General features: G+C 34.5%; 1 protein-coding gene across 1 annotated transcript; it reads left to right on the top strand.

The window, feature by feature from the left end:
* The first annotated feature begins 33,314 nt into the window (after nt 1-33,314).
* Nucleotides 33,315-44,793, top strand: LOC110657464 (phenylalanine--tRNA ligase beta subunit, cytoplasmic). Its single transcript, XM_058136048.1, has 21 exons — nt 33,315-33,522; nt 33,701-33,791; nt 33,919-33,974; nt 34,110-34,207; nt 36,554-36,683; nt 36,784-36,899; nt 36,997-37,063; nt 37,589-37,630; nt 38,137-38,178; nt 38,357-38,436; nt 38,689-38,815; nt 38,911-39,078; nt 40,776-40,904; nt 40,996-41,097; nt 41,222-41,356; nt 41,969-42,043; nt 42,428-42,535; nt 43,745-43,840; nt 43,928-44,011; nt 44,295-44,380; nt 44,495-44,793. The coding sequence occupies exons 2-20, from the start codon at nt 33,734-33,736 to the stop codon at nt 44,361-44,363; spliced, it is 1,782 nt and encodes a 593-aa protein (XP_057992031.1). The 5' UTR covers nt 33,315-33,522; nt 33,701-33,733; the 3' UTR covers nt 44,364-44,380; nt 44,495-44,793.
* Nucleotides 44,794-72,089: the final 27,296 nt, after the last annotated feature.

The following is a 72,089-nucleotide window of genomic DNA, read 5'->3' on the forward strand; positions in this document are numbered from 1 at the left end:
TAGATTATAACCCTCTAAATTTTTATTATAATGTATATGTAACTGTGTATGTATGTAAATTTGGCTTGAGCAGCTGTATAATAAATTTTGGAATTTATCTTTGATCTATGTAAATCTTTATAATGTACAACTATTATTTTTGTTTAATGAAATATTTAAGTTTCTTTTTATATTGTCAAATAATGAATTGTTGATATTGAGATTATTGAAAATTGAGTTGTGTTGATTATATTGGAGTTTGGGATTGAGATATATATATTGGGAGTGTTTTCACAGGTTTTTTAAGAACTGTTTTTCCAAATTATAGACGGTACTCTATCGAATTTTCTATAAAAATTGCAGAGATTTTTAAATTAATTAAAATTTTAATTATGACTTAACTTCAATTAAATATTTTTAATATCTGTTCAAAATTTATCACACCCTACTCCTCTGTAAGGCATAACATGATCCAGTAGTATACCTAATGAATTACCAACTCCGTCTACTGATAACCCATTAAATACACTACAAGGGATTTTAAAAACTTTTCTTACTTCTTTTACAGTGGTGAGCACTATTTACAGGTGTTAAAAACCTTTTTGAACTGAAGTGGTAGAACTAACACATTTAAATTATTTGGAATTTCTGTAAAAATTTTGGCAGAGTGCCATCCGTATTTTAGATAAAACAGTTCTTCAGAAACCCTGTAAAAAGCACTTCAATATTTTTCCAAATCTCAACTCCAACAAAATTCAACACAATATTTTTCTCAACTCAATCCACAACAATTTTTCAGTATTTTTTAAAGGATGAGATAAAAGAAATATAATACAAATTTTACAAGTCAAAATAACTCATAATTCACTTTACAACTTCAATGTACAATTTTAATTTACAACTGCTCAAATAATTTACATACATATTATTACATGCATACATCAGACCTATGTACATAGGTATACCTATAATATACCTGGAGCTGATCTGAAAGTGTCTTCAAAGAAACTTACTCACTGCTCTATGCTCTTTTTACCTGCGACAGCATACAAAGCTATCGCTGAGTGGTGAACTCAGTGGTGCACAACTATAATTTAAAACATAGTACAATATACATTGACAAAATTTATAGTAATTAATTTGAAAATCTGAATACTCATCAAATTCCAAAACTCAAAATATTCATTGCCAATAATGTGAATCATTTGTATAAAATGACTTCGATCATGAAATTCAATTTATCAAATCATAACTAACCATTTAGGTAATCCTAACAAAATCAATTATGCATAAGTCATAATTGAAATCACAATTCTTTACCATTCAAAAGCCATTCTGTATCTCAAAAATCATTATGTATCTCGAAAATCATACTGTATCTCAAAAATCATACTGTATCTCAAAACTCATTCTTTATCTCAAAAACCATTCTTTATCTCACTAACTATGTAAGACTAATCCGATAGGGCCATCTTCGATGTGATTCTAACTCCCTATGGTCGGGGAGGTCGAATCAGATTCTAACTCCCTATGGTCGGGGAGGTCGAATCATCGTGCACAGTACCATCACAATAATGAATCTTCCGCAAGGGCCATAACGATAAAATAAACTTAGATCTAACCTCAAATCAGAGGAAAATCTAAGCCTGTGCACGTACCATGGTAATCAAAACACAACTAACTCCATTGTCTTCTCAACAAATGAGAGAGACGGGTAATAACCTAGTCAAGCATCTATAGTGAGATATAAAACAATATCACAATCCTTTTAGTGAGCATAAATCACAATATAATTCGATTCAAATTCAATTCCAATATCCATTAATTTTTATGCTCATCACAATTCAAATCATAAATTTGCATTTTCCATGAAAATTACCATCACAATTCAAAACATGTTCTATCACAATTTTCTAAAACATAATTTATCCAATCCATAACAATGCTTAATACTTGTGGAAATACCATTTCACAAAGCTAAATTCATACATACTATAACAATTTTTAATAATCATTGAATTAAATCCAATGCTTGTTAAACATAATACATAAGAAAAATATGTCATTTAATCATATGAAATATTCAAACAAAATTAGTTAAAAACTAGTTGTGCACAAACCTCTGATGACTGTCTCCTGGTCTTGACTCAGTGTTTCCTTCCCTTTTCCTGAGTCTTTGGTAACTGAGAAACACAATTTGAAGTGTTTCAATACTAAATTAAACTATCTCTATCGATAATGTTTGACAAATAATTCACTGAAAGCTATTATTTGCTTAATCACCTAATATACCGACCCTCGATGTGTTCTAGGTAATTTAGGTTTTAGTGTCATTAATATGTCACATTCGATAGGGTTTTAGGGTTGGTACGTTTTACCAAACTCATTTCCTTGTTTAGTGCATTTTAATGCAACTTGCTGGATTTCGGTATACTAGTTTGACCTAGCCGGACGACCTAGTTTCCTCGATTTTCGGGTTTCGGTCAAAACTACAAACTTGTAGATCTATGTCTTACGGAACGCGGGGCAAAATTTTAGGTCAATCCGAGTTATGTAGACCAAGTTATGGTCGTTTTACTGTTGCTGGTCAAATGGCATCAAATTTGGTCATTTTAGGTCAATTTGGTCAACTTTGGTTCGGCCAGTTTTTGGACCCGAACTTGTGCAAGCTGTTTGACTTGCTTATGGTCATTTCTGTGCTTTGGTGTCTCCATAAGACTTGTAGGTATGGATCTTAACTATTCATGGTTAAAATTTCAGGTCAATTGGACCTGTTTTGAGTGAGTTATGGTCTAAACACTAACTGCTGCCCAATTGGTCAGTTTTCAGGTTTCAATTGCACCTAATCCGAATTGGTCATTTTTTTATGTCACCTTGCAAGTAGAATTTTGGTATGCTTTCTTAATGAAAGTTGGCACATTTTGTGCCTAGTTTAACCTCCAATTGGTCTCATACCAATTGAGGTTACATATTTAAAGTTATAGGCTAAAATGCATACTGCCCTTAATTACCTTACTTATACATGTATCCATTACACATTTAATTACTATATGTCCACTTCCCTTACCAATTCTGTTTTGGTACATTACCAAAACCACATACCTCTTCACTTTAAAGTCACTTTGGGCAGATTACAATTATCCTCAATACACCAATTAAAACTCAAATTTACAAAGTCTAAGTACAATCACATATACACCTAAACATTACTCATTCTTACATACACTTTACACAACCAATCTATATACATATCCATCAATCCTCAATGTCAATATTCTGCCAATACCTTCATGAACTCATACATTTATCAAAGTGTCCCAAGGCTGCCGAAAATGTTTCTCAATACTAAAGTGTCCAACAATTCATCAATTTCCATCCAAGTGCAAAAATCACCATATACATATGAAGTAATTTACTAGGATATTAAATCACCATAACCAACATCATTTCTCATCAAATATATGCACAAATATTTCATCAAATACATAACTCCATGGCTGTCCAAAATGAATATCTCAATAACTCTTCAAACCTAAAAATTTTCTTCACAAAACCAACACCCATAACATGAACACAAAGTTTAACAAAGCTATCTTCAAAAATGCTAACTTACCTTATGGTTGGAACTTGCCAAACCTTGATTAAACTTCTTAAATTTGGTATCAATCTCTTCCTTATGATGTGTAGACAAACTTTCATGAAGGAACCTAAGTGATTGGAGTTGAAATGGAGGAGTTAGAAGAGCTTGATGAAAACGGCCATGAAGGGTTCTTCACCTCTTCATTTCGGCAATGTTAAATCCAAATGAGAAAGATGAATTGCAGATGGTAAGATGAGTGTACACCTACCCCATTATCTTTAATTTATTCCTTTAGTGGTCCACTTACTTAGATTAAATCATATAATATGTTGAATTTCTACTTATTCCACATTAACCCTTAATTCTTACTATTTACTTTAGGTACCACCAAATTAATTTTTCATTTCATTTTCTAAGTGTAATATTATTTATTTTTAATGGACATTTAGGTCAAAAGACAAATAGGGATGACAAATTACCATAATGCCTGTTCGGTTGCATTCCGATTTTTAGTAATAATCGGATTTTATCTGTTTTTCGATTTCTCACTTTTCTTTGTACTAATTATTTTATTTTTCTTTGATCTTCCTAATGATATTTATTCTTCAATAAGGGTCTATTTAAGTCCTAAAAATGTTTTTCAGGGTTCCCATGATCCGAGGCAGATCAACGGTCCACGCCGTGACTTCCCGGTGCGGTCACCCATCGCTAGGATTCTCGGCTCGCTTAACTTGGTTACATTTCTTTGCTATTATTTTTCTTTTGTTTTTCTTATATTTTCTTTTCTTGTATTTCATTATTTTATGTCTCGTCACTCATAACGAAGTGCAGTTCTAGGCATCGTAGTTGTCCGGACAACACTGGTCACCGGAACAGTAGAACGCACTACCGAACTTAGGGGTGTTACAAAATTACCCACCACTTTAAAAATGTATGAAAATTTGTTGAAAATCCCTTGTAGTGTATTTAGTGGATTATCGGCAGGCGAAGTTTGGTAATTCATTAGGTATACTACGAGATCATGTAATACCTTACAAAGGGGTAAGGTGTGATAAGAACTAATGTCTCATTTATACATTTATATGATTTATTTATTTATTACAAAATTTATATAAATTATCATTTGCCATTCAAGAAGTATTTTTGCTTACTAAGTATTTATGATTTACCTTATTTCCACTCATGTACCATTCATTGGATAGGATATTTGTAATGACCTGGCCCACTAGTGATATTGTCCGCTCTGGGCTGAAACTCTCACGGTTTTAAAACGCGTCACTAGGGGTTACGAACCCCCAACTTATAAACCCAGCATCTCTCCCGTATTTTATCGATGTGGGATTTGCCTAGGGTGTTACAATCCACCCCCCTTATGAGACTCAGCGTCCTCACTGAGGTTTGCCCCACCATCGCCCAAGGTTGCACGCGAAGTGGCTCTGATACCACAAATGTAACGGCCCAGCCCATTAGTGATATTGTCCGCTCTGGGCCAAAGCCCTCACGGTTTTAAAATGTATCACTAGGGGTTACAAACCGCCAACTTATAAACCCAGCATCTCTCCCGTGTTTTGCCGATGTGGGATTTGCCTAGGGTATTACAATATTATTATTATTATTCTAACTACAATGAAACATAAAATCTCATGATGACTTCATCTCATTTATGCATTTGATAATCTACTTATATTAATTATAATTTCATATTTTAAGTTGAATTACTAATATATTATGAATTCTATTAGTGATGGGCATATTGGCCCTAACTACCTATTCAAATAATTTAGGTGAATTACCATTCATATTTCAAGTAATTCATGAATATTTCATGGATTTCAAATTTTTTGCCTTAATTTCCTTCTAAAAATTTGGCCAAAATGCATAGTCCATTGGCCATACTTCCTTCATGGAAGTTGTTGCTTTATATGTTAATTTAAATCTTTTCTTTTTAAATCATTCACCTTAAAATAATATAATTCTAACCATAATTAATTAGTTAATGACCCTAGACAATCTACAAATTTCAAAAAGTTCAATCTCCTTTGTCATACAATTCCAAACACTTAGGCTTAGAATTAGTTCTAGGTCCCTAAAATAAGGTTTTAGGTCTTCATCTTAATTTTTCATATCATTATGACTACTATTCACTTTACTATTCATGTAAAATTTTACTATCTAATAAATAATAGGTATTTAAGTTCTAAATGTACTATCATACCACATTTTGGGTTCTGAATTTGTTGGCATTAGTTGCCAATTACAATTCAAAGTTCCCTAGATGTATTTTTAAATTTTCAGTTTTGGTCACCTAAGTTTACTATTCTATTAGACCTATTGACAGTGGGAATTTGGCTAAACTTTCTTCATCAAACTTGTTTCTTAATGTGTCTTCTTTAATTGCCTTTTGAATCACTCCATTTGGAGTATTATAGCTCATGTTATGGTCAAATTACCATAACTAGCCGGATTGGTCATGTCCAGAATTTTGGGTAGTTTTGGCTTCTGGCAGTTTTGGTGTCCTAAATTTGACTAGCAATTTGAATAGGTTATGGTTAGAATTTGGGTTTCTGTTTTTCATAAAAGTTGTTCTACTATGTCTAAGCTTTCTATGGGTTCAAGAATCAGGTCATTTGGACCTCTCTACACAAAGTTATGCTAATTTGAACAAACACTATTTATTTGGTCATTTTCCAAGTCTAGATTTTGGTTACCCAAATTTAGGCAAATTTTAGGTCAATCTAGGTTCGTTTTCTAGGCAAGGTCTCTTCATAAAAAATGTGGCATTATGTCCTAAGTTTCACTCCCAATTAGCCTCACACCAATTGGAGTTGTTTAGCTCAATTTATGGCCATCCAAACCTGCTAGACTCAAGGGATTTTCTGATTTTTCTTCCTTTTTAATGATATTTATAATATTTAAATACAAAATGAAAAAGTTGTAAATTATGGGTAATGCCAAACTTGTAATTTAGTTAAACTTTGTAATCATTTCATTTGACTAACTAAATAATTATATTTAATTTTTATAATCTCCATTGGTGTAAGACCCTCACTTTAGCTAGTCCGTACATTTTACTGTTTCCATGACTAATATCGGTCCGGACAGCTAGAATGTCTGGAACTATATTTAGACTAGAGTAAGGAGTCATAAATAGTCCAAATAATAACAAGAAAAATAAAGGAAAATTTTTAGAAATAAAATACATTAAGGTTAAATGAGCCGTAGCCCTAGCGATGGGTGACCTAGTGGAAAATTGTTGTGAAGACAACTAGTAGCCCTAAACCCTAGGGGAATTCTGTGAAATAATTTTGGGATTCCAAGGAGGAGTTATTGAAGGTTCGATGACAATAAATTGTTAAGAAAAGCCAAGGATAATTAAAACAATTGGTACAGACAATTTTAGCTCATTAAGCTAAACGAAGGGCATTTTGGTCATTTTGCCTTCAGAGATGATTTTTTACCGACTTGTCCATTTAAGTGGGTGAATTATATGACATAAAATATGAATTAATATTGGCGAAAAAATAATTAAAAATGAGTAAAAGAAATGAGAAAAGAAAATGAAATTTAAAATGAATTATTACATAAGCCATGATGTCATAAAGCATAAAAATTTAAAATTTGCCAACAAATAAATTTTAACCAATGGGAATTTGCCAAGCCTTTTAAAAGGATAAAAACTAAATAAAATGAGATAAAAATGAAAAAAATTCTACCCATCTTGTCACACCTTACCCCAGTGTAAGGCATAATATGATCCCATAGAATACTTAATGAACTACCGAACTTCACCTACCGATAACTCATTAAGTACCCTATAAGGGATTTTAAAACAATTTACTTACATTTTAGAAGTGGTGAGTATTTTGGTAGAAATTAAAAACCATTTATTCAAAGTTTAAACACTAGTAAAAATTTTTATCCATTTAAATTTTGCCGCAAATTTTATAAAAATTTTGACAGAGTTCCGTTTGTAATTGGAGAAAACAGTTCTTTAAATACCTTAAAAAAAACACTCCCAAAAATTTTCTACAACACCTAACCTCCAATAAATCTCAATCAACACAATTCAACTCACTTCAAGGTAATTTCACAATCCAAATCAAAATTCATTATCTCAAAATATTTAATACTTCATTCACAACGCATAAAGCATGAAATTCACATGTACAATATTAAATTTACAGAAGAAAATCCAAAATAATATTATTACAATTTATTTACAACTGCTCAACTTACATTGATACATACAACATTACTATATTTACATCAAAATTAACTACAAGGGTATAAAATAATACCCGTACAAAAACATCAGTGGGGTCCACAATTCGATAGCAGCTCACTCTGCTGCTTTCTCCTTGCTCTTATCTGCGACAGCAAAATAAGCTATCGCTGAGTATAAAATACTCAGTGGTGCACAATAAAAATTTAAAATGCAATACATAAATCATTCATTATCAAAACACAGTTTAAATATTTCTCAATCACATTTCGCAAACTATCAGAGCTCATAATAACACAATTTAGTCAAATAATTTCATAAACATAGTGTTGCCAAAATCATACACAACTTAAGCCATGACACAAAATTTCCGATCAATGCCGTGTTGTACACCACGACAAAGCAATCTACAACCCCATTAATCGAAATCAATGAGGGAGGTGGCTAGCTAGCTAATGAGTACTCATCCGATCTCAACCTCAACTGGTAAACCAGAGAGGGAGGAAAATAAATGATCTCAACCCCATAAATGGAGGAGGAATAGTGTGATACTGTCATGCTAAGTGTGAACACAAAATTAATTCAAAACAATTTATTCAAATAATTTATGAAAAATCTAATCAATTTCCAAAGTCATATTTGCGATTATAAAATGGCAACACAGTATATAATTAATCATAGAAGTCAAATTTTTGAGAATAAAATATTTAAACAAGAATTATTGTGCACAGACCTGACTTGAGTCGCCTTTAAGCCTTGACTCAGTCTCTTCGAATTTCCAAGTCTTTTTCAACTGAAACACACAGTTTCACAGTGTTTCAGTACCATAACTTAGCATAAATCCAAAAATAAATTTCACTCAATTTTTACCTAGCTTTAATGTGCTAATTTCGACGTTCTCGAAGTTTTTGTGTTTCGAGTTACTATTCACTACACTATTCAAGTCAAATTGTTGACTTTTTAAGGCTTAATAGGTATGGGAACTCCAACTTCACCCACATACCACATTTTGGTCATTAAATTTGTTGGTTTTAGTCATTTTTTCAAAGCTTAAATCATTTTGGCTAAATTGTCAAATTTTCAGTTTTGGTGCTCCTAGTTGCACTGTTCCATTGACAATTTTACTGTTAGAATGTGGCAAAACTTCCTTCATAGAAAATGTTCCTTATTGTCTTAAGTTTATTCTCATTTTTGGATCACCTCAATTGGAGTTTTTTAGCTCAAGTTATGGCCCTTTGAATCGTGGTCACGGATGGAAAATAACCTGATTTTCCGGGCGCTTTGGTGCCGCAGATTTGGGTCACCAAATTGGGGTGGCCAAATGGCTTGGTTGCTGGCGGAATTTGGACTTGTTTTCTACATGAAAGTTTTAGGTCTATATGTGATCTAACCACTGGTAAAATTTCAGGTCAATTTGACCTGCCTAGCTCGAGTTATGACCAAATGAACAAACACTGTTCATTTGGTCAGTTTGTCTGATGGCATCGCTCTCAACCAACTTTGGTCAATTGGTTCACTAGGTTGTGGTCAGTTTTTGGGCATGGTTCCTTAATGAAAATTGTGCCATTTTATGTCTATTTTCATCCCCAATTGGTAGCATATCAATTGGACTTGTAAAATTTCCGTTTTGGTCCTTCAAAGTTGGTTTGGTCATGCTGCATTCAACCTCCGAATTTGGCTTCACTTCCAACAATTCAAACACATCTCCTTTGGTCATTATTGACCTTTTTTCACCTTACAACAGGTCAAACATGCCATTTACTCATTTCTCCAAATTTTGGTTCACAAACCTTAACATTCAAACCCTAACTCATTTAATTATTGCAATTAACTAAATTCAAAGCTCTCAACATAATCAATCAACTAATGGAGGTCCATAAACTCATTCAAACTCATTAAATTCATGCAATTCATACTCCCTTCAACTAGGCCGAAATTTCAGCAATGGTCCTTCCTCCATATTTGTTTCATTTAATCAAGTTCTAAACTCACTTTCACAACTAATTATGCATTTAAAGAAGTAAAATAGTAAGTTAGCACACTAACCTTTCTTAAATCCTTCAAACCCTATCTTTAACTCTTCTTTCTTCTTGTAATCTTCTTCTCAAGTTGTAATAACAAGCTTTAGTGAAGTTTTTTGGGGATTTATGAAGATTGAGTGGAAGAATTAAAGCTTGAGTATAAGCTTTAATGGTGGATTTTCATGGAGATGAGAGGGAGAAGGTGGGGCGGCAACAAAGGGAAAGAAAGAAGACAACTTTAATTTTTTTTTTCTTTTGTTTTCTTTTATTTATTATGCTATGGAAGACCATAAAAATGTAATTTAATTAATCAAATTAATTCATTTAGTTATGGCATCATGCATGAGGTCATGCATGATGTCATCACCTTTTTACTTTTTGATTTTCCTCTTTTTTTTTCTATTTTTCTTTTAGTTCTTTAATTTAATTCTCGATTCTGAAATTTTCTTTCCTCCGATTTTATTTGACAGTTAGGTCAGGAGTCAGCTCTCGAGGTCAATTGACCAAATTGCCCCTCGCCGGTTCATCCCAGTTTGTAAATAATTCCATATTTCTTCCGGCTCCCTGACCTAATTATTTGACTGGCTTAACAGTTCCTTTTCGTGATTTTGTCTTTTCCACTGTGTTCATAATGGTCCTAAGGACCGTAGCGTCACATTTTACGGTTCAAAATTTGAGTTTAAAACGACTTCGCAGTCGTTCCCGAGGAGGTCACCCATCGCTGTGACTCTCGGCTCGTTTAACTTCTTATATTCTGTTTTTCTTATTTATACTTAACTAATTCAACATTACTAATTATTTGTGTTTATGGTTTCTCTAGTTGTCTTAAGTATGATTCTAATCCCCTTAATTGTCCGGACCGACATCGGTCATCGGAACAGTGAAATATACCAGGCTATACAAATAGGGGTGTTACAATTCTCCCCCCCTTAAATAAATTTCGTCTCAAAATTTTACAGTATTAATCTACGAAATTTGTGGGTGTTGTCTCCTCATGTCCTCCTCTCGTTCCCAAGTAGCTTCTTGGCCCGAATGATGGTTCCACAGCACTTTTACTAATGGTATCTGCTTTTGTTCCAGAGTCGCTTCACCTCATAAGTTTAATCTTTATGGGTTCTTCTTCATATGCGAGGTTTGGATTCACTTCAATTTCTTCTACTGGTAGTACATGAGATGGGTCTGATCGATACCTCCTCAACATCAACACATGGAAGACGTTATGTATCTTCTCTAATTTTGGAGGTAGTGCCAAACGATAAGCCAAAGGACTCACTCTTTCCAATACCTCATATGGCCCGATAAAATGAGGACTTAGTTTCCCCTTCCTGCCGAATCTCATAATCCTCTTCCAAGGAGAAACTTTGAGGAAAACTTTCTCACCCGCTGCATACTGAATATCCCTTCTTTTCAAATCAATATAGGACTTCTGACGGTCTGATGCAGCTTTAAGTCGATCTCTGATTACCCTGATCTTCTCTTCAGTCTATTGAACTATTTCGGGTCCAATCATTTTTCTTTCACCCACGTCATCCCAACACAATGGGGTTCTACATTTTCTGCCATACAAAGCTTCATATGGAGGCATCCCAATGCTTGATTGGTAGCAGTTATTGTAAGCAAACTCAATCAAAAGCAAGTATGTATCCCAACTACCCTCAAACTCAATTACACAAGCCCATAGCATGTCCTCCAAGCTCTGAATTACCCTCTCAGACTGGCCATCTGTCTGTGGGTGGAATGCCGTACTGAAGTTCAATCTAGTTCCTAGGGCTCTCTGAAGACTACCCCAGAATCTAGAAGTGAACCTAGGATCTCTGTCTGATACAATGGATACTGGCACTCCATGAAGCCTCACAATCTCATCAATGTACAACCTGGCCAATCTATCTAGACTGTAGTCCATTCGGACTGGCAGAAAATGAGCAGACTTAGTTAGTCTGTCGACAATGACCCATACTACATCATGACTCTTCTGTGTTCTCGGAAGTCCCATCACAAAATCTATAGTTATTCTTTCCCATTTCCATTTTGGCACTGACAGTGGATGTAACAACCCAGTTAGTACTTGATGCTCTGCCTTTACTTGCTGACAAGTTAGGCATTTGGATACAAACTCTGCCACATCTCTCTTTAAACCCATCCACCAGTAATGCTCCTTTAGCCCTCTATACATTTTTGTACCACCAGGGTGCATGGTAAAAGGAGACTCATGTGCTTCCTTCAAAATGATCTGCCTCAAATCAACATTATTAGGAACACATATTCTACCCTGGTGTAGTAGTAAACCATCATCTCTAATTGAGAACTCTGGTTTCTTGCCCTGCTGAACTTCCTCCAACAGCTTCTGATACTTTTCATCATTTTGAGCAGCCATTCTGATCTGATCAATTAACACTGGCTGTACATGCCATGCAACTGCTATCTGCTCATCATCATTAATCTCTAAACTGGCATGTAAGGATCTCAACTCATGTACCAAAAACAAAGGAGTAACCTGTAAACTTGCCATAGTCTTGCGACTTAGGGCGTCAGCCACAACATTAGCTTTCCCTGGCTGATAGTCTATCAAACAATCATAGTCTTTTATCAACTCTAACCATCTCCTCTGTCTTAAATTCAACTCTTTTTGGGTGCCCAAATACTTCAAACTCTTATGATCTGTATAGATGTAACACTTTTCCCCATATAAATAATGTCTCCAGATCTTAAGAGCAAACACAATGGCTGCAAGCTCTAAATCATGTGTCGGATAATTCCTCTCATGCGGTTTTAGATGGCATGATGCATAAGCAATGACATTTCGATCTTGCATCAACACACAACCTAACCCATTGTCAGAAGCATCGCTATAAACTGTATATTCTTTACCCGGTGTAGGTAAAGTCAGGACTGGAGCCGCAGTCAAACATCTTTTCAATTCATCAAAACTTTGCTGGCATTTGTCCGTCCACTGAAATTTCACATCCTTTCTAAGCAGCTTGGTCAATGGAGATGCCAACATGGAGAATCCCTTCACAAATCGACGGTAGTATCCAGCTAACCCCAGAAAACTGCGAATCTCTATGACATTTCTGGGTGGCTTCCAACTAAGGACGGCTTCAATCTTGCTAGGATCTACCTTAATACCCTCTGCTGATACTATGTGCCCCAAAAAGGATATCTCCTTCAGCCAAAATTCACATTTCGAAAATTTGGCGTATAGCTGTTTCTCCCTCAAAATTTGTAGTACAATCCGCAGATGTCTATCATGCTCTTCTGCATTCCTCGAATAGACCAATATATCATCGATAAATACCACAACAAACTAGTCGAGGTATGGTCTGAAGATAGTGTTCATCAGGTCCATAAAAGCAGCCGGAGCATTAGTTAACCCGAATGGCATGACTAAGAACTCATAATGGCCATAGCGGGTTCTGAAGGCAGTTTTAGAAATACTCTACTCTTGTACTTTCAGCTGATAATAACCTGATCTCAGGTCAATTTTGGAGAACACAACTGCACCCCTCAACTGATCAAACAAGTCATCAATACGGGGCAATGGGTATCTGTTCTTTATTGTCACCTTATTCAACTGCCGATAGTCAATGCATAACCGGAGAGTGCCATCCTTCTTCTTAACAAACAATACTGGCGCTCCCCAAGGTGACACACTAGGGCGAATGAAGCCCTTATCAAGTAGCTCTTGCAACTACACTTTCAATTCTTTTAGTTCTGCTGGTGCCATTCTGTATGGTGTTATGGAGATTGGGTCCACACCAGGCATAACATTAATTTCAAACTGCACTTCTCTTTCTGGAGGTAATCCTGGCAATTCATCAGGAAATACATCCGGAAAGTCACATACAGTAGGAATGTCCTTTAGTGCTGGACTCCCCACTTGGGTGTCTATCACATGTGCCAAGTATGCCTCACACCCTTTTCTAATCATTTTTTTGGCCAGTGTAGCTGAAATGATATTTGAAGGTAATAACTGTCTCTCCCCATGTATTACTACATCACCATACTGAGAAAGACTAAAAGTGATTGTCTTCAATCTACAGTCAATCATGGCATGATGCCTGGCTAACCAATCCATGCCCAAGATAATGTCATAATCTCTGAAGGGCATTTCAATTAAATCAGATAGAAAAGTGTGTCCTTGGATCACCAAAGGCAGTCTCTATATAGCCTATTTACCTTGACCTCCTAGCTTAATGGACTAGTTACTAGCACATCATAGTCCATTGGTACACACGGAATAGCAGTAGAACACATCACACTAGCACTAACATACGAATGTGTGGAGCCAGGATCAAATAACACATGCACATCTTGGTCAAGGATGGAAAATTACTACCTACAACGTCGATGTTTCACCTCCTCCTCCGATGCATGGTATACACTGATCGGTGCGCCATCAGGCCGGGCCGGTTAATGTTGCTTTGACTTCCAGTGTTACCAGGACCCTACCTCTGCCTCTACCTCTAGCAGCTTGGATCGTGACCTCTAGGTGCAGAGACTTGGGCCGATCCTTCTGATGTAGCAAAAGATCCAGACCAGCGCGGACTGGTGCAATATTTAGCAAAATGTCCGCTCCCTCGACTGTTAAAAGATGCACCGGTTGCCTTGAAACAAACCCCGACATGAGTTTTACCACTAGTTTCACATCGCCGACCGATAGAGCTCCTGGGGTGTCTGCTGGTCTCACGACTGCATCGAGGTGGTCATTGGCCGTAAAATCGCCTCTGCGGATCTATGGGAGCTGGATCCCCCAAACTGTTTTCTCTTTCCAGAGCCACTCTCAGATGTTTGTCCCGTAGTCTTTTCAGTTTTCTCTTGTGTACCCTTCTTCACTGCCCCTTCTGATTCTATTCTTTCCAGTTCCAGGGCCTGTGAGATCAATTCAGCAAAATTCTGATGTCGAAAACCCACGATTTGCATTATCAGATTCGGCCTTAACCCGGATTCAAACCTCTTACATCTGTCTCTGGGGGTGGAGACTAAGCTTCCAGCATAGTGGCTTAGCCTTGAGAAGTCTCTCTCATACTCTGCTATGGTTCGGTCCCCTTGTTTCAAACTCAGGAATTCTTGCAATTTCTTATCTACATATGCATCAGGAACCCATTTCTGCCTGAATTCCCTCAGGAAGTCTGTCCATGTCAGCACAGGCGGCTCAACCAGGCTGTGGGGGATGGTCTTCCACTATTCATATGCATCCCCTTATAACAAGGAAACAGAATACTCGAACTTCATCTCTTCCATACACTGCAGTTTTCTGTAAACTCATTCCATTCTTTCCAACCACTGTTCTGCCTCCAGTGGATCCACAGTGCCTTTATACTCGGTGGCCCCAAATTTCATCAGTTTTTCATATTGCCGAGCTGAGGGCTGTGGTTGTGCTACAGGTACTGGCATTTGAACTTGGGGTGGCACATTACCCGCCATTTGCTGGAAGAATGCAGCCATCTGCTATACAAATTTAGCAGGGAACTGCGGTGCTGGAGCAGGAGCAGGAGCAGGAGCTGGAGTGGCTAACCCACTCACGTTCTGGAGTGCTGGGGCTTCCTCTTGAACCTCAGCCTCAACAAATTGTTCTTCAGAATGATCTCCTCCTTCCATTCCGTTTTCCCAAATTTTCTACTTCCTGAGATCAAACACAAGGAGGTTGATCTCCGTTAGTGCATATTCATGATGTAAATATGTCATATGTATCAATTAAAGACACTTGAGCAGTTGTACTTATAAATAAAATATTCGTACACATAGTCAAAATTTATTGAAAAATCATACTCTGATACCACTAAAACATGTTACACCTTACCCCAGTGTAAGGCATAACATGATCCCGTAGAATACTTAATGAACTACCGAACTTTACCTACCGATAACTCATTAAGTACCCTACAAGGGATTTTAAAACAATTTACTTACATTTTGGAAGTGGTGAGCATTTTGGTAGAAATTAAAAACTATTTATTCAAAGTTTAAACACTAGTACAAATTTTTATCCATTTAAATTTTGCCGCAAATTTTATAAAAATTTTGACAGAGTTCCGTTTGTAATTGGAGAAAACAGTTCTTCAAATACCTGAAAAAAAACACTCCCAAAAATTTTCCACAACACCCAACCTCCAATAAATCTCAATCAACACAATTCAACTCACTTCAAGGTAATTTCACAATCCAAATCAAAATTCATTATTTCAAAATATTTAATACTTCATTCACAAGGCATAAAGCATGAAATTCACATGTATAATATTAAATTTATAGAAGAAAATCCAAAATAATATTATTACAATTTATTTACAACTGCTCAACTTACATTGATACATACAACATTACTATATTTACATCAAAATTAACTACAAGGGTATAAAATAATACCCGTACAAAAACATCAGCGGGGTCCACAATTCGATAGCAGCTCACTCTGCTGCTTTCTCCTTGCTCTTATCTGCGATAGCAAAATAAGCTATCGCTGAGTATAAAATACTCAGTGGTGCACAATAAAAATTTAAAATGCAATACATAAATCATTCATTATCAAAACACAGTTTAAATATTTCTCAATCACATTTCGCAAACTATCAGAGCTCATAATAACACAATTTAGTCAAATAATTTCATAAACACAATGTTGCCAAAATCATACACAACTTAAGCCATGACACAAAATTTCCGATCAATGCCGTGTTGTACACCACGACAAAGCAATCTACAACCCCATTAATCGAAATCAATGAGGGAGGTAGCTAGCTAGCTAATGAGTACTCATCCGATCTCAACCTCAACTGGTAAACCAGAGAGGGAGGAAAATAAACGATCTCAACCCCATAAATGGAGGAGGAATAGTGTGATGCTGTCATGCTAAGTGTGAACACAAAATTAATTCAAAACAATTTATTCAAATAATTTATGAAAAATCTAATCAATTTCCAAAGTCATATTTGCGATTATAAAATGACAACACAGTACATAATTAATCACAGAAGTCAAATTTTTGAGAATAAAATATTTAAACAAGAATTATTGTGCACAGACCTGACTTTAGTCGCCTTTAAGCCTTGACTCAGTCTCTTCGAATTTCCAAGTCTTTTTTAGCTGAAACACATAGTTTCACAGTGTTTCAGTACCATAACTTAGCATAAATCCAAAAATAAATTTCACTCAATTTTTACCTAGCTTTAATATGCTAATTTTGACGTTCTCGAAGTTTTTGTGTTTTGGGTTACTATTTACTACACTATTCAAGTCAAATTGTTGACTTTTTAAGGCTTAATAGGTATGGGAACTCCAACTTCACCCACATACCACATTTTGGTCATTAAATTTGTTGGTTTTGGTCATTTTCTCAAAGCTTAAATCCTTTTGGCTAAATTGTCAAATTTTCAGTTTTGGTGCTCCTAGTTGCACTGTTCCATTGGCAATTTTACTGTTGGAATGTGGCAAAACTTCCTTCATAGAAAATGTTCCTTAATGTCTTAAGTTTATTCTCATTTTTGAATCACCTCAATTAGAGTTTTGTAGCTCAAGTTATAGCCCTTTGAATCAAGGTCACGGATGAAAATAACCTGCATTTTCTCGCGCTTTTGGTGTCTTTGGCAGATTTGGGTCACCAATTTGGGGTGGCCAAATGGCTTGGTTGCTGGCAGAATTTGGACTTGTTTTCTTCATGAAAGTTTTAGGTCTATATGTGATCTAACCACTGGTAAAAGTTCAGGTCAATTTGACCTGCCTAGCTCGAGTTATGACCAAATAAACAAACACTGTTCATTTGGTCAGTTTATCTGATGTGCATCGCTCTCAAACAACTTTGGTCAATTGGTTCACTAGGTTGTGGTCAGTTTTTGGGCATGGTTCCTTAATGAAAATTGTGCCATTTTATGTCTATTTTCATCCCCAATTGGTGGCATATCAATTGGACTTGTAAAATTTCCGTTTTGGTCCTTCAAGGTTGGTTTGGTCATACTGCCAGCAGCATGACCATTCAACCTCCGAATTTGGCTTCACTTCCAACAATTCAAACACATCTCCTTTGGTCGTTATTGACCATTTTTCACCTTACAACAGGTCAAACATGCCATTTACTCATTTCTTCAAATTTTGGTTCACAAACCCTAACATTCAAACCCTAACTCATTTAATTATTGCAATTAACTAAATTCAAAGCTCTCAACATAATCAATCAACTAATGGAGGTCCATAAACTCATTCAAACTCATTAAATTCATGCAATTCATACTCCCTTCAACCAGGCCGAAATTTCAGCAATGGTCCTTCCCCCATATTTGTTTCATTTAATAAAGTTCTAAACTCACTTTCACAACTAATTATGCATTTAAAGAAGTAAAATAGTAAGTTAGCACACTAACCTTTCTTAAATCCTTCAAACCCTATCTTTAACTCTTCTTTCTTCTTGTAATCTTCTTCTCAAGTTGTAATAACAAGCTTTAGTGAAGGTTTTTAGGGATTTATGAAGATTGAGTGGAAGAATTAAAGCTTGAGTGTAAGCTTTAATGGTGGATTTTCATGGAGATGAGAGGGAGAAGGTGGGGCGGCAACAAAGGGAAAGAAAGAAGACAACTTAAATTTTTTTTTCTTTTGTTTTCTTTTATTTATTATGCTATGGAAGACCATAAAAATCTAATTTAATTAATCAAATTAATTCATTTAGTTATGGCATCATGCATGAGGTCATGCATGATGTCATCACCTTTTTACTTTTTGATTTTCCTCTTTTTTTTTTTTCTATTTTTCTATTAGTTCTTTAATTTAATTCTCGATTCTGAAATTTTCTTTCCTCTGATTTTATTTGACAGTTAGGTCAGGAGTCAGCTCTCGGGGTTAATTGACCAAATTGCCCCTCGCCGGTTCATCCCGGTTTGCAAATAATTCCATATTTCTTCCAGCTTCCTGACCTAATTATTTGACTGGCTTAACAGTTCCTTTTCTTGATTTTCTCTTTTCCACTGTGTTCATAATGGTCCTAAGGACCGCAGCGTCACATTTTACGGTTCGAAATTTGAGTTTAAAATGACTTCGCAGTCGTTCCCGATGAGGTCACCCATCGCTGTGACTCTCGGCTCGTTTAACTTCTTATATTCTGTTTTTCTTATTTATACTTTACTAATTCAACATTACTAATTATTTGTGTTTATGGTTTCTCTAGTTGTCTTAAGTATGATTCTAATCCCCTTAATTGTCCGGACCGACATCGGTCATCGGAACAGTGAAATATACCAAGCTATACAAATAGGGGTGTTACACATCTTCCTCCCTTGTTCGGCAGCCACTCTCTTTCTCTCTACCTCTATTAAAGCTCTCTCATCTCTCTCTCTTCCAAACCATGATTTCTCACCATAAAACGCTAAGTCCCCTTTAATAAAACTTGTCTACACCACTTGCTAAAGTGTTTGGCTGCCAACAATTAAAGAGAAAGTGAAGTTTGAAGCTTGGGAAAATTCTGCTTGCATGGTTAGTGTCCAATCTCTCATTTCTCTCTCTAAATTCATGCTTAGGGACTTAATTTAAGTTAGAAATTGAGAGAAATTTGAATGAAATTTGTGTGTATGAAAACCCCCAATTTCGATAGCCTTGTTTAGGCTAGGGTTTTGATGGTTTTCTTTGAATTAAATTAGTATACTAACTACCCTTGACATGAATTTCATGATTAGAACATGAATTGTAGGTGTAATGCAAGAATTGAAATTTGAGAACTTGGGGTTTTGAGCAAAATTAGGGTTTTTCTCATGTGATGGTTAATGAACATTTTAAAGGTCAATTAGTGACCATTTGGTAAGGTTTGGCCATAAAATGAGGCAATTTGTGGCATTGGATTGTAAGTTGGGTAGGCTATCCTTTGTGATCAATTATGGACCATTAGAGTCTAGTGTGTTTGGAGAGCCTTAACTGAACTTGTGTAGCCCCAATTAGTGCAAGGCCAATTGGAGGTGAAACTACACACATAATGCAACATTTTTGGTGAAGAAACTATGCCCAAAAAACCAACCTAAGTTGACCTAAAAACTACCTCAATCTAGGTGACCAATATGTTATCCCTAGAAAATGACTAAATAAACAGTGTTTGTTTAATTGATCATAACTCAGTATAGAAATATCCAATTGACCTAAATTTTATATCAATGGAAAGCTTAGACAATTTAGAACAACTTTTATGAAGAATACAAACCCAAATTTTGACCATAACCCATCTAAAATGCTAGCCAAAATCAAGACATCAAAACTGTCCCAACCATTTCTGCCCAGAAATTATGGGTAGAAATAAATCCGACCAGCCTTAAAGAAATTAGCATAACTTGAGCTACAAAACTCCAAATGGAGTAATTCAAAAAGGAAATTAAATACGAGACAATAAGGAACAACTTTGATTAAAAGAGTTTGGCCAAATTTTTATTGTAGCAATGACCAATGGAACAGTAAACATAAGGCATGAAATATGAAAATTTGAAATAACATTAAATGAGTTTTGAAATTGAATTTGCAACAAATGCCAACATGTGTAGAATGCAAAATGTGGTATGTTGGTGTTATTAGAACCAACTTACCTATTGTGTATGAAAAAGTCAATATTTTGATTGACTAGTAAAGTGAATAGTAACCAATGAATACTAAATTCAAAGAATTACACGTTAAAATTCTAAAACATGCCCTAATATGCCTAATATGATTGGTTTGGATAGGTTGGCATGCCAAAAGGGTTTCGACAGCAGTACTGCATATGGCATTATACCATTCTGTGATTTATGGCTTATGTAGCCATTTCGTGATATAATGGCTTTTAGTCATTCCGATACTATTGTGATACTTGGCCTTGTGTCCGATTATTGTTACGGCTTATCAGCTGTTCTGTTGTACACTGGGAGACATTTTGTGACCGATAGTGTGATGGCCTGAGGTACTTGATGCCCAGTGCCAGTTTACCAATTTATCCAGTCCGATCAGCTACATAGGTTACTTGGGCAATTAAATTAAGTCTTAATAAATTATTATTAACTAATGTACCAAATTGATAAAATTGTTAACAATTACTAAAAATTTTAGTCTGCATAAAATATTAACAAAAAATTGCATCAACATTTATTTTATTTTATTTTATTTTAGTTTATTTTTATTTTATATTGGCACCACTAAGCAGTATTGCTTAGCGCGTTGCTTTTTGCTACGCGTAGATTCTGGAGATAAAGACAATGAGCCCAGCAAACCATAGACTGGGTGATTAGTCAGATCTGTAAGGAGTCTAAAGTCATCTACACTACAGTGCATTCATGGTAGGACATTAGGTTTCTTTTGTATTTTGATATTTTGTAGTAGACATGGATTTTGTCATGTTTATTGTAAAGTTATCAAATTTGAAGTTTATGTAAATGTTTATATATTTTGTAAATAAATAAAATTTGAGTATTTCTTAATGAATTTGAGATTATTATGATATGAATGAAATTATGGAAATTGTTTGAAAATTTATTGAGAATTAGGTTGATGTCAGGAGTTGAGGGTTTGAAAATTTATTGGGAGTGCTTTTAGCAGGTTTTGAAGAATTGTTTTTTTCAAATTACAGCTGACACTCTGCTGGATTTTCTGTAAAATTTGTGGTAATTCAAATTTATCAAAATTAAAAATAAAGGACATAGATGATATGAATTTCACAAAAAAGGCTATTTAAACCTATAAAATGAGTATTTAGAAAATATGATAAGATAAGATAAGGTGCTCCGGCACTCTGTGTGACATGCCTTGCTCAGGTACACTGTAGACGGGTGAGAGGTGCCACAATTGGGCTTTATTAACTTAATAAATTTCATTTTTTTGTCAATCTGGAACCTTTAAATTTCATTGACTAAATTTTGTTCTTACCGAGTTTTCGGTTTATCTTTCTTTCTTCTTTCTTTTTCTTATACTTATTTTTAATTAAATTTTTAGCAATATTTATTTATATTTTAAGACATGGATCTCACTTATTAAAATGGACAAAGTGGTCAAAAATCATCTCTGAGGGTGAAATGACCAAAATACCCTTCGTTTTGCTTATTGAGTTAAAATTGTCTGTACCAATTTATAAAATTTTTCTAGCATTTTTTTGACATTCTATTATCATCTGAGCCTCAATAACTTTTCACTTGAGTCCCAAAAATTATTTTACAGGGTTTTCCCATGGGTCTAGGGTCGCTAACTGTCTTTACAGTAGCTTCCCGTTAGGGTTACCCATCGCCATAGCTTCGGCTCATTTAACCTCATTGCATTTCATTTCTTAAAATTTTCCTTAATTTTTCTTGTCATTATTTAGGTTATTTATGACTCCTCATTCTAGTTTAAATATAGTTCCAGATATTCTGGCTGTTCAGACAAATATTGGTCATCGGAATAGTAGAACGTACGGACTATCTAAAGTGAGGATGTCACAAAGAAGCTGAGAAGGAACTTAAGGATTAGCAGTCGCACATTCACTGTGCAATATTTGTTCCTGTCTATTAGACTACGGGCTACCCTCTACTACCTTGAGGAAGAGATCTACAAGGATACTATTTTCCCATTTCTGCTCAATTTGCCTAAACTTAAGATACTAGGTACCTAAACCCATCATTAAATTCAAAGGCTTTACGTCCATCATGATTTGATTATTTATGTTTTCTATAGTGAATCTTTTAGCCCTCTAGGACTCCTGAGCCAATAACTCTCTATCACATACTATAGTCCCACTTGGGATGCCATTTGATAGGTCACCAACATCGGTAGCAATCTGTTATCTCTCTTGAAGGACATTACCATACCCTGTAACACAACTGACAATAAAAAGGTACCATATCTACTATATTGCCATAACTATGTACGGCTCTCAACTCTTTTATCATGCTAAAAATTTTTCTAAAACATCTTTTCATAGGCTATAACATTATTCGTAACCTTCGATCTACTTTGGGAAGCAAAACTGCACTTTACATTTCACTGTCACATAGGGAGTACTATCTTTATCAAACTCTAGGTAAAAAGTACACTGTAATGCCAAAACTAAGGTCTCATACCTGAGACCAAATGGTCCCACTCTGTGAATGCTACCTTTACTCTATGACTATACTGAAACCTCTAATCTTATGGCAACTCCTGATATAACTCTAGCTCATGTGAGAGTGATCGAGTTATTAACTTTGGTTACTCCTCAACTGTAATCTTTTATCATTCTAGCTTAAGGTTTTTAAGCCCCTATTTAGGAGTTCTAAACTTCTTTGCAGAATTAGAACTCTGTTCTAGAATAACTGCACTAAGACAGAGGCTGTCTGTGAACACCCTTAGGAAACACATTAGGAATACACGCAGTTCTATACAATAATCCTATGTCGGTACCGTAATCTACAGCTTATAGCACAAATATTGAGAACATTATATAGTTACTGCGATACTTCTCAATACACCAAGTTTTCCAATCTCTTATCTCTCTTAAATCCACTGATATTATAGATTACTCTGACTGGGCTATCTACTGATGATTAATAGCAGTGATACCCTCACCCCTATCTAGGGCAGCTACACTATCATAACTCACCTTTTTGTACTCATGCCTTGTGTTAAATAAGCATGCCACCTAGCCCCATACTGACAAAAATATAGAACTCCTTGGAGTACGTATCCCCATGGGAGGCCTCAACACATTTGCTAGCTCTAGTTCACATCACCATGTACTCCACAAAAAACCAAAACACTTAAACTGAATCACTTTTACACTACCCAAGGAAAACACAGAGTCTAGAAATAAGAAATTACAGAAAAAGACAAAACAGGAACCTATACTCTGCATGTGACAACCCCAGGTAAATACTTTCCCGTGAATCTAGAGCCTAAGCTCTGATACCAACTTTGTCATGACTTGATCCCACGGGCTGGACTGGCACTACAATCTAGGCTGGCATAAAGCCCTCGAGGCCCGTAGTAAGCCTTACTATTTTCAAATCCATAACCAATGCCAAAATTAAGGCCCAACATGCAAATAAAATATTATATTTTTATTCGGATCAACCTAACTTGATAACCATCAGAGACTAAAGCTAGGGGAGCCTAACTTAACCCTGATGCCATTGTTTACAAACTATTTAAATATTATAAGAAATTTTCATTTATTAATACCAAAAATATATAACTCAATGTCATAGCAGAGTGCTAATTGTTAAATAGATAATAAAATAAATAAATGAGTAGACATAAGAAATTATTAAACTAAGAAGTACAACCAGTAGAGGAAAAATGCAGGTTACACTCGAAGAAATAAATACGCTCCTCTTGCAACCTGAGAAAAATATTTGAACAGAAATGAGCATTCAACTCAAAGAGTTTAGATATTGATTATAAATGTAATTTTTATAACTATCTAAGACTAATACAATCCTATCATGAAATGCACATCCAACACGTAAAATAAGTAATTCACCTAATATTTGCACCAAAATTTAATTTGGAGCTATTCACACACCCAGTTGGTCAATTGGACTACAGCTGATCCGGCTGGAAAAAGAAGATGGCCAGCACTGATCACCTAAACATACACACTGATCTCTATCAAAAGACTGACAAAATTAAATAATTAATTTAAACCATAGAATTAAAATAAATCCTAAGATTTTGCCAAAATTTTGGCTAGGTTTTCTCTATAACTAGACTTAATCCCCTGCAAGAAAATTCAACCAACAACAACAACAACACAGGACCTCAGGCCCACAACAATAATTATAATACCTATCCGGAGCCCACAAGAATCCTAATATAGGTCAAATCCTTCAAACTTTAGCTCGAGTTTCTAACTCCTCTACAGTTCAAATAATTATTTTCAGCACTTCAAAAATTATAAAAATATTCCCATCCGGAGCCCACAAGAATCCTAATATAGGTCAAATCCTTCAAACTTTAACTCGGGTTTCTAACTCCTCTATAGTTCAAATAATTATTTTCAGCACTTCAAAAATTATAAAAATATTCATGGAGGTCCTCTACATCATCCTTGTATTAATTAAAATTATTTTACTTAATTTTACTAAGTTATGAATATTTTACAGATTTATCAGCTAGTTAACCAAGGTAAAAATTACACCACTTAAGTTTGGGACTAGCTTTGCAAAATTTCGCTATCTGGAATGCATCCAGAACATCTAAAAATGTTAAGATGACTATAATATTGACTATGTTCTGGGACGGGCAATCAGGCAGCTGGATCAGGCTAAAAACTCCGTCCCGAGCGTCGATGAGCTATCATTAATTCGATCACACCTAAATGAAGTCAAAAAATTATTAATAATTATTATATAATTATATCTAAATTTCGAGCATCAAAAAGTTGAAAATCTTACCAAGCAATCTGGACTATCCAATGATCACCTTTTTCAAACAGTGTTCGATCGAAGCGGGTTTAGTCCCATCTCAAAGGTTTTGATGCACTAAGTCTATCAGTGGCCTCGGATTGTCGATCCAATGGTCGGATCATTCTAGATCTGATAAAAAAGCTTGAAAAACTCGAAATTTCTCTCATCTATATCTCACTCATCCGACCACCAAATGCTGCAAAATTGGTATCAAAAGAAAGCTCTGGAATAAGCTTTCTAACGCCACCTGAATCGCCTTAATTGGATGTTGGATGAAGTCGGAATCGTGCCTGGAATTTGCTGCCTATGCAAGCGTGTCTTTCTTTCTCATCCCTCTTTGCCGCCGCTTCTGGTGGTCTTGGCTACCGTTCATGGCTGCTAGAGGGTTACCAGTCACCATGGGTCTAGTCTGGGTGGCTCTCCAGTGGTGATGGTGGTTGGCTGGAGCAAAAATAAAAGAAAGAGAGAGGAAGAAGTGAGAGATAGAGAGAGGAAGAAGATGAAGGAGGGGGGGGGGGAGGCGAAGGTTCTTGCCGTTTTGATTTTTGATTTTTTTTTTAATTGTTGGGCTGAAACACACTGCCCAATTGCAGCAATGTCACTTCAATCAACTTTTTTTTTTCTTTTTTTAAATATATATATATATATATAAAATTATAATATAATATTTTTAACTTTTAAAATATATAATATTTTATTAAAATAACTTTATTAAACCCCAATTTCAAATAATATTTAGTTATTATTAATATTTAAAATAAACTCTTACTTAATAAATTAATTAAATATAATAATATAATTAATCATAATAGTAGTAATTATACTAAATTTAAAAGAAAGTTAAAACATAAAACTATAATCTAAATTCAATAATTCAAAAGATTAAATCCAAAACTTCATAATAATCTTATAAAATAATATTAAAATAATATTTAATTACTATACAAAAATATAAAATTTATATTTTAAATTTTCAGGTTATTACAGTGGTAATATCTTTTTCAATAATATTATACTAATTTTAGAGGGGATATCTTTCTTGCAAACTCTTTCAGAGTTTATATGGATCTTTTGATATAAGATATGTAGATTTCATAGAAATGATAATGAAATAGATATTATTGCATCTAAATGAATTTCATCATCAAATATCGATCGACAAATAGTTTTTGCCTGTAATATCAAAGGCCATAAATTCAAGTTTTGGCAAATTTGACATACTATCATAAAAAATCCATGGGTAAGAAACAAGAAAACAATTATTATGATAAAAGATCAATAACAAAATTACCTTATAGAACTCTAACACTATGTGTAACACTCTCTCAGTAGCAACTCCACATATTCTACTGTTCCGATAATCAGTGTCGGTCCGGACAGCTAGAACGTCCGGAAAAATATTTAAACTAAAGTGAGGAACCATAATTAATACAAATATTAATAAGAAAAATTTAGGAAAAATTTTAGAAATAAAATACAATTAAGTTAAATGAGCCGGTGCCCAAGCGATAGGTAACCCAGTAGGAAGTTGTGGTTCTCGCAACGAGGAGCCGTAGACTAGGGAAAAATTCATAAAATAATTTTTGGAACTTCAGAGAAGGGTCATTGAGGTTCCTATAGTAGAATGCCAATAAAATGCTTAGAAAATTTTTTTAATTGGTACAGACAATTTTGGTCTATTAAGCCAAACGGAGGGCATTTTGGTCATTTTGCCTTCAGAGGTAATTTTTGGCCGACTTGTCCAGTTAAGTAAATAATTAATATGACACAAAATGTGAATAAATATTGCTAAAAATTAAATTGAAAATGAGTAGAGAAGAAAAGAAAATAAGATTATATTAAATGACAATTTTGACATCACATGATGTCATCAACCCTTTTCCCACCGATAACAATTAAGCTAACCCATTAAAAAGGGATAATTAAGACAAAAATAAACAAAAGCAATCAGATTCATCTCTTCTTCCTCAACCAGCCGGCTGCTCATTTCCCTTTCTCCATTGAAGAAGTTTCCACACCTCTTCCAAACCTTGATTCTACTTCCTTAAACCTTAAGTCTACTTCAACAAAACTTGTCTACACAACTTGGCAAGGTGTTTTGCTGCCAAAAAAAGCCAAGAAACTGAAGTTTGTGAAGGGAGAAAATTCTGCTCACTTGTGGTAAGTGACAAAACTCTTGCTCTTTTTAGTTTAATTCATGTTTAATGGCATGATATGTGTAGGAAATGTAAGAAAATGAAATAAACAAATATGTGTGTGCACCCTACAAGTTTAGGCAGCTAGATTTAGTTAGGGTTAGTGATTTTGCTTAATAGCAAAGTGTTGAAGAGCAGCCCTTAGTGCTAAATGCATGATTGAATTTAGTTGTGTAGGTGAAATGCAAGGATTAAGTATGTATAAACATGAAAAAAATATGGACACTTAACAATATTAGGGTTTGCTCATGTAATGGTTCATTAACCTTGTAATGGTCAATTAGTGACCATTTGAATGTGTATAATAAGGAAATGAAGTGAGTTGAAGCTTGGCATTTGTGTATGGGTGAGCTGCCTTAGCTGACTTGCAGGACTAAGCATGAGTCCAGCAGGTTTGGGCAGCCATAAATGGAGTTGTAGAGGTTCAATTGGTGCAAGGCCAATTGGACATGAAACTAGACACATAATGGCACAACTTTGGTGAAGAAACCCTGCCTAGAAAACCAAACCAAGTTGACCTAAAAGTTGTCCTAATCTGGGTGACTTGCATTCTGCCTGGGCAAAATGACCAAATAAATAGTGTCTATTCATTTGGTCATAACTCAGTGTAGAAAGGTCCAATTGACCTGAAATTTTACCAGCAGAAAGTTTATATATAGACCTACAACTTTTGGGTTAGGTTGCAGTCACTGCACAAAACACTGTAGATTTGTTCAGTCCAGAAAATCTGGAAAGTTTGCAATCCAGCCAGTTATGGTGTTTAGGCCATAACTTGAGTTACAAAACTCTAAATGGAGTGATTCAAAAAAAAGAAATGTAACTAGACACAATAAGGAACAACTTTCATGTTGACAACTTTGCCAAATTTCCACTATAAAAATGACCAATGGAACAGTAAACACAAGGCTTGAAATCTAAAAATTTTGGACAACTAGCACTAAGCTTAGAAATGGTATTGGTAACCAATGCCAACAACTTTGGAATGCAAAATGTGGTATGTTGGTGATATTTGAACCAATATACCTATTATCTATGAAAAAGTCAACATTTTAGTTGACTAATGAAATGAATAGTAATCTTACATATAAAGTATAAATATTCAAGAAGTGACTTTATAATATGCCCTAGTAGGCCTAATGTGATTGGTTTGGATAGGTTGGCATGCCAATAGGGTTCTGATAGCAGTATTGCGTATGATGTATGGCTTCATTGCCATTCTGTGATGATAGCCTATGGCTATACTGATTATGATGTTATACTTGGCTTTATGCCTTATTACTTTTATGGCTTATTAGCCATTCTGTTTACACACCGGGAGACACATTGTGACCGATGGTGTGACGGCCCTAGTGAAGGAACGGAAGCGTGAAAAACACAAGTTTATACCATTGAATTCAAAAAATTTTCACCTAGGGTCACATGCATCATGCAAGATTTATTTTTATCTATTTGATTTCAATGATAAACAACATATTAAAACACTTTTAATATGTTTTTGGATCTGTATTTTCCATTTAAGATTTTAAAATTAATCAGATTAATTTTAGAACCCTAGATTAAATCAAGAACGATTACACTAACCTCTTGATGTACTGCAACGTGTCTGCGCCTTTAAGATTCGTCTTAAGGACACCAGATGTTGTCCCTCTAGCTTGTCCACACCAAGAACACCTATGGCAGCCCTTGAACAGCTTCTAAAGCCTTTTCTATTCATTAGAAATTCAAGTTCTGCCTTTTAAGAGATTAGAGATGTAAACAGGACACTAGAAACAATTTCTAGTATTCTTAATTCAAGAGATTGATGGCTAATCTCTTTGAATTGATGAGAGATGAAGAAGAATAGATAAAAAACCTCAAAGTGGCGTGACAAAGGAGAGGAGTGGCTGCTGGTTGCTTTTTCTTTTCATAACAACACTTAAATAGCTAGGTTAACACATTAAACCCTTGCCACATGTCACCCTTTGATTAACTCTAGGTTTAAGTGACCCAATCACATTGTCCAAAGTGTCAAACCTATATTTAATCTTGATTTTAATCATCTTACATAATTAAAAAACATTTGACAAGCTTATGTGTAATCCCATGTGTCACCATCTCATGGTGTTACGTGTCACACTGTGAAATGACCAAAATGCCCATGTGTCTTAATTTTGAGTTCTTAACCCAAAATAATTATTTTTCTTCTTCTAATTAATTTATATCAAATATAAATTAATTAATTAATCTCTATTAATTAATTTCTCATTAATTAAATTCATATTTAAACACTTTAAATATAAATTTAACTTATATTATACATCCAATAATCTAGATTTGGTTTCAAGTCATGCTAGGGACTTTGCAATTTAATTGTAAACTAAACCTATTTAATTAATCAATTAAACTCTTTAATTAATTAATTAAATTATATTTAAATAGGTGATAACTTGTGTATGTGTGTGACTTACTAGGCTCATCACTAATTGGCAATGAGACATGATATCAACTCTTAATATCATCAGAACTCTTTCTTACCATAAATGATTTCTCTAAATCATTTTATGCACCTCATAGACCATGGTTAACACCTAGCATAGCATGCCATGGCCACCCAATTAGTAATAAGGTTTACCTTAAATGAACCTATAATCATATGTTACCATGCACTAGAATCTCTCTGTTACAAAATTCTAACTCAAGCTGGAGTCATGGTTTATGTCAAACTCCATTTGCTATGAATATTATATTCTCTTTTAATTCCAGTTCTTGATTAAAAAGATTTTCTCATCAGAAACTCTTTTCTGAATAAATCTATCTGTCCTGGCTAGGAACTTGAAATATCAAGAACAATTAAATGAACATAGGATTTTATCTCTATTTACTTAGAGGAACAGATTCCATCTTGATCAACACTTACCTCCATATATAACTAGTAGGAGCCAACAGATGCCCATATACTCATACACAGTACAAGTATGAAAGCAGTATCAAACTCAAACTACCTATATACAAGATAACTGTGCTATCTCAGGTCTAAAGATTATATGCGCTGATATGATTTATGACAAAACATTGACAAGAGTAAACTCCATGTGCTTGTCATAAGTATCACTGGTTCGACCTACTTATCATTTATAAGTGCCTATCATGTTTGTTATATGGTATGAGACTCACCATTCCATCTTATTTATATCTCATATAAATAACTTGGGAACAAACATGAATACAATCTTTCTGGATAAGTCATGTCCTTATTATGAAGTATCCTCGATTGTGAACCTATTTATGATACTTTGTGCTAGAAATATTGTCACTCATATTCTTAACAACTTAAGAATAATATTTCTAACAAAATATCAATGGATCTTTTCTATTACACATAAATATATTATGTAAACGGAAAAGTGGAAATGTCTTTTATTAATAAAAATATATACAAGATACATACTAAATGATATACTCTAGGGCATACTACTAACACCTAGGTACCTGGTACCCAGTGCTAGTTTACCCATTTATCCAGTCCGGTCAATTTGTATAGGTTACTTGGGCATGGAAAAGTGTAACAGTAATTGAACTGATTATTAAAGAAAATAAGGAAATGAAATATCAAGATAAAGATCAAGAATAATTACAATAAAATATAAAGAAGCTCAAAATCATCAAGAAAATAATTAACAAAATGCATGAAGAAGTTAATATCATAAAATGTAATTAGCCATCTACTAAACAATAAGCTAGAAATTATTCATTTCTTATGAACACAATAACTAGGAAATTATTACTTTTATTTGCATATTATTTTTTCTTGTATTATTAGCACCACTAAGCTTTATGCTTAGCGCGTCGTTTTTGCAGCGTAGGTATTGAAGATTTGGACAGAGGGTCAAGTAGACCATAGATTGGGTAAGGCCGTTCACAATTCTGCATAGTGTCCATGTCACCTTACAGACTACAGTTCATTGGTAGAACACTAGGTCCCATTTTATATTTTGTGATTTTTGTAAGTTTTGTAATTAAACTCTTATTTTATCATATATATTTGAAACCTATGTAATATAATTTTGTATTAATGTAAATACTTGTAACTTTGTGTTTATAAATAACATATGAGAATTTATTTATGATTTGAGCCTGATGATGATGTGAAATGAATGAATGATAAATGAAAGAATTGTTAAGAAATTGATGTGATACAAATGGAGTTTGAGAATGATTGAAAATTATTGAAAGTGTTTTTCACAGGTTTCGAAGAACTGTTTTCTCCATTTGTAGCCGGCACTCTGCCGGATTTTCTGTAAAATTTTTAGAACCTTAAATTAATTCATAATTTCAATAAATAAATTAAATGGCATAAATTTCACTTAGTGACTAAAAAAATGACTTAAATAAATTATACTTCACCAATTGTACTTTATAACTATGATAAAAATAAATAAGGAAGGATAAAAAGGATTAAAATAAAATAGGGTGTTCCGGTACACTGTATGACATATTTTACTCGGTTATACTGTAGACGGGTAAGGGGTGTCAAACTATGTTTGGATCATGGTTTGGAATGGTTTCACATTGTATGGTATGGTTGCTCTACTTATTTGGAAAGATTATTTCTAAAAAGTGGTGGTTTGAGGCCGTAAAACGGTGATTTCCTAACTATCATTTTACCATAGCCTTTCAAATAGCCAAATTGGTGATTTGGCTTAGTTTAAAATTTTTATTTTCTTATTTTATACATGCACAATATATAAAATTCTAATTATATAGCTTAAATGTTATATATTTATAAGACATATTTAGTAATTAATTAAAAAAATATAAAATGTATCTTTAATTATTATTATAACATTATTTATAAATTAAATAAATATTTTTAAATTATTTATATATTTAAAATAGTAATAAAGGGTATTATAATAATCTTTATATTTATTTTACTATATCATACTATCTAACCAAATAAAAAAAGTTATTAAATCATCTTATATCATACCATTTTTTTAAACATATTAACAATAAAAATCATATTATATAAAATAATATTATACAATATGATATATTAATAAATCACACTGCATTCAATCTAAATAGGGGGTAAGTAATTTCTTGATTAGGATAATAATATTTCTTTCTGGGTTGTTGTAAACCACCAGTTGTCTAATCGTCTAGTTTTAGTGCTTTTGCAATCATAGTGGAGAAAACATAAAACCTATGTATAGTTAAGGCTAGAGAATAGTGTTGATAACGTATTATAAAATAATGCAAAATTAAAAGAATAATAAAAGAAAGAAGATTGAGAGAAAGTGAATTTTTTATTGATTTTCAAAATGTATCAAATATTACATACATTGCCTCTATTTATAAGTATACAATACAAGAGAAGATGAATGGTTCATAATTAATGAAATACAATAAACTTATGAAAAGAAAATGAAGAATTAAGAATGCTAATGGATATCTATCGTAAATATATTTATAACACAAGAGTTAATAAATAATATATATAATTAATAATTGTATTAATAAATAAAATAAAATAATTTGATTAAATAAAATAAAATAATTTGATTAATAAGTAATTATTAATGAATTCGATTATAAAGGTGGGACTTGGGAGAGAGAATGGAAAGGATAAAATAATAATGTTATTTTTGAGAAAGAGGGGTATAAGGGTAATTTTATTCTTTCTAATATAATTAGTGTTATTGCAACTTAAATAGATTTTTGTAAAATAAAATTAAAATTGAATAATTTTGTTTTAATAAATTGAAGTTTATGAATAAAAATAAAATAATTACCAAAGATAAGGACTGTTAGTGTAATTTTTCCTAAATAATAATGTTATTGCATGTGAAATAGATTTTTAGAAAATAAAATTAAAATCAAGTAATTTTGTTCTAATGAATTGAAGTTTATGGATAAAAATGAAACAACTACCAAAATAAGGACTGTTGGTGCAATTTTCCCAAATAAACCTAATCCCAAATCTTTAATCTCTCGGTCTTTGCTCCAGCCCCCTCCTTTCACATTTCACAGAACTTCTCATCTTACGCCGCCCAACCCACAAGCCCTCTGTCATTGCCGGCCTAGTGTCTACCTTTCTCTCACTCTCGCTTCTACACGGAATCTAGAACCCTCAAGCTTGCCGCTGATCGCAACCGCCCAAATCCCAGCTGGTGCTCCTCAACCTCGCCGCTTCTCACAGGTCTTATTTTTTCATCATTTCTTGATGTCTAATAACCTACAATTAAGAGCTTGACTATAATATAGGACTGAGCAAATAAACTAAATCAAAGGCCCTAAATATAACAGTAAACAGAATATTTACCACATTGAGCAATCCAAAGTAAGCAGTTGGTCTTATCGTTTGATCATTTCACCAGAGCTAGATTCTTATCCACGACAAAGAAGCTACCATGCCTACTGTGAATGTGGTGAGAGATCGTCTTTTCGCGGCTCTAGGAAGAACTTACAGTAATCTTCACTTCCTCTATAGCTTCCCAATTCTCGTGCATTCAACGAAATCACTTGTTCTTTTTTTTTTTTTCTTTTTTTGGTTATTGAATTGCATTTGATTTCGTGTTTGATTGTTGAATTGTAGCTCAGGAGGAGTTCGAGGATCTTTGCTTCAGTTTTGGTATTGAGCTTGATGATGTGGTAAGGGTTTCGGTTTCTCTTTCTTTTATGAGATTTTCTTAAGACCTAATCTAGCGTGAAGTAATTGAATTTTATAGTTTCAAGCTATTATTTTAGTTGCATGATTGAAAATGCAAAAATATTTGCTTGTATCAGACAACCGATGAAGCCATTAGTAGAAAAGAGAGGCATGAAGAAGAAAAAGCAAATGAGAACGAAGAAATTATTTATAAAATCGAAGTTCCTGCTAACAGGTACTTTTAACCATATACATGGTCTCTACGCATAATATTCTGTGCTGGTGGTTTAGGTTTTAGCTTTTATATGCACATATAGGTAAAGGGCAATGGAGGTTACCCTTCCATTCCCTTTCCTCTCTATTTTAGAAGAACTGTGTATTAGATATTACGTGCTCTAGAAAGGGTCTCATGCAATTTGAAAAACAAAAAAAGTTCAGCCTCTCCCGTTGCTCTTACTTTCCTTTGGTATCAGTATAGAGTCTGCATTGCCATGACATATTATTTGCTTTGGCCTTGTATCTTATTCTAGGAGTTTTCTCTCTAAAAGGTGCCTATCGTGAAGAGGATGCTTACTTGCTTATAGGCCATTAGATTTCCTCCACCTCAATCGATGTTGGACAGAGGTTGCAAAGTTTATTGCAGTTTGGCTTCCAATTAATGAAATATATTGTAATGAAGTGTTGCCTCCCAATTAATGAAGCCTAATTTTAATGAGGCCCTCCTAGTTAGGGGTGATGATTATTCGGTTTGAACCGAATAAATCGAATTGAACCGCCTTAATTTGATAATTCGATTTGGTTTTTAAGATAATTCTGTTCGGTTCGGTTTTACATTTTAAGAATTTTAGTTATTTTTGTTTAGTTCGGTTTTGAAGAGAAAAAAAATCGGTTGAACTAAACTGAACCGAACTGCTGTATTAATTTTTAAATTAATTTATTTTTATAGGGATTTTATGAATTTTATATATATATATAAATTGTTTAATTTCATTGATTAGTGGTTATTAGGTTTAAATTAAGGTCAAAATTATACAAAACAACTTAAAAATCAAGTCTAAATTAAAAAACTATCAAAACTTAAAAGCTGATCGGTTTGAATTGAATCGAATCAAAATAGAGCGGTTCGGTTCAATTTGGTTTTCATTCATTTCAGTTCGGTTTGGTTTCTAAAATATAGTAATTCCGTTAATTTGGTTTTGATGGTTCAGTTCGGTTTGAACTGAATGCTAAGCCCTACTCCTAGTGCCATTGATGATGGGCTAAGTAATTATGTCTCTATAAGCTATTTCCTGCTTTGCCTTTGGGTCTAATGGTTTTGTCCCTTAACCCTCTGTTTGGATGGGTGGAAAATGGGGTGGAAGGAAAATAAGTTGGGGAAAATAAAGTGGGATAGTCACTTTCCACTGTTTGGAAACATATAGGAAAATAAAAGGGGAAGAAAATAAGGTAGACTATACAGCTGGTTCCTTTCTCTGCAAATTGGAGAGAACAATGTGCGGAAATCCTGAAATGACATATATGCCATTGTACATTATGAAATAACATATTGCATTGTTCTTTCTGCCTGATGCTTGTCCTTTCTCTATTAAATCCCATGCACTGCTTTGATTACAACAATATCATTTTCAATATTTTTTTATTTGGAAGTTGTTACATTATAGTTAGTATATGGATTAATTATCGTATAGGAAAAGCCTGCTTAAGATGGAGAGTATAATGTAAATTCAAGATTATATAATTAGTTTTCTTTCTATTCTCTTTTCTTTTCAAACAAGAGAAAATACATTTACTTTTCCCCATAATCAAACAAGAGGAGGTAAAATAAATTTCTTTTTAAAACCTTTTTTCCCTACTTTTTTTTTGCTTATTTTCTTTCCTCCCTCCTTATCTTTCCTAACATAGGGTAAAAGGCGCTTTATATGGGAGAAAAAAATTCTTAGAACCTATGTTAGTTGGACTTGGGTATGAGATCCAGTACGGGTATGTGCCCAAGAGTTAGAAATACCAAAATTTTATAGACTTCCCCACTAATTTGAAGTGTTAAATAATCGTACTCAAGTTTATATAATATGATTACTTGAAGGTAAAATGAAATGGTTAGAACTTACTCCCTTTGATGTGGTATGCAGGTTGGGTCCATTCATGTCATCCATGGAAAGTTGGAAACATACATTTAAATGAATATTATTGTTAATGCAGATGCTTACTCTTAAATAAATTTTATCTTGAATCTTTTTGACTGGGTCTGATCCACTTTTTATTTTTATTTTTTTTACTGTTGAATCTTGTAACAGTGTAATTTCTGTCTATTTGCTGCCTTGATTACATCTTTTTCATTTTCTTTTTCTTTTTCTATTGGCTGAATTTATTTTTAGCTAGGTGGTTGAATTTTAAATTGAAGTATTACTAATTCCCTTAAGTATTGATGTTTAGGTTGCAGGTTACTTTTGTGGGCTAAAACTTAAATAAAGAAATTATTTAATGGGCAAATGAGAGGAAAATACTTCATGCTGAATGTTTGTATTCAATGACAATGAATAGAAAAGAATGTTGATAGCCATTTTGTTTCATCTATGCTCAGATATGATTTGCTTTGCCTTGAGGGGCTAGCTCAAGCCCTCCGCATCTTTAACAAGCAGGATAAGACACCAACTTATACTGTTGCCAACATTAGCAAGGAATCAATGCATAAGATGCAAGTAAAGCCAGAGGTATTTGTTTATTATTTTAGACAGAAATCAAATATGGCCTAATTCATGATTTCAATTTATTCCATGGTATGAGAATTTTTGTCCTTACTCCTTACTGTAGACATCATCCATTCGTCCCTACATTGTTTGTGCTGTTTTAAGAGATATTACATTTGATGAAGCAAGTTACAACAGCTTCATTGATCTCCAAGATAAGCTTCATCAAAACATTTGCAGGTAATACTCTGACTTGATGTTGTTTAGCTGTTACTTTCTTAGGTTTTTATGTAGTTTTCCTTGCTTTTGCAATGTTCACATCTCATTCTTGTTTTAGGCGAAGAACATTAGTTGCAATTGGGACTCATGACTTGGATACATTACAAGGTCCTTTCACTTATGAGGTGGGCTTCTGCTTATGCATTTCTTATTTATTTGTCACAAAATCTCTTCATGCATTTACTGTATTTTGGTAATATAATGCTGGGGTGTGAGCACTATAGTTGTATGGTGATGCTTTAGATCCTTCCTCCTTGGGAGAAAAGGGGAAGCTTTAACTTGCATGAAGTCTTTATGGGACAATGGACCATATCAATCGTTGGGCATTCAATGGTCTCGATGGTACTCTTGTGAATGAAACAATTCTTTGGTGATGTTATTTACGGTTTGCCAATTTTGTATCAAGAGTGGTGTTTATGTTGCAAATCCATGTGGCTGTTTCCCCCACTTTCTTTCTGTGGGCAGAATAGTTGTTGAGTTTCAAATATTCATTTGTGAAGCTCATCCATGTTTGTGTTTGGAATGATTTGTGTTAGTTTGAAAAATTTCCTTGCTCTCAATGTGCTTTCTTTAATAATGTTCATATCACATGAGAACTGAAGTTTGACAGAATACTCCATTGTTAACCCATTTTATCTGCCCATTTTCAGGCTTTGCCTCCTCAAGACATAAATTTTATTCCACTAAAACAGGTAAGAATTTAATTTTGTTCTTATTTACATATTATTTAAACAAAAGTACTCTTTTATGCTATAAGACAGCGAGTGGCACTTGGTCTTGTCAGGATGTAGTTTGTTTGAACTAGAGAGATGTGAACAACTACTTCACCTCTGTTGTCATTCTTGCTATTGTTAGTATTGGTAATTTGGTATTACATGTTTTTGACCTTTATGAATCTTAATCTGTGTATAACTGGCACCTGCTAGTCTGCGGGATACATAAGTATGGCTTTATGTCGGTTCTCATGAGTCATAGCGTAATACTTGGCTGATATAATGCATAAGAGTGCAGTGAAATATCTACATCAGCAAACTGTTTTTATCCCTATTTTTCATGCCATCAAATCGGAGCTTCTTTTTTAGAATTGTGTGGCCCTATACTTCTCATTGTCATCTGCTTTGTTTTTTACAGTTATCGTTGCAAGAGAAGTGTTTTATTAAATTAGTTTTGATTTCTTATATATTTGGTTCTTGTTTAGGTCAAAAAATACAGAGCTGATGAGCTGATGGAGTTTTACCGGGTGAGCTGACCCCAAGGCATTTGCATTTCACTGTCCATCAGTGCTTTTGACAAATCCTAACTTTGAATTTATATTTTCCCCCTTATAAATATTGAGATATTGGCAGTTCTTTGCATACTTTCAGGATTATTGAATTGACTTCTAAAAATTTGTAATGTTGAATATTTTGCAATCACAGGAGCATGATTTGAAGCTGAAGAAATTTTTGCATATAATTGAGAACTCACCAGTGTTCCCTGTCTTATATGACAGTAACAGGTATGGGCACATTATCTTAATGTAATATCGTAATTACAAAAATTCTAAAGAAATTAATTTCATTGGTTGATGTGGTTCTGTATTTTTTTTACACTGTTTTCTGATTTCTCTTAATATGATGTGTGCCAACAATGTGTTAAGATGTTCCATATTCATGTTAAAAGTATGGATATGTAATGTTTCCTTGATGTACATGGGCTATAATAATTGACTTCTGTCATTTTTTAAAATAATTTAAATTCATATCTGCAGAACTGTCTTATCTCTGCCGCCAATTATTAATGGTGCACATTCAGCTATCACTTTGAAGACAAAGAATGTTTTCATTGAATGTACAGCCACTGACCTGACAAAGGCTAAGATTGTTTTGAACACAATGGTAAAGATCTTGAATGCTCTGGTTGTTTTTGCTTGCTATTTTGTGGTTTTCACTTATTGGTTTTTTTGGTAATTGTTGTTCCTTTGATTTCTTAGGTAACAACTTTTTCAGCATATTGTAAAAGAAAATTTGAGGTGGAACCAGTTGAAGTGATATATTCTGATGGAAAGGCATATGTCTATCCTGACTTATCTTCCTATAATATGGAAGTTCCTCTATCATATATTACTGGCTCAATTGGAGTTTCTTTTAAGGCAGAAGAGGTATTTGAACTCCTTTAATTTCTGCACTTCTTACTAGATTTAGTTATAGCGTGTGCAGCTCTGCACCTAAATGTAAATAAGGCATCAAATGTGCCATTTCAGATGGCATTATCGTTGGTTAAACCATACGCTGGAAGTTTACTGCTATGCTAGTATGTTTCTGATCATAACTGGGCTTCAGTCTTATACAAAGCAATGATGAGAGTAAGCATGCTCTATTTTCTGAAGCAAAGGTCCTCCCAGATTGTTCAAATGTACTTAAAAACTTCCAATGCACATTGCATAAACAAAAGCTTCTTGTTTGATTTCCTTGTATGCTGCAGATTGTCCTACATTTGGAAGTGTTGAGAATCAACGTTAGTAGTTGGGTCATGGTATAAAAGACTTGTCCAATGGCGTTTCAATAAAACTTTGATTAGAAAATAAATTTGGGCTGAAATGTAATTAGTGTTCATTTGATTGGATTGAGTTGCCAACTTTATATGTGGGAAGTTTCCTTGAGGGGAAGTCATCTAAAATGGTTTAGGCATGTACAATAACGATCAATAAATTCACTATTGAGGTGTCATTTTTATGTTGTCAGCCTAGAGGGAAGGAGAAAGAAAGAAAGGCAAACTTGGCTGACTGAGGTTGTGAGAAGAACTGAATGCCTTGGTTTAGTAGTTACAAGAGTAATAGTTGTTATTATGGTCTTGTTGAGCTTTGCTGAATCATAAGGATGGATTTCCTTTCTTGTCTCATTCATTGTGGATTTGAATTAAAAATGCCATTGCCTTAAACTCATCTTTTCTGGTTAATTGGTTTGCACTTTTTAGTAAGAATTCTAGAAAGTCTTTTTTTGGTTTAAGGATCATGTAAAATGGTGCAAGGAAATCAGCCGGGAATATTCTACTGTATATAATTTCTATGCCTTCGTATTTTTGCAATTGGTGGCATGTTAATTTGAGCATGTAGCTGCATATCATGTTGTCAAAGGCATGCTTGAGTTGTTGCCGATGGTCACCATATCTTGCTAGACTACCACTCACAGAGTTGCTGGCCACCAATGTTTCCATCTCCAGAATGCATGTGCCTCAAACCTTTATCCTACGTGGTTTCTGGTCTTTTCTGTTTCTGTTTCTGTTTCTGTTTCCTCCCTTGGTTCCTCTGTTTCTGCTCTGTTTTTGTTTCTCTCTCTCTTGAATTGTTACACTGAAACCATCTCACGAGAGCTGGCTCAAAATGGCTGGGAGGATGGGCATACCAAATACGTTAATTATACAATTAGCATCCATTGGCAATCAAATATTTGAATTTGAGGAGGCCCTCCCTCTAAACAAGATTTCTCTAATCCCAAACTCTCTAATGGAAAATCTGATGTCACACAGAAGAAACTGAACCTCTATGTCATTTTCTTGAGCGTTGGTTAAGTTAGCCATTTCCTTGTCCTTGCAATCGGTTTTTGCAGTAGCCCTTACAACCCAAATAGTGAGCAAATTCCAGACATTTTATTACTGCTAAGATTGTTAACTTCTATAAATTTTGTTAAATAATTCTAATATTTTGAATTATTATGAATTTTAAGACCATGCTTGCTGTCTTTCTAGGCTTTTATTTTAGCGCTTTTTGTATGTATTATGACATTCTAATGCTTGACATTCTCCTTTTCTCTGTTCCACACAATGAAATTTATAATGACCATTGGGATTACCCTTTAGGTCACAAGTCTGTTAAATCGGATGCAATTGCAAGCTGAGCAGTCTGTATCTGGTGCTGATCAATGTAATATCAATGTATCTATACCTCCAAGCAGAAGCGATGTTCTTCACCCATGTGATGTTATGGAGGTAGTAATAGTTGCAGTTATTTATCACCTCCAGCACCAAAAGCTGTTGGTTGTATCTCATGTTGCTAATAATAAGCTATTTTATTTTCAAGGATGTTGCAATTGCTTATGGGTATAATAATATTCCAAAGAGAAAGCTACCATCATTGAAGCCATTAGCATTGAATCAGCTTGAGGATCTAATTAGAGTGGAGGTACTAGAAAGATCATTCATCTCTCTGTCAACCTGTGTCTCTCTAGATCCATTCTCTCTGCTGCTTTAATTGGTGGTAGTAGTTACTATTCTTTTGATTGACTTTTCTAGGGTTTCTTTTTTAGGTTGCAATGAACGGGTTTACAGAGGTTTTGACATGGATTTTATGCTCTTATCGGGAGAATTTTTCCATGTTAAATAAAAAAGATGATGGATCAACTGCTGTGATTGTTGGAAATCCTCGTTCATCTGACTTCGAGGTTAGCATGTCCTATTACTTTTTGCTAGGGGTTTTGATGGATAAGCTAGATATAGTATTGGACACTTTGGGGCTGACAAGCAAGATATGATCTACTGGAGTGTTAAAGCCACTATAATTTTGTATGGTTGTGCATTTCTATTGTTTGGCAAGTAATACTTCTTGGGGCATTCTTTTTGTTCTGTTTCTCTGTGACTGAGGTTTGAACAAAAGCTCATTGTTGTGAAGAAAAATTGTTTGCACTGTTTTTCCACCATAAGCAGGCTCTAAATAATTCAACTATTTCTCTTTAAAATGATAGTTGAGGATGGTTAATATGTAATATCTTCTGAAATATTTTCTTCCAGTTCACTGGGTTTGTTACCCGAAGTCTTGTTTCAAATATTTTGACTTCTGTATCCTTCAATGATATAAGCAATGTAAACATATTAGATATTACTATTACTTCTTCAATAGAACAGCCATATGTTATGCATCAGAAGAAGCTAGCTGTTCTTTCAACCTTTATTTTCCAATTTTAGGATGTAAAAAACTGCACATAACATTTTAAAATCTCCCTTTGTAGACAGATACATGGTTTTTACTAATTCAAATTTCACCTTTGTTTGAGTAGGCTGTCCGAACCAGCCTTATGCCTGGTGCTTTGAAAATAGTTGGACATAATAAGGATCATCCAAAGCCAATAAAGGTATTCATTTCTCATTCTCTTATAGATTTCATTGTTTCACAGAATTGTATACCACTTCTTTCCACATATGCAAAATGAAGGTGCATATAATTCTGCTAGTGCTGACCATTTGTAATATTGGTGAAGCACGATAATGATTCATACAGTAGGAAGATACCCTCCCTTGACAGAATAACTATTTACCTGGTGTAATCTCTTGTATATGCAAATACATGTGGTCTCTGCATATGTGCAGTTGTGCCATTATTCCATGGAACCTTGATTGGTACATCTGTTAGAATCATCCGCAAAACCCTTGCCCGCCCCATAATGATAGCGTTGTCCTTGCTTTTCATGTATGGTGATGTATATATTTGCATGACTCATGTTTGAAATTGGCCCTAGATTTTTGAAGTGGGTGATGTAGTACATCTGGATGAGAGTAAAGATGTTGGTGCAGCAAATCGTCGCCTACTTGCAGCTCTATATTGTGGCACTAACTCCGGATTTGAGGTACAATTTTCTTGCTGACAAAGGATTTTTCTCAGAAAAAATTAGATAAGTGAGAAAGAAGTGATGCCTTGCAATGATTTCCTTGATTGTTTTTGATCAATTGTAATGCAACAAATTGTTTCTCAATTCTGGCTGATATTATTTTTTGATTTTCTTATTTGAAGTCACATTTATTTATAATATATGGCTGATGCATTATGAATGATCTTTCAGAATCTCTAGAAGTGGTAAATGTATGGGGAAGAGTTGCATGCGTTTTAGGTTTAGTTCTCATGGAACAAAAATTAAAAAGTATTGATGATTCCATAGTTATTAAAGCTTTAGGCTCAAGGCTCACCAGACTCCAACTCTAGCACCTTATGCGCCTAGGCATTCGCCTTTGTTTCAGGCACAAGCCTTTAGAAAGGCATACCCTCTTTATTTTCACCTTTAGCAAGCACTCTCATTGGCAAAAAGCACCACTGCTTAAACTTGATATTTGTCGATCTATAAGAATTCTATATTGCTGCGCAAGGAAGTTTTTAGAATTAGTATTGCCGGTGATAACTAGTCATCAAAATCTCCTCAAACCAACAGCACCCAAGATCACAAACCTCCCATATTTCCATTTTCAATGCTACCACTCTATTATTATCTCCTCTTTTTTTTTTTTTTATAAATTACATCTACACCTATTTTAAGATATATGCCAAAGGAAAACAAAAAAGCTTCATCCACTAACTTGAAAACTAATTCTCTTTTAGTTCTTAGAGATAGGAAGAACACGAAGATATTGATTTTGAAAATGAGTATCGAGAGGATGAAAGTGTTTATGATTGCTTGACTTTAGCTTGGAGACATTAAAAGATTATTCGAGTTTCAATATATTAGTTTAAACTTTTAGTAGTTTATTTTTATTTTATTTAGATTGCAAAATTATTATTACTTCAATTCTCATTAGTTATATTAATTTTTAATTTCATGTTATTTGAAGTTTGATTCAATATTCACATTTATTTGACTTTTATGAAATTTTTATTTTTATTTTTATTTTTATTTTTTTTTAACTTTTGCTCCTCATCTCGCTTAGGTGCACGCCTGCGCTTTGAACCTTTAATAAATATGGATGATTCTCAAAAAATTTGTCTTATGTTCATTCTCCTTGCTTTATAGCTTTGTCAGGACTCACGCAAGGTGAAGTATTGACATTTTAAACTTTCTTTTTTGCAGTTGATTCATTCCTTGGTCGACAGAGTCATGGAAGTGATGGGGACTCCTTTTGTACCAGTTGGTGACAATACGGGGTATTACATTCAGTGTTCTGATGTAAGTATCTAACTTTGTTGTAGTTTCTTCAAGGTAATTCTGGAGTTCTGGTAATGAGGTTACTTACACCCTTTATTTTTAATGAAGGCACCTGAGTTTCTTCAGGGTAGACAAGCAAGTATCATTTACAAGGGCAAGTGCATTGGCATTTTTGGTATTGTGCACCCTGAGGTATTTATTTTTATGTATAAACTGTCATTAAGCAAATTAAGCTATATATGCTTGTATATCATAAATTGAGCTTTGTTACTGCAAAGATTTTATCCCTTGGACGGTTGGACCACTTTGTTAGTGTCTGTTTTATTTGCTTTTCCAAGAAGCTCCAACTTTCAATATACTCTTCCTTCATCCAAATCAAATGTATGTTGGTTATGGTTTATTATGTGTTTAGCCATTGCTTATAGTATTTGTAAATTTTCTTTCTGGTTAACATTCTACTTCAACGTCTTCTCAGGTTTTGAACAACTTTGATGTTCCTGATCCATGCTCCTTCTTGGAACTGGACATTGAGTCTTTCTTATAGGGTCTATGACCACAAATGTAAGTTAAGCAGTTCTTGTGTCTTTCCATTTTCAGACTGGAGGAAAAAAGAAAAAGCCTCTGAAACACATGCACAGTCTGGGGTTAAAGAGTTTAGACTTGTTGAATATGCAGGTATATCGGCCTGCTCGCGTACATGTTTACTTAGATAAGTGATTTTTGCGGTCCAAAATCTGCGAGAGAATTCATTGGCCAGCTTAGGCAAAATACTGTTTCTTTCATAACGTTATCCTATGGAAATTGCACTTTCTTTTGTGTGATGTTCTAGCAATGTAACATGTATCCCGAGTACTGTAAATGATAAGCTATTTCGTAGTTCGGCTTCTCAAAAATCTCTTGGAGGCTTAATAACAATTAGAAAAATCCTAAACTGTTACTCCTCTTTCTATTAGACATAACTGGGCTTTCTGTAAGTTGCTTCGGCCTAGTCGATGGACATGGTCAGTAGAGCTGTCCACAGGTTTCGGTAGACTAGTCGATTCAATCCTCAAAATTGTCACAAAAATCAAGAATATTACAAAAAATAAAAAAAACCTCATATTTTTATGTGAAAATATTTTACCGCGGATTTATAAGTAAAACACAATATAATAATATTTTTCATTGCCTATATTATTCTGACACAAACAAAAAAAATTTATTTCAGAAAAATCAAGAATATTGTGGGAAACTTAAAAGTAATTTTTTTTATTTGATTTGTGAATATTTTTCATGGCTTTACAAGTAAAACATAGTAAATTAATATTTTTTAATATCCAATGTAGTCCATTAAAAATAAAAACTTCTACATCAAAAAAAAATAAAGATAATTGTAAAGAGCCAAAAAAATAACTTTCTGTAAGTTCTGATATATAAAATTATTTTTAAAAAAAGTCTACATATAAAAACTTAAATGAAAGATTAAAAAATTATAAAAATTTGCCTTTTGTCAGCTTGGTTGTGATTCATGATTGCAACTTGGCGGCCTGGTCGTGATTATGGAATGCAGCTTGGCTAGAATCTCGATTGTATGAAGACCAAGCGTAGCTGTAAAATTTCACTCCCTGCTTGATAATTATTTTTTTGGTCACTCCTTTTTGATAATTTTGTTTTTTTTTAATACCCTATTATGTAAAAAGCCCTCAATGCAAAGATTTTTTTTTTTCAGACAAAGATATCTTATTCTGTTTGAAGTTGATTGAATTTCTGATGAGCTAGAACATGTGCACTATATTACTTAATAAGAACTAAGATATTCCTTACAGCATGATAGCTTTGGAGATTTTTATATTCATCTCGCCTCTAGGTTTCCATTGACATCTCTTAGAGAAGAATGCGATTCATTATATTTGAACTTTGAACTTGGAATGACATATGGAAAGTTGTGACTGCAGGTTTCTTTTTCATTACCTAAATAAACATACCAGTTTTGACCATTTTAGTTTTAATATACTAATTTGATCCCATACGAGGAATTTTATTATCATCTCTTTAATGGCCTTCTTGTGGATTTTGATATTGTGAAAAAGTTCATTCTACACACAATATAGAATAGACCAATCATAATTGTAGTAAAAATAAAACCAGAGTGGGAATGAAAAATCATCTTCATCGCTGGAACAGAGCTCCTTTTATAGGAGAATACTCGCTTTTTATTGTTCAAGCCTATACCTTCAACTAATATATCACTTTTCTTAAATTTTTCTCTAAATACATGGAGCATCACATTTTTCTACCAAACCATATTTGCCTCTTTAATTGGAGATTACAAAATATCAAAATATAAAAAAATAAAAATAAAAATATCTACTACTATAGAGTTCCTAGCAAAAAGTTCAATAAACTTCAACACTCCTTGGAATTTTTGCTAGATACCTCTAGCATACTTCTAAGCTTATGAAACCCTGCCTTGGGAAGAGCTTTGGTCGATATATCAACAGTCAGAACTTCTGAGTCGCAATAAACAAGTTCTCTTTATTCTTCTTAGCTTCTCTAATTGAATGAAACTTAACATTAATATACTTTGTTTTTCCATGTTGAACTAGATTTTTAGCAATGAAAATTGTAGATTTGTTGTCACATCTTATCTTAATGGCTTCATATTGCTTTACTCTCTGGTTTTTAAGAATCTTTGTCAACCAAATTGCTTGGTTTGTTACTGTAGCTTCTGCTACATAATCAACTTCAATAATAGACTAAGCTCTAACCTTTCGTTTTCTTGAAACCCATGAAAACATGCCTGACCCCAATGAAAAACCATAGCTAGCTGTGCTCTTTTATGTCATCAATGCTTCTAGCCCAGTCACTATCCACAAATCCATTCAAGCTTCCATTCTTCATTGATCTAAACCAGGTTCCTAGTTGAGTTGTTCCTTTCAAATACCTCAATACTCTTTTAGTTGTTGCAAAATGAGTTTTTGATGGCTGTTGCATAAATCTTGAAATAAGGCCAGCCGAATAAATTAAATAGGGTCTTGTGGCAATCAAATATAAGAGGCTTCCAATCAAACTTCTATAGCTTCTTGCATTTGCCATTTCGTCACCATCTTCATTAGAAAGCTTGGCATTCAAAACTAGTGGAGTTGGAACTGATTTGCTATCTTGCTTTTGAATTTCTTCAGTATTTTCTGAACATACTTCTGCTGACAAATGAAAATTCCATCCATGGACCGATGAACTTTAACTCCTAAGAAATATTTCATATCACCAGGATCAGTCATCTCAAATTGCTATTGCATTTCATTCTTGAAATTCATCAATTCTTCCATATTGTTTCCTGTCACTAGCAAATCATCTACATAAAGTGACACAACAAGAACATCATCATTGGAGAATCTCTTCACATATAGAGTAGCATCATTCTCATTCCTCCTAAAATTTTTGTCATACAAATAGGAGTCTATCTTGCTGTACCGGATCCTATGTGCCTATTTTAATCCATATAGTGCTTTCTCCAATTTGTATGCTTTATCTTTATTTCCTTGAACAATGAAGGCTTTAGGTTAAGCAACATAAATCTCCTCTTCAAGATAGCCATTTGAAAATGCTTGTTTAACATCTAAATGGCAAATTTTCCACTTCAATTGTGTTGCGCGGCCAATCAAAGTTTGAATGGCATCCATTCTTGCTACGGGTGCAAAAGTCTCAGTGAAATCAACTCTTGGCTGTTGAAAGTATCCTTTAACTACCAGCCTTGCTTTGTATTTGTTAATTGAACCATTAGGATTTAATTTTAGCTTGTGCACCTATTTAACCCAATGACTTATTTGTTTTCTGGTTTATCAACTAACTTTTAGGTTTTGTTCTTCTCGATCATTGATATTTCTTCCTTCATTGCTAACTTTCATTCTTCAACATCACTAGCATCTTCAAATGTGAAAGGCTCAACAATTGTTCTATTGCATCTATGATAAATTTCAAAACTTGGTCTAGTAACTCAAAGAGCATACTCATCATCACTTTCAAATTTAGGTGCTAAATTTGAATTTAAATTTTTATCTTCAATAGTTTTTGCAAGCCTTTTTTGAAACTGAGAATCATTCCAATTCCAATAAGCATCCTCATCTACCCTTACATCTCTACTGATAATACCTTTCTTATTTTGATGTTGAAAACTCTATAACCGTTAGATTGAGAGCTATAGTAAATCAAAATATACTTTTCAGTCTTTTCATCAAGCTTGTCCATTTTTTACATTTGGAATATGAGCATAACAAATGGAGCTAAAAATTTTCAGATGTTTGACTGAAGGCTTAAATCCACTCCCAGCTTTAATAGGAGTCATACCATGCACAACCCCTGTAGGAAGTCTATTTGCCAAGTAGACTGCATTATTCATAGCCTTTGCACAAAAGTACTTTGGTAATTTCTTCTCAAAGATCATGCATCTGGCCATTTGAAGTAGTAATATGTCCTTTCTTTCTGACACCCTGTTCTGTTATGGAGAGTGGCTAATTGTTAATTGATATTGAATTTCCAAATCTTCACAAAATTGATTCAAATCACCATATGTGTATTCCTTCCCATTATTTATTCTCAAAGTCTTCAATTTGTAGCTACTCGATCTTCAATGAGTGCTTTAAATTTTTTGAAGATAGAAAACACTTTAGACTTTTACTTGAGAAAGTAGACCCAAGTCATTCTTGTGAAATCATGGATAAAATGGATAAAATACTTATTGTCATTGAGTGAAGAATTGCTTATAGGCCCACAAACATCTAAATGGACCAACTTTAATTTTTTATTTGCTCTCCAAGCACCAAAAGTTGGAAATGGCAATCTATATTGCTTAACTGACAACTTTGACATACATCAAAACAAACTTCAATAATAGGCAAATCTCTAATAAGTCCCATCCTTTGAGCAAACTGGATTGCTGTTAAATTATAGTGGCAAAGCATATGCCATAAAAAAGATTCATCAATATTTTTACTGCTTGTACAACCTTGCAAGGATGTTGAACTCCAATTCAAAGGGAAACTTTTTTTTTTTCTATATACCCATTAGCTAGTACATTGCCACTAGGATCCACAATTACATAATGATTATTTTTGAATGTTAAAGAATATCCTTTTTTCATCATTTGACCCACACTCAATAAATTTTGATCTAAATCAGGTACTAACAGAACATTTGAAATGAACTTTGTACCTGAAGAAGTATGAATGGCCACAGTACCTTTGCCTATGGGAGAAACTTTCTCTCCATTACCCGTCTTAACTAATGCATTAACAAGCTCCAAGTTGCTAAAAAATGCTACTTCGCTGGTCATTTGTTGAGTGCAAGCACTATTAACAAACTAGGATGCTTGATTTTCAAATCCACCCATCATCATAGCCATGAATAAGTACTCCTCCTTAACTTCTTTTTTTTAATAAAATTGACTTGCTGAGATTGCTGCCTAGGTTGAGCTTATGGTCCCTGCTACTTCTATCGGTAATATTTTCAATATGACCAGTCCTTTTGTAAAATTTGCACTGCGAAGGAGATGGAGTCTTTCCCTTGTACCAATAATCAATCTTATGATGACTTGTTCTCTTACAAGTTCCATAAGGTGGGTAATTATTTCGAGAGGAGAAAGGAAAACGTAAAGAAAATGGCTAAAAGGGAATTCATTTCATTTCATTAAAAAATTAGCTTTATACAAGTTACTGTCATCATTACAGTAAAAAATTTTCCCTTGATTTAAAGACATTTGTCTTCCTTAAATTTAGGACTGCCACACATTGATATTATAATATTTTAAACTATAAAAAAAAATCACAAATTCAACATTTAATTACTCCTAGAATTGTGCAGCAATTATGTTAACAAATCAACACTCCTCCTTAACATCTTTGCTGCACATTCCAATCTTCTTTCGTAAGTCTTCAAACTTGGCCTTGGACAGAGATTTTGTTAGCATATCAGCTAGCTGCTCGTCATTTCTACAATGCATTAGTACCACTTCACCTTCTTGCTGAACTTCTCTAATAAAATGATACTTGATTTTTATATGTTTTGTCTTCCCATGAAAAATTAGATTTTTAGTAATAGTTACTACTGACTAATTGTCATAGCAAATGGTAGCAGTATCCTCCTACTTCTATTGCAAATCTTCAAGTAATTTTTAAAGCCAAATAGCTTGGTTGATCCTTGATGCTGTTGCCACATACTCAGTCTCATCTGTAGACTGAGCAACTACACTCTATTTTGTTGAATTCTAGCAAATACTCGATCCAACTGAGAAATAATAACCACTTCTGCTTTTCATAACATTCAAGGATCCTACCCAATCACTATTAACATGTCCTTCCAATTTGACTTCTTTATTCCTTTTATACATGATCCCAATACTGGCAGTTCCTTTAACATATCTCGATACTCATTTTGTAGCTTTGAAGTGAGCTTCACTTAGGCTGGCCATAAACCTTGAAAGTAAACTTGCTGCAAACATCAGATCTGGTCGTGTTGCCCTTAAATAAAGTAAACAACCAATTAAACTTCTACACACAACTTCATCTGTCTTAGCTGCACCATCCATTTTACTCAGTTTTGCATTTGGAACTAAAGAAGTGTTGAAAATTTTTGAATTCATCATGCCAAACTTCTTGAGAACTTCAATTGCATACTTTCTTTAGCAAATGAAAATCCCATCCTCTTTCTAATCAATCTTTATACTAAGAAAGTGTTTCATTTCTCTCAAATCTGTCACTTCAAACACCTCCATCATTTCATTCTTGAAGTTCTTCAGTAGCTGAAGATCATTGCCAGTCACAAGCAAATCATCAACATAGACAGACACAAGCAGCAACATGTTACTTTGATTTTTCACATAGAAAGTTAGCTCACTATTGCTCTTTTTAAAGCCCCAATGTATCAAGTGTTGATCTAGCTTGCTGTACCTGGCTTTGGGTGCTTGCTTCAATCCATACAAAGCATTCTTTAACAAGTAGACCTTATGTTTATTATCTTGCACTTCAAATCCTTTAGGCTAGTTGATGTAAATTTCTTCATTTAACACTCCATTAAAGAAAGCTGATTTGACATCTAACTGAAAGTTCTTCCAATTTCTTTAGGCTGCAATTGAAATCAGAAGTCTAATAGTATCAAGTTTTACCACAGGAGCAAAAGTTTCTAAATATTCAACCCCAACTATTCTAAATAGCATTTAGCACCAATCTTGCCTTATGCTGATTGATTGAACCACTTGGATTCAACTTTAGTCTAAACACCCACTTTACACTAATCACTTGCTTCTGATTTAGTTTTTCAACCAGCTCCTAAGTGTCATTTTTTCTAATCATGTTCATTTTTTTTCCTGCATAGCTTTTCTCCATTTTGTAGATTTGAGAGCCTCCTGCGTGTTGAATGGTTCAACCATCGCAACATTGCACCCTTGATATACATCTGTGAGTGTTCTTGTGCCCTTTACTGCCACTTCATCATCTGAATCTTTTTCATGATTTGCTGCATCTTGTTCTTGGGGTACTTCTTGTTGGATAATTTGCTTTGTTGAAGTTTTAACCTCCTTCTTTTCCTAATCCCATGTTGACTCCTCATGAAATTTGACATACTTGCTTATAATGATCTTCTTTCCATTTAAATTTAACCCCTTATAGGCTTTAGCATTGCTGTTCTACCTTGTGAAGACTCCCATTTCAGCTCTCTCATCAAGCTTCCCTCTCTTTACTTCTGGGACATGAGTGTAGTATATACATCTAAAAACCTTGAGATGGTTGACTATAGACTTGTGACCACTCCAAGCTTCTAGTACTTTGGTGGGAAGTCTATTGAGTAAATAAACCATAATATTTGCTACTTCAACCCAAAAGACTTCAGGCAAAATCTTTTCAAACACTAAGCACCTTGCCATCTCTATTATAGTTATATTTTTTCTCACACTAGTTCCATTTTGTTATGGAGTGTAGCTTGCTGTAAACTAATGATGAATCCTAGCTTTAAAAAAAAATCTAATTGAAGCTGTTTAAAACATATTCTATGCCATTGTTTGCTTTAATGGACTTGATCATGCAACTACTTTCATTTTGAATTAAACCTTTAAAATTTTGAACACACCTGCAACCTCTGATTTTTGCTTTAAAAACACATTTTGTTAAAGTCATCAATGAATAACACAAAATACTTATTACCATTCATTGATGGTGTTCTTATTAGAGCACACACATTTGAGTAAATCAGTTGTAGCTTTTTAATTACTTTTAAGGCTTAATTTATTGGGAATGGAAGCCTAGTTTGCTTCCTAAGTTGACACACTTCACACACCAATGCAATTTTGAATTAGGCATGTCGACAACAAGTTTATGTTTATACAAATAGGTTAGTGACTTGTCATTGCGGTGTCCTAACCTTTTATGCCATTACTGAGATTCATCAAGTAAAGCTGAATAAGTTTTGATCTTAGTTTTTCTCAAATCTAGAGAAAAACTCTTATCTTTCATCTCAACAACTAGTAACTCACTTCCATTTGCATCAATTATAAAACAAGTTTTATGTTTGAACAACAAAGAATAACCCTTTTCCAACATTTGTCCTACACTCAAGAGATTTTGATAAATGTGAGGAACCAATAGAACATCAAGAGTGAGTTTAGTACCTAATAATGCATTTATAGAAACAACTCCTTTTCCTTTAACTTGTAGTCATTCTCTATTGCCAATTCTGACTCTTGAGGTGTATGACTTGTTAACCCTCATAAACAGGTTTGCATTTAAAAACATATGATGTGTACAACCACTATCAAAGAGCCAAGACTATTTATGATATTGAGTTGCATAACAAGAAGCCATAAACAGCTCCTCCTTTTCTTGAAAATCATCTACTACTCTAGCTTATTGATTTTCTGCTTGTTGTTGTTTCTTTCTTTTACATACTTTCTCATTGTGGCCAAATTGCTTGCATGCCCTATATTGAACTCTAGGCTTAAACCAATGCCTACTTTTTGGATGATTGGTTCTTTAGGCTTAAATCTCTTTTTTATCACTTTCCTTGCTGCCTTCATCAAATTTCTTAATTCTCTCTCTCTTGTCACTATTTTTCTTCTTTCCCCAACTCTTCACTTGATTGTCACACCCTACCCCTTTGTAAGGCATAACATGATCCCGTAGTATACCTAATGAATTACCAAACTTCGCCTACTAATAACCCATTAAATACACTACAAGGAATTTTAAACCTTTTCTTACTTCTTTTTAGAGTGGTGAGCACTATTTACAAGTGTTAATTTTTTTTTAACTGAATTAAAATAGCTAACACATTTAAATAATTAACAATTTCTGCAAAAATTTTGGAAGAGTTCCCTCTGTATTTTGAATAAAACAGTTCTTCAAAAACCTGTAAAAAAAGAACTTCAAATATTTGGTTCAATCCCCAACTCCAATATTCAATCAACACAATAAGTTTCTCAATAATTGTCAACTCAAATCCACAATGATTTTCCAGTGTTTTCAAAAGCTAAGATAAAAGAAACATATCACAAATTTTACAAGCCAAAATAATTTATAATTTATTTTACAACTTCAATGTACAATTTTAATTTATAACTGCTCAAAACTAAGAACACTATATACATACAGTGAACATACATTATAATACAAAATGCAAAATATGGTATACTCAATATACCCGATGATCTCTCAGTGTAGTACTAGCAGCCTAGTCTGCTACCCAGTCAGTTTGTCCACCTGCGACAGTAATGAAAAGCTATCGCTGAGCCATTGTCTCAGTGGTGTACAACATTAACCAAATACAACTTTAAATCACAAATCATAAGTCATATAAATAGTGGATACTTAAAACCATAGTTAAATTCAAAGACAGTGAATGTCAATAAGAATTTAAACTCCATTTCATAATATCACAATAAATATCAATAAATCATACACGCACATCTTAATCATGTTGCTAAAACTCAATTCATCCCAAAAGCCGATGGCTAGCGAGGAATTCAATTCATCCCAAAAGCCGATGGCTAGTGAGGAATAACATAGCTAGCTAGCAATAATATGAGTACTCATTCTATTCGTCATCAACAGGCACACACCTCAATACTTCAGCCAGAGAGGGAATTCAATTCATCTCACTAGACAAGCTAGCGAGGAATTCAATCAATATACATGATAGCTGTGGTTTCAAACCATTTACAATGCTTTTCAATCAATAAGTATCCATCAAATATCATTCAAATAATTTTTCACAATTCAAAACAATAATATACAAATAGTCATAATTTATTTCAATTGAAAAATTCAAAAGAAATAACTGTTGTGCACAAACCTCTGATAACTGTCTCTTGGCCCTGAGTCAGTGTTTCCTTCCCCTTCCCTGAGTCTTTGCTAACTGAAACACACAATTTAAAGTGTTTCAATACTCATTTAAACTGTCTCTAACAATAAGGTTTAATAATTAATTTATTAAATTCTATTATTTTCCTTAGTCAACCTAAAATGTTGACCCTCGATGCACTCTAGCTGAATTAGGTTTTAATGTTACCAATATGTCACATTTGTAGCCTTTTAGTATTGGTACATGTTACCAAATTCATTTCCAAGTATGTTGCATTTTATTGCAATTTATCGGATTTCGGTATACTAATTTGACCTAGCCGGATGACCTAGTTCCCTTGGTTTTCAGGTTTCGGTCCAAACTACAAACTTGTAGGTCTATGTCTTATTGCACGCGGGGCAAAATTTCAGCTCATTCTGAGTTGTGTAGACCAAGTTATGGTCAATCTACCAATGCTGGACAGAATGAACCAAAATGGTAGGTTTAGGTCATTTTTAGGTTACTTTTGGTTCGGCTAGTTTTTGGACCTGAAATTGTGCAAGCTATTTGGCTTGGTTCTGGCCATTTCTGGGCTTTGGTATCTTCATAAGAATTTTAGATATATGTCTAAACTATTCATGGTAAAAATTTCAGGTCAATTGAATCTGTTTTGAGTGAGTTATGGCCAAAACACTAACTGCTGCCCAAATGGTCAATTTTCAGGCTTTCAAAGCACAAATCCGGATTTGTTTATTTTTCAAGTCACCTTATAGGCAGAATTTTGGTAAGCTTCCTTCATGAAAGTTAGCACATTTTGTGCCTAGTTTCACCTCCAATTGGTCTCATACCAATTGGAGCCATACACTTAAGGTTCTAAGCCAAAACATACACTGCCCTATTGCACATTGTTCATCCTTTACCAATTACACATCCTATGCTTACCAAGTCACTCTTCCATGCCAATTCTGGTTTGTACCATAAAATTAACACATTTAGCAACTCATTTTTGGTCATTTTGGCAGCTTATAACCATTCTCAATATGCACACTATAACCCAGAATTTTCCAAGTCCAATGACAACAATTAAACACATGAATGCACCTCATTTACATGTCCAAATTTAAACCTTTATACACACATACATGCTGCCATCCATAATAACATAATTCAACAATATAATTCCATAAACCAAACCATGAAACAACACATTTTGATCTTCTTCATAAGGCTGCCACAAGTTTACACATAACCATCAATTTCCACTTTCACTTTTCAAGCTTCCAAATCAAACCTTACACATGGAATTCAACTACAATACAATTAGACATTTAAATCATCATCCAAACCACTATTTACATACAAGAAAAAGTTGTTCATGGTGAGTCCTCATGGCTGTCGAAATGTACCCCTCCATTAATTTATCAAACATCAAAAAATCCTCCACAAAACAATTATCTACAACAACCATTCAAAGTTTAATGGAGTAAGATTTGAAAACACTCACTTATCACTTTTGAAGCTTGATCAAAACCTCACTAAACTTCTTAAAATTGTTATCCAACTCTTCCTTATAAGGTGAGGAGCAAGGTTAATGAAGGAACTTAGGGGAAAAATGGCTTAAACAAGCTTGCATGGAGCTTGGAAGATTTGGCCATGGAGGATTTCCTTCACCAAATTTTTGGCTGGTTTTGGGAGGTTGAAGAAGATGAGTGATCTGCTGTCATATGGTGATTAAATGTCCACTTAAGTGGAGTTAGTGGAGCACTAATAGAATTAAAAGCAATTTTTTTTTGTTAAACTTCCATAATTTGCACATTTTCCTCCTATCTTTTACTATTTAGATTTTGTACCACTATTTTAATTTTTCATGACATTTTCTAAGTGTAATATTATTTATTTTTAATGGACATTTAGGTCAAAAGACAACTCGGGTGTCAAATGACCACAATGCTCCTGTTCGGTTTGCATTTCCGATTTTTCAGTAACATTGAGTTTTATCATTTTTTCGATTTCTTGTTTTTCTTTGTACTAATTAATTAATTTTTCTTTGATATTTATAATGATATTTATACTTCAATAAGTCTTTAATTATGTCTTAAAAATATTTTCTAGGGTTTCCCGTGATCCAAGGCTAGTCAACGGTCCACGCCGCAACTTCCCAGTGCGGTCACCCATCGCTAGGGTTCTCGGCTCGTTTAACTTGGTTACATTTCATTGCTATTATTTTTCCTTGTTTTTCTTGTATTTCATTATTTTATGTCTCCTCACCAATATTTAAGTGTAGTTCTAGGCATCTTAGCTGTCCGGACAGACACTGGTCACCGGAGCAGTAGAACGTACTACCGAAATAGGGGTGTTACAATTCTCCCCCCCTTAAAATAAATTTCGCCTCGAAGTTTTACTTGGCATCAGTTTCTGAACAGCTGTGGGTGCTGTCTCCTCATGTCCTCTTCACATTTCCAAGCAGCTTCCTGGCCTGAATGATGGTTCCTCAACACTTTAACCAAGTGTGTCTGTTTATTCCTCAGCTGCTTTACCTCATATGCTAGAATTTCTATGAGTTCTTCCTCATATGAGAGGTCTGGATTTACTTCAATCTCTTCAACTGATAATACATGAGATGGGTCAGATCTGTACCTCCTTAACATGGACACATGGAAGACACTGTGTATCCTTTCTAGCTCTGGAGGTAATGCTAACCGATATGCCAAATGACCCACTCTTTCTAGAACCTCATATGGTCCAATAAAAAGAGGACTCAGTTTCCTCTTTTTGCCAAATCTCATAATCCTTTTCCAAGGAGAAACTTTGAGGAATACCTTATCACCCACTACATATTCAATGTCTCTTCTCTTCAGATCAACATAGGACTTCTGATGGTCTAATGCAGCCTTGAGTCTATCTCTGATCAATCTGATCTTTTCTTCTGTCTGCTGAACAATTTTTGGCCCAATCATCTTTCTTTCACCTACTTCATCCTAACATAGGGGAGTTCTGCACTTTCTGCCATACAAAGCTTCATATGGAGGCATCCTAATGCTTGATTGGTAGCTGTTGTTATAAGCAAACTCAATCAAAGGCAAGTGTATATCCCAACTACCTTCAAACTCAATCACACAAGCCTGTAGCATATCCTCCAATATCTGAATTACCCTCTCGGTGGCCATGCATGCGTGGGTGGAATGTTGTGCTGAAGTTCAATCTAGTTCCTAGGGCTCTCTAAAGACTACCCCAGAATCTAGAAGTGAACCTAGGATCTCTGTCAGATACAATTGATACTGGCACTCCATGCAGTCTTATAATCTCATTTATGTACAATTTGGCCAATCTCTCTAGGCTATAGTCCATCCGGACTGGCAAAAAGTGAGCAGACTTGGTCAGTCTATCAACTATAACCCATACTGCATCATGACTATTCTGTGTCCTTGGAAGTCCCGTAACAAAATCCATAGTTATCCATTCCCATTTCCACTCTGGTACTGGCAATGGATGTAACAAACCTGCTAGTACTTGATGTTCTGCCTTCACTTGCTGACAAGTTAGGCATTTGGAAACAAATTTAGCTATATCCCTCTTCATACCCATCCACCAGTAGTGCTCTTTCAGCCCTCTGTACATTTTAGTTCCACTAGGGTGCATAGCAAAAGGAGACTCATGTGCTTCCTTCATGATGATCAGTCTCAATTCCACATCATTAGGAACGCACATTCTGCCCTGATGTAGTAGTAAACCATCACCCCTCACAGAAAATTGAGGTTTCTTGCCCTGCTGGACTTCTTTCAGTAGCTTCTGATATTTTTCATCATTTTGAGAAGCCATTCTGATCTGATCAATCAACACTGGCTGTACATGCCATGCAACTACTGTCTGTCCCTCATCATCAATCTCTAAACTGGCATGCTGCGTTTTCAACTCATATACCATGGACAAAGGAGAAACTCTGAGACTTGCCATAGTCTTGCGACTTAAGGCGTCAGCCACCACATTTGCTTTCCCTAGCTAATAGTCTATTAAGCAATCATAGTATTTAATCAGTTCTAACCATCTCCTCAGCCTCAAGTTCAATTCCTTCTGGGTACCTAAGTACTTTAAGCTCTGGTGATCTGTGTAAATGTAGCATTTCTCCCCATACAAATAGTGTCTCTAGATCTTTAGAGCAAAAACAATAGCTTCTAGCTCTAAATCATGTGTTGGATAATTCCTCTCATGCGGTTTCAGTTGGCGTGATGCATAAGCAATGACATTCCGATCTTGCATCAATACACAGTCTAACCCATTGTGAGAAGCATCACTATAACCTGTGTATTCTTTACCCGGGGTAGGTAAAGTAAGGACTGGAGCTTCAGTCAAACGCCTCTTTAACTCATCAAAACTATGCTGGCATTTATTTGTCCACTGAAATTTTGTATCTTTCCGAAGTAGCTTGGTTAGTGGAGAGGCTAACATAGAAAATCCTTTCACAAACTGGCGGTAATATCCAGCTAAACCCAGAAAACTGTGAATTTCTATGATATTCCTGGGCGGTTTCCAATTAAGGATAGCTTCTACCTTGCTGGAATCTACTTTGATCCCTTTAGCTGACACAACATGTCCCAAGAAGGAGATTTCTTTCAGCCAAAATTCACATTTCAACAATTTGGCGTATAGTTGTTTCTCCCTTAAGGTCTGCAGTGTCACACCCTATCCCTCTGTAAGGCATAACATGATCCCGTAGTATACCTAATGAATTACCAACTCCGTCTACTGATAACCCATTAAATACACTACAAGGGATTTTAAAAACTTTTCTTACTTCTTTTACAGTGGTGAGCACTATTTACAGGTATTAAAAACTTTGGTGAACTGAAGTGAAACAACTAACTCATTTGGTTTATTTGGAATTTCTGTAAAAATTTTGGCAGAGTGCCATCTGTATTTTGGATAAAACAGTTCTTCAGAAAACCTGTAAAAAGCACTTCAATAATTTTCCAAATCTCAACTCCAATACATTTCTCAACACAACAATTTATCAACTCAATTTCATAGAAATTTTTCAAAGTCTGAGATAAGGAAATATAATACAGCTTTTACAAGTCAAAACAGCTCATAATTATTTTACAACTTCAAGGTACAATTTGAATTTACAACTCCTCAAAACAAAAAACAAAATGTACATACGATGTCATACATTCTGATTACAAAATGCAAAATATTGGTATACTCATTATACCCGAAAAATCTCTCGCTGGAGGTATATGCAGCCTATTCTCGCTGTTCTGTCTCTCTACCGCAATGACAATTAAAAAGCTATCGCTGAGACAATGTCTCAGTGGTGCACAACATTAACCAAATACAATTTAAATCACAATTCATAAGTCATGTAAATAGTGGATACTTAAAATCATAGTTAAATTCAAGACAATAAATGTCAACAAGAATTTAAACTCCATTTGTCAATATCACAATAATTTTCCATAAGTCAGATCATGTTTGAATTCAAAAGACAGTATATGTCAATGAGAGTTTAAATCAATTTCACAATCTCACAATACATAATAATGCAATTTAGTCGAATAATTTAAGAATACAGTGTTGCCAATTCATTCACAACTTAAGCCATGACACAAATTTCCGATCAATGCCGTGTTGTACACCACGACAAAGCAATCACAACCTCACTAATCGAAATCAATGAGGAAGGGGAGCTAGCTATATAATGAGTACTCATCCGATCACCTCAACTGGTAAACCAGAGAGGGAAAAATAAACGATCACGACTCCATAAATGGAGAAGGAAAATAAACGATCACAACCCCATAATTGGAGAAGGAATGATACGATACTGTCATGCTAAGTGTGAACACAAAATCAATTCCAAACATTTTATTCAAATGATTCGTGAGAATCCAATAAATTTCCAAACTCATAGTTTCATTCATAAAATGGCAACCCAATTCATAATTAACTTCAATTTCCACAAAAACCATTTACAGTGCTTTTCAATCAATAAGTTTCCATCAATATCATTCAAACAATTTTTCACAGTTTCAAACCATTCACAATGTTTTTCAATCAATAAGTGTCCACCAAACACATTTTCACAATTTAAAACAATGATATGCAAATAGTCAATATTTATTTCCATTGAAAATAATTCAAAAGAAATAGTTGTTGTGCACAAACACAATTTAAAACAATAATATACAAATATTCAATATTTATTTCAATAGAAAAATTCAAAAGCAATAGCCGTTGTGCACAAACCTCTGATGACTGTCTCCCTGGTCTGAACTCAGTGTTTCCTTCTCTTTTCCTGAGTCTTTAGTAACTGAGAAACACAATTTGAAGTGTTTCAGTACTAAATTAAATTGTCTCTAACGATAATGTTTGGTAAATAATGCACTCAGCTCAATTTTTCACTTAATCACCTAATATACCGATCCTCGTTGCGTTTTAGGTAAATTAGGTTTTAGTGTCGTTAATATGTCACATTTGATAGGGTTTTAGGTTTGGTACATTTTACCAAAGTCATTTCCTTGTTTAGTGCATTTTAATGCAAATTGCTGGATTCCGGGACACTGGTTTGACCTAACCGGACGATCTAGTTCCCTCGGTTTTCGGGTCTCGGTCGAAACTACAAACTTGTAGATCTAGGTCTTATTGCACGCGGGGCAAAATTTCAGGTCAATCCGAGTTAAGTAGACCAAGTTATGGTCATTATACTATTGCTGGTCAAATGGTACCATTTTAGGTCAATTTTAGGTCAAATTGGTCAATTCTGGTTCGGCCAGTTTTTGGACCCGAACTTGTGCAAGCTTTTGACTTGCTTATGGTCATTTATGGGCTTTGGTGTCTTCATAAGACTTGTAGGTATGGGTCTTAACTATTCATGGTTAAAATTTCAGGTCAATTGGACCTGGTTTGAGTGAGTTATGGCCTAAACACTCACTGCTGCCCAATTGGTCATTTTTCAGGTCCTAATTGCACCTAATCCGAATTGGTCATTTTCTTAGGTCACCTTGCAAGCAGAATTTTGGTATGGTTTCTCAATGAAAGTTGGCACATTTTGTGCCTAGTTTCACCTCAAATTGGTCTCATACCAATTGAGGTTACACATTTAAGGTTATAGGCTAAAATGTACACTGCCCTCACTATGCCTTTCACACCCCACTTCAAACACACATTTAACTTGCAAAGTTTACTTCCATACCCTACCAATCTGTTTTGGTACATTACCAAAAGCATTATCTACTTTACATTAACATTATTTTGGGCAGATTACCATTACCCTCAACACACCAAATATCATTCACAATTACAATTTCTAATTACCATTACAAATACACCTAACCATTACAAATTTTACATACACTTTACAATATCAATCTACATACATCTCATCAACCTTCTAAGTCAATATTCTGCCCACACTTCCTTCAATATATACCATTACTCAAGTGTCCCCAAGCTGCCGCAAACCATTCTTCAACATCAAAGTGCCATCCAATTTACCAATTCCCATCCAAGTGCATAAATCACCATATAAACATGAAATAATTCACTAGGTTACTAATTCATCATGATCAACACCATTTCTCATCAATTATATGCACAAATATCTCATCAAAAACGTGACTCATGGCTGTCCAAAATGAAAACAACAATAACCCTTCAAACTCAAAATTTTCCTTCACCAAACCAACACCCATAACATGAACATAAACTTTAACAAAGAAATTCTCAAAAATGCAAACTTACCTTTAATTGTAACTTGCTAAACCTTCACTAAACTTCTCAAAATTGGTATCAATATCTTCCTTGTGATGTGTAGACCATTTTTCATAAAGCTACTTAAGTATTTAGAGATGAAATGAAGGGAGAAGATGAAGCTCATGCAAAACGTCAATGGTGGGTTCCTTCACTCTTCAATTCGGCAAGTTGAATGCAAATGAGGAAGATGACTTATTCAGCTGCATTTTAAGTGTACACATGTCCCACTATGTATTTAATTAATCCCTTTAGTGGTCCACTTAGTCATTTAATCATATAATAAGCTAAATTCCCACTTATTCCACATTTAACCCATGATTTCCACTATTTATTTTAGGTACCACCAATTTAATTTTTCATTTTATTTTCTAAGTGTAATATTATTTATTTTTAATGGACATTTAGGTCAAAAGACACTTCGGGATGTCAAATGACCATAATGACCTGTCAAGTTACGTTCGATTTTTCAGAATAATCGTATTTTGTCTGTTTTTCGATTTCTCACTTTTCTTTGTACTAATTATTTAATTTTTCTTTAATCTTTCTAATGAGATTTATACTTCAATAAGGGTCTATTTATGTCCTAAAAATGTTTTCCAGGGTTCCCCGCAGTCCAGGGCTAGTCAACGGTCCACGCCGTGACTTCCCGGTGCGGTCACCCATCGCTAGGTTTCCGGCTCGCTTAACTTGGTGACATTTCTTTGCTATTATTTTTCCTTTGTTTTTCTTGTATTTTCTTTTCTTGTATTTCATTATTTATGTCTCCTCTCTCATATCAAGGTGTGGTTCTAGGCATCCTAGCTGTCCGGACAACACTGGTCACTGGAGCAGTAGAACGCACTATCGAACTTAGGGGTGTTACAATTCTCCCCCCCTTAAATAAATTTCGTCCATGAAATTTTACCCAGTAGTCATCTTACAATAGTCATACGTTTATTTTCTCCTTTCTATATGATCGTAAGACTTTTAACAATCTAATACAATGTTTAATTTGCTTGGATAACACCAATCTCCTCTTACTATTATGCTGTCTAATATTTTGGTTCACGTTGCTTCTTGAATGACCCTTGAGGTCATGTTAGAATCATTCATCAGTCATTGGTCCTCTGACCATTCTAATCCATAGTCTTCCTCACATTCGTAATATTTCTTTGTTACATATGAATCAACTGTTCAAATCTCTACTTCCGTAACTCTTTTTATCTGTCAATATTCTATAACTTACTTCCTTTTGTACTGAACTATAACCTTTCGATATTCTAACTTTTGAGTTTTAGATCCCTAAGTAGGATTTTCAAACTTATTTCTAACAATTAAATTCTGTCCTGGCATAACTATACCAAAACAGATGCCGTTGGCAACTATTCTCATCTAGATGTACTATCGGGTAGTACGTAGCTCTACACAATAATCTCAAGTTAGTACTGTAATCTACAGCTTATTCAATAGATCAAACTTTCCTATCTTTTATCCTTTTCGAATTCACTGATATCCGAACTTATTCTGATTACAATATCCATTAATAATTACTAACAGTAACATCTCTGCCTTCATCTAGAGCAATTCTATTTCTGTAACTTATTTTTACGTCCTCTTGCCTTACATTAAGTAGGCTCGCCAATTAGCTTATAATTTTATGGTGTGTCAGCAAATACTTTTCGCCGATAAACTCTTCCAAAACTAATTTCACTTGTTATCACAATCCTTATCCTAAAGGACTAGTCACTAATGCATCAAAATTTATTTCCCTGACCTCCTGTCCTAGCGGACTTGTTACTAGCACCTCAAAGTCCATTTTTATACATGGAGCAGCAATGCAATCAATGATGCTAGCACACACATAAGAATGGGTAGAACCCGGATCAAATAACACAAACACATTCTGGTTAAAAGTTGAGAAGGTACCAGCCACAACATCAAATGTCTCTGCCTCTTCCCTCTGTCTCATGGCATAGACTCTGACCGGAGCACTATCTTGCTCTGAATGTTTTACTGTGCCTTAGCTGCCTGCTGGGTTACCTCTACCCCTACCTCTACCTCTGCTGGGTGGTTGTGAGCTTCTAGTGACAGGGCTCTGAACTGACCCTTCTGCAGTAGTAGGAGGTGGTCCAACTCTGCGACTACTGGTGCAGTCCTTGGCAAAGTGTCCTATGCCTCCACAGTTATAACAGGCTCCAATAGCCTTATAGCATATCCCACCATGATATCTTCCACAATTTTCACATTGGCGGGAATGGTAGGAACCTCCTGCACTATCTTGACGGATAAAGGAGGTTTCATCCCGAATGTCTTCCCCTACTGGACTTCTTGCCACCTCTTCTGTGTCACTCATAGTTCTTCATCTTTCCAGAGGGACCACCGAACTCGCTCTTTCTCTTGACTTTCCTCTTCATCTGTCTTCTCGATCTCTTTTTCTCAGAGTAGTCTCAAACTCAACTCTTTCCAACTCTAGGGCTTGAGAAACAAGTTCGAGAGAAGTTAGTGTGTTTGAAGCCGAGCACTTGTACTGACATCGGGCTTCAAGCCGTTTCAAACCTCTTGCATCTTTCCTCTTTGGTAGAGAGTAGACTCATTGCATAATGGCTAAGGCGGGAAAATTCTCTTTCATACTCACCACGATCGCCCCCTGTTTCAAACTTAGGAACTCTTGCGACTTCCGGTCTACATAAGCATCGAGGATATATTTACTGAATTCCACGAGGAAGTCATTCCATGTTAGCACCGCAGTTCTACTGCATGTGGGGAATGGTTTTCCACCAGTCCATAAGCATCCCCGTAGTAAGGACACCGAGTATTCAAATCTAAGCTCTTACGTACAATGTAGCTTCTTGAACACCCTATCCATCCTCTCTAACCATTGTTCACTTCTAGAGGATCTCTGTCCCCTTAAACTCAGAGCCCCATACTTCATCAATTTATCATATCGCCTCGTAGGAGGCGTGGTTGTACCATCGTGTGTGTATTGGGACTTGAGTAGGTACATTGCCACCATTTGTTGGAACATTGCGACCATCTGCTTGAGCGAATCGAGCAGAAATCTGCAGGTGCTTGGGGTGAACCACTAACTAACATTTTGTAGGCACAGGGCATCCCTTGCACCTCGGCCTCAATAGATTGATCATTGAACGATCACCCTCTTCCATATTCAATGCGAGGATTTAAGATCTCCTGAACCAATAACACAAGGAGATTTCCTCCCGTTAGTGCATATTTATAATGTAATGTACTGTATGTATCAAACAATGATATTGAGTAGTTGTACTATGAAGAAAGAATATTCAAATAACAGGTGAAAACAGAATTTAAAAACTTTGCTCTGATACCACCAAAACATGTCACACCCTATCCCTCTGTAAGGCATAACATGATCCCGTAGTATACCTAATGAATTACCAACTCCGTCTACTGATAACCCATTAAATACACTACAAGGGATTTTAAAAACTTTTCTTACTTCTTTTACAGTGGTGAGCACTATTTACAGGTATTAAAAACTTTGGTGAACTAAAGTGAAACAACTAACTCATTTGGTTTATTTGGAATTTCTGTAAAAATTTTGGCAGAGTGCCATCTGTATTTTGGATAAAACAGTTCTTCAGAAAACCTGTAAAAAGCACTTCAATAATTTTCCAAATCTCAACTCCAATACATTTCTCAACACAACAATTTATCAACTCAATTTCATAGAAATTTTTCAAAGTCTGAGATAAGGAAATATAATACAGCTTTTACAAGTCAAAACAGCTCATAATTATTTTACAACTTCAAGGTACAATTTGAATTTACAACTGCTCAAAACCAAAAACAAAATGTACATACAGTGTCATACATTACAGTACAAAATGCAAAATATTGGTATACTCATTATACCCGAAAAATCTCTCATTTGGAGGTATATGCGGCCTATTCTCGCTCTGTCTCTCTACTGCGGCGACAATTAAAAGCTATCATTGAGACAATGTCTCAGTGGTTCACAAAATTAACCAAATACAATTTAAATCACAATTCATAAGTCATGTAAATAGTGGATACTTAAAATCATATTTAAATTCAAGACAATAAATGTCAACAAGAATTTAAACTCCATTTGTCAATATCACAATAATTTTCCATTAGTCAGATCTTGTTTGAATTCAAAAGACGATATGTCAATGAGAGTTTAAATCAATTTCACAATCTCACAATACATAATAATGCAATTTAGTCGAATAATATAAGAATACAGTGTTGCCAATTCATTCACAACTTAAGCCATGACACAAATTTTCGATCAATGCCGTGTTGTACACCACGACAAAGCAATCACAACCCACTAATCGAAATCAATGAGGAAGGGAGCTAGCTATATAATGAGTACTCATCCGATCACCTCAACTGGTAAACCGAGAGGGAAAAATAAGCGATCACGACTCCATAAATGGAGAAGGAAAATAAACGATCACAACCCCATAATTGGAGAAGGAATGATACGATACTGTCATGCTAAGTGTGAACACAAAATCAATTCCAAACATTTTATTCAAATGATTCGTGAGAATCCAATAAATTTCCAAACTCATAGTTTCATTCATAAAATGGCAACCCAATTCATAATTAACTTCAATTTCCACAAAACCATTTACGATTGCTTTTCAATCAATAAGTTTCCATCAATATCATTCAAACAATTTTTCACAGTTTCAAACCATTCACAATGTTTTTCAATCAATAAGTGTCCACCAAACACATTTCCACAATTTAAAACAATGATATGCAAATAGTCAATATTTATTTCCATTGAAAATAATTCAAAAGAAACAGTTGTTGTGCACAAACACAATTTAAAACAATAATATACAAATATTCAATATTTATTTCAATAGAAAAATTCAAAAGCAATAGCCGTTGTGCACAAACCTCTGATGACTGTCTCCCTGGTCTGAACTCAGTGTTTCCTTCTCTTTTCCTGAGTCTTTAGTAACTGAGAAACACAATTTGAAGTGTTTCAGTACTAAATTAAATTGTCTCTAACGATAATGTTTGGTAAATAATGCACTCAGCTCAATTTTTCACTTAATCACCTAATATACCGACCCTCGTTGCGTTTTAGGTAAATTAGGTTTTAGTGTCGTTAATATATCACATTTGATAGGGTTTTAGGTTTGGTACATTTTACCAAAGTCATTTCCTTGTTTAGTGCATTTTAATGCAAATTGCTGGATTCCGGGACACTGGTTTGACCTAACCGGACGATCTAGTTCCCTCGGTTTTCGGGTCTCGGTCGAAACTACAAACTTGTAGATCTAGGTCTTATTGCACGCGGGGCAAAATTTCAGGTCAATCCGAGTTAAGTAGACCAAGTTATGGTCATTATACTATTGCTGGTCAAATGGTACCATTTTAGGTCAATTTTAGGTCAAATTGGTCAATTCTGGTTCGGCCAGTTTTTGGACCCGAACTTGTGCAAGCTTTTTGACTTGCTTATGGTCATTTATGGGCTTTGGTGTCTTCATAAGACTTGTAGGTATGGGTCTTAACTATTCATGGTTAAAATTTCAGGTCAATTGGACCTGGTTTGAGTGAGTTATGGCCTAAACACTCACTGCTGCCCAATTGGTCATTTTTCAGGTCCTAATTGCACCTAATCCGAATTGGTCATTTTCTTAGGTCACCTTGCAAGCAGAATTTTGGTATGGTTTCTCAATGAAAGTTGGCACATTTTGTGCCTAGTTTCACCTCAAATTGGTCTCATACCAATTGAGGTTACACATTTAAGGTTATAGGCTAAAATGTACACTGCCCTCACTATGCCTTTCACACCCCACTTCAAACACACATTTAACTTGCAAAGTTTACTTCCATACCCTACCAATCTGTTTTGGTACATTACCAAAAGCATTATCTACTTTACATTAACATTATTTTGGGCAGATTACCATTACCCTCAACACACCAAATATCATTCACAATTACAATTTCTAATTACCATTACAAATACACCTAACCATTACAAATTTTACATACACTTTACAATATCAATCTACATACATCTCATCAACCTTCTAGGTCAATATTCTGCCCACACTTCCTTCAATATATACCATTACTCAAGTGTCCCCAAGCTGCCGCAAACCATTCTTCAACATCAAAGTGCCATCCAATTTACCAATTCCCATCCAAGTGCATAAATCACCATATAAACATGAAATAATTCACTAGGTTACTAATTCATCATGATCAACACCATTTCTCATCAATTATATGCACAAATATCTCATCAAAAACGTGACTCATGGCTGTCCAAAATGAAAACAACAATAACCCTTCAAACTCAAAATTTTCCTTCACCAAACCAACACCCATAACATGAACATAAACTTTAACAAAGAAATTCTCAAAAATGCAAACTTACCTTTAATTGTAACTTGCTAAACCTTCACCAAACTTCTCAAAATTGGTATCAATATCTTCCTTGTGATGTGTAGACCATTTTTCATAAAGCTACTTAAGTATTTAGAGATGAAATGAAGGGAGAAGATGAAGCTCATGCAAAACGTCAATGGTGGGTTCCTTCACTCTTCAATTCGGCAAGTTGAATGCAAATGAGGAAGATGACTTATTCAGCTGCATTTTAAGTGTACACATGTCCCACTATGTATTTAATTAATCCCTTTAGTGGTCCACTTAGTCATTTAATCATATAATAAGCTAAATTCCCACTTATTCCACATTTAACCCATGATTTCCACTATTTATTTTAGGTACCACCAATTTAATTTTTCATTTTATTTTCTAAGTGTAATATTATTTATTTTTAATGGACATTTAGGTCAAAAGACACTTCGGGATGTCAAATGACCATAATGCCCCTGTTCGGGTTACGTTCCCGATTTTTCGGTAACACCGTATTTTGTCTGTTTTTCGATTTCTCACTTTTCTTTGTACTAATTATTTAATTTTTCTTTAATCTTTCTAATGAGATTTATACTTCAATAAGGGTCTATTTATGTCCTAAAAATGTTTTCCAGGGTTCCCCGCAGTCCAGGGCTAGTCAACGGTCCACGCCGTGACTTCCCGGTGCGGTCACCCATCGCTAGGTTTCCGGCTCGCTTAACTTGGTGACATTTCTTTGCTATTATTTTTCCTTTGTTTTTCTTGTATTTTCTTTTCTTGTATTTCATTATTTATGTCTCCTCTCTCATATCAAGGTGTGGTTCTAGGCATCCTAGCTGTCCGGACAACACTGGTCACTGGAGCAGTAGAACGCACTACCGAACTTAGGGGTGTTACATGCAGTATAATCCGCAGATTTCTGTCATGCTCCTCTGCATTCCTCGAATATATTAAAATATCATCAATAAACACCACCACAAATTGGTCGAGATATGGTCTGAAGATAGTGTTCATCATATCCATAAAAGCAGTTGGAGCATTAGTTAACTCGAATGACATTACTAGAAACTCATAGTGGCCATATCGAGTTCTGAAAGCAGTTTTTGGAATACTCTGCTCTTGCACCTTCAACTGATAATAACCAGATCGCAAATCAATTTAGGAGAATACAGCTGCACCCTTCAACTGATCAAACAAATCATCAATGTGAGGCAATGGATATCTATTCTTTATTATCACCTTATTCAACTGCTGGTAGTCAATACATAAGCGGAGGGTGCCATCTTTCTTCTTAACAAACAATACTGGTGCTCCCCAAGGTAACACACTAGGGCGGATGAAGCCCTTTTGAAGTAGTTCTTGCAACTGTACCTTTAACTGTCACACCCTACCCCTCTGTAAGGCATAACATGATCCCGTAGTATACCTAATGAATTACCAACTCCGTCTACTGATAACCCATTAAATACACTACAAGGGATTTTAAAAACTTTTCTTACTTCTTTTACAGTGGTGAGCACTATTTACAGGTATTAAAAACTTTGGTGGACTGAAGTGAAACCACTAACTCATTTGGTTTATTTGGAATTTCTGTAAAAATTTTGGCAGAGTGCCATCTGTATTTTGGACAAACAGCTTCTTGTAAAAACTGTAAAAAGCACTTCAATAATTTTCCCAAATCTCAACTCCAATACATTTCTCAACACAACAATTTATCAACTCAATTCCATAGAAACTTTTCAAAGTCTGAGATAAGGAAATATAATACAACTTTTACAATCCAAAACACTCATAATTAATTTACAACTTCAAGGTACAATTTAATTTACAATGCTCAAAACCAAAAAGAAAATATACATACAAAGGTCATACATTACAAGACAAAAAGCAAAAGCGGTGTACTCAATATACTGTAATCCTCATTGGATGTATATGCGGCCTAGTCTGCGCCTGTCTATCTCTCTACTGCGACAAAGAATAAAGCTATCATTGAGACAATGTCTCTGGTGCACAACATTAACCAAATCCAATTTAAATCACAATTCATAAGTCATGTAAATAGTGGATACTTAAAATCATAATTAAATTCAAGACAATAATTGTCAACAAGAATTTAAACTCCATTTCTCAATATCACAATAATTTTCCATAAGTCAGATCAGTTTGAATTCAAAAGACAAGATATGTCAATGAGAGTTTAAATCCATTTCACAATCTCACAATACACATCAATAAATCACACACGCTTAATCATGATCCATAATTCAATTCATCCCAAAAGCCGATGGCTAATGAGGTATTCAATTCATCCCAAAAGTCGATGACTAATGAGGAATAACATGGCTAGCTAGCAAAAATATGAGTACTCATTCTATTCGTCCTCAACAGCACACACCTCAACACTTCACCAGAGAGGGAATTCAATTCATCCCACTAGACAAGCTAGAGAGGAATACAATCAATATACATGATAGCTGTGGTTTCAAACCATTTCTAATGCTTTTAATCAATAAGTATCCATCAATGTCATTCAAACCATTTTTCACAGTTTCAAACTATTCACAATATTTTTCAATCAATAAATATTCCTCAAACACATTTCCACAATTTAAAATAATGATATACAAATAATCAATATTTATTTCCATTGAAAATAATTCAAAAGAAAAAGTTGTTGTGCACAATCCTCTGATATTTGTCTCCTGGTCTTGACTCAGTATTTCTTTCCCTTTTGCTGAGTCCTTGTTAACTGAGAAACACAATTTGAAGTGTTTCAGTACCAAATTAAACTATCTCTATCGATGGGGTTTGGTAAATAATGCACTGAACTCAATTATTCACTAAGTCACCTAATATACCGACCCTCATTGCGTTTTAGGTAAATTAGGTTTTAGTGTCGTTAATATGTCACATTCGATAAGGTTTTAGATTTGGTATGTTTTACCAAAGTCATTTCCTTGCTTAGTGCATTTTAATTCAAATTGTCGATTCGAACACTGGTTTGACCTAACCGACGATCTAGTTCCCTCGGTGTTCGGGTCTCAGTCGAAACTACAAACTTGTAGATCTAGGTCTTATTGCACGCGGTGCAAAATTTCAGGTCAATCCGAGTTAAGTAGACCAAGTTATGGTCATTACACTATTGCTGGTCAAGTGGTACCATTTTAGGTCAATTTTAGGTCAAATTGGTCAATTCTGGTTCGGCCAGTTTTTGGACCCGAACTTGTGCAAGTTGTTTGACTTGCTTATGGTCATTTCTGGGCTTTGGTGTCTTCATAAGACTTGTAGGTATGGGTCTTAACTATTCTTGGTCAAAATTTCAGGTCAATTGGACCTGGTTTGAGTGAGTTATGGCCTAAACACTCACTGCTGCCCAATTGGTCATTTTTCAGGTCCTAATTGCACCTAATCCGAATTGGTCATTTTTAGGTCACCTTGCAAGCAGAATTTTGGCATGGTTTCTCAATGAAAGTTGGCACATTTTGTGCCTAGTTTCACCTCAAATTGGTCTCATACCAATTGAGGTTACACATTCAAGGTTATAGGCTAAAATATACACTGCCCTCAATATGCAATTCACATCCCAACTTCAAACACACACTTACCTTTGCAAGGTTTACTTCCATACCCTACCAAACTGTTTTGGCACATTACCAACAACATTTTCTACATAACATTAGCATTATTTTGGGCAGATTCCAATCACCCTCAACACACCAAATATCATTCACAATTACAATTTCTAAGTACCATTACAAACACACCTAAACATTACAAACTTTACATACACTTTACAATGTAAATTGACATACATATCATCAATCCTTCTAGGTCAATATGCTGCCCA

Source organism: Hevea brasiliensis, chromosome 2, assembly GCF_030052815.1.
Source record: "Hevea brasiliensis isolate MT/VB/25A 57/8 chromosome 2, ASM3005281v1, whole genome shotgun sequence".
Classification (NCBI taxonomy): Eukaryota; Viridiplantae; Streptophyta; class Magnoliopsida; order Malpighiales; family Euphorbiaceae; genus Hevea; species Hevea brasiliensis.

What these genes read in the sequence shown, in the direction of transcription:
- LOC110657464 (XM_058136048.1), top strand. Translation starts at nt 33,734, where the DNA reads ATGCCTACTGTGAATGTGGTGAGAGATCGTCTTTTCGCGGCTCTAGGA. An exon ending in ATCGAAGTTCCTGCTAACAG is followed by an intron (nt 34,208 to 36,553) that starts GTACTTTTAACC and finishes ATCTATGCTCAG; the next exon opens with ATATGATTTGCTTTGCCTTG. An exon ending in ACCCATGTGATGTTATGGAG is followed by an intron (nt 40,905 to 40,995) that starts GTAGTAATAGTT and finishes TTTATTTTCAAG; the next exon opens with GATGTTGCAATTGCTTATGG.